The 72,089-nt window shown below is 41.5% G+C and overlaps 1 protein-coding gene across 1 annotated transcript; it reads left to right on the top strand.

Annotated features, from left to right (window-relative positions):
- Positions 1-32,547: 32,547 nt before the first annotated feature.
- On the top strand, positions 32,548-65,659 carry KDR (kinase insert domain receptor). The gene is made up of 30 exons (XM_027636046.1): positions 32,548-32,638; positions 33,872-33,962; positions 34,467-34,663; positions 35,812-35,936; positions 36,244-36,412; positions 37,650-37,789; positions 37,984-38,152; positions 39,627-39,738; positions 39,831-39,994; positions 40,809-40,965; positions 42,040-42,160; positions 42,758-42,866; positions 43,607-43,951; positions 44,759-44,905; positions 45,061-45,192; positions 46,845-46,951; positions 47,370-47,505; positions 47,767-47,871; positions 49,078-49,191; positions 50,246-50,334; positions 52,031-52,187; positions 53,668-53,768; positions 55,331-55,453; positions 55,591-55,702; positions 56,090-56,189; positions 56,306-56,411; positions 57,469-57,620; positions 61,062-61,158; positions 61,255-61,343; positions 62,209-65,659. The coding sequence occupies exons 1-30, from the start codon at positions 32,587-32,589 to the stop codon at positions 62,426-62,428; spliced, it is 4,038 nt and encodes a 1,345-aa protein (XP_027491847.1). The 5' UTR covers positions 32,548-32,586; the 3' UTR covers positions 62,429-65,659.
- The last annotated feature ends 6,430 nt before the right edge of the window (positions 65,660-72,089 follow it).

Genomic DNA, 72,089 nt, shown 5'->3' with positions numbered 1-72,089 from the left:
AATGCCAAGGTCAACTACTTCTCCATCCAGCGGTGTAAACCATGCTGAGAACAAAGCATGGGGCTGGGTGTTCACTGCTGACAGCTGCAGGCAGCATACGATCTCCTCTGGTTGCCAGTGTCCCCTACACTGCGTGTGTCTGTGTGCCAGTCAGGTGTTTGCTTCTGAAATCTTGAACTTTAGAAACAAAGTAAAACTGGCCTTGTGTGAACAGTGCTACTGGTCCGTCAGCAGTCTTCAACCTGTCTCTGCTACGTAAGGATTTTTCTTTCCTCAGCGATTAATAATTAATAATCAATTGGTTTTCATGGTATTTTTCCTAAAGCATTATTTTTATATTTGTGAATTGGTAGACTAAGGATCCGCTCTGCTCACTGAAGGGCTTATTTTCTTTGCAGCTAATAATGGCTATTTATTTTGTCATAACAATGTAATAAGATTTTGTGATCCTGTTCGGCTGTACCATGCTGTGCATCTTGGAAAGGAAAGACCTAAATCTTTTCTAGAAATCTCCAAAAATTGTAAGCGGCTTAAAGGTCAAGCTTGTGTTTTGGTATATGAAAAGCAGGGTGCTAGACTCATGCAAGTAAAAATAACTTCTAAATGGTGATATAGCACTAGTTAAATTACAAGATTGTGTGAAAGATGATATTTAACCTCTCAGTGAGGTCACTTTGAAGTGGATATGACCTCATTTTTTACATCATCTCCACAACGAGGTTGCTTGAGTTTCTAAATGGGACTACGTATGACCTATCTAAATATCAATGTGTGATTATGTTTTTACCTCCAAGTTTCACATGTTCATACCTTTGATGCTGTTTGAGAATCTTACTCTATGTTTGATTGATTTTGAAGGGTCTTGGAAGTCTGAAATAAGTATATCTAAAGATTACATTTATTCTGCTGTGTCTTACTGTTTCTTGCACAAGCAAATGAAGTTTTTATTATTCAACACAGCACTGAGAAATATTGTACAACAAATACAAATGAAGTCCATCTAAAAAACTATAACCACAAAGATTAGAATGAAAATCAGAAGTTAAAACCAAACTAATTTCAGTTTAGCAAAAATTTAACTGTTTTTGTTTTTTTTTTTTTTTTTTGAGTATCACATCCTAAAGCTCACTTCTGTTAAAAAGGAGAGGAAGATATTAATGTGCTATTGACCATTATAATATTATTACTAAACTATTAAAGTTACTAAAATATTACTACTGGAAACTGTAAATTTCATTCTCTAGAAGAATTTGACTGGATCAAAAGAAAGAGCATTAAATAAGAACAGAAACATGAGTATGTGCTGAACTAAGTTTTTTTAAAATAGTAAAAGTTATGGCATTGTGGCGCTGACAATGCTAAATTTCCCATTTGAGCTCTTTGGAATTGATACATTCTTTAGGAATGTAATAAAGCCTGTTAGTTTTCACACAGCACCAAATAGTTTATTTACATTTAAATCAGTCCTTCTCTGCTATACTTATTTCAAGCAATTTTTGAGTTTTTTTGCTGTGTGACTAACCAGGCACTGGAATAAGTTGGCCAGAAAGACCATGTAATTTCTGTCCTCAAAAATATTAAAAACTGGACTAGACAAGGCCCTGAGCAACATGATCTAATTTTTATGTTAGATATAACTTAGCTGACCCTGTTTTGAGCAGAGGACTAGATGATCTCCAGAGATCCCTTCTAACTTAAATTACTCAGTGGTTTTGTGCTTCTGTGGGCAAACTTTAACACTTATGAGAAAATATTGAAACTGCTGTCAAACAAGGTATATTTGTGTTCAGAGGACAGAAGGGATTTCTTGCTAAGTTTTGTGATCATTGGAGCTAATTATTCTTTTCTTGTCTTCCTTCTGCTTTTGGAATTACTTTCAAGGTGGGATATGTTTTGTAGTTGTCCGCAGCATGATGGACACTCAAGGGATCTGGAAATACACTCAGCTGTACACAAAAGGAAAATAATCTAAATATAGACTCTTCCATAGTTAAGCTCTTCCTGCTGGACTTAAATTATTCTTGCTTTAAAAAGAGAAGGATCCTGTTCACTTCCCATCATCAGATCCAAACATAAGTGCAGTTTACATAAAATGCAAAAGAGCAAACATCCCAATGGAGATTGGAGCTTTTTCTTGAGAAAACATTGCCAGTTTCTAAGCCAAGTCAAGGATCACACAGGATGAAACTGTATTGTTAAGCAGGCAACACCACTAAAGAGAAACCTCGCTGGTTGCCAATGTAAGCACCTGGGTAGAAAAAAATAGGCATTTCTGAATGTGGATTTAACATCAAACTGTATGTTGGGGTGTATGTTTTCCACCACTGATCACAGAATCACAGAATGTGCCAAGTTGGAAGAGACTCACAGGATCATCAAGTCCATCTCTTAGCCCTGCACAAGAGTCACGCCATGTGCCTGAGAGTGTCATCCAAATGCTTCTTGAACTCTGTCAGGCTTGGTGCTGTGACCACTTCCCTGGGGAGCCTGTTTCAGTGCCCAACCACTCTCTGGGTGAAGAACCTTTTTCTAATATCCAACCTAAACCTCCCTTGACACAACTTCAGGCTATTCCCTGTCACTGGTCACCCAGAGAAGAGATCAGTGCCTGCCCCTCCTCTTCCCCTCATGAGGAAGTTGTAACTGCACTGAGGTCTCCCCTCAGTCTCTTCTTCTCCAGACTGAACAGACCAAGTGCCCTCAGCCACTCCTCATACAGCTTCCCCTCAAAACCCTTCAGCACCTTCATTGCCCTCCTTTGGACGCTCTCTAAGAGCTTAACGTCTTTCTTATATTGTGTGGTGATCAAAACTGCACACCAGGAGAAACAAGAAAGATCTCTCCTTGATTTTGCCTTTCTTTTTTTTTTTTTAATTTATCATATAACACTATCTGAAACTCAATGTTTCTAATCTCTGTGCTAAGCTGCAGAGTCTGGTACAGCCTCAGCTGCGGCAGTGGGCTGAGTGGCCCTCATGGGATACCCCCATATCACAGGGCTCTGACACCTAGTGGCCACAAAAGAAAAAATACGGTATTCTTTTGAGTTCTACAGCAGATATTGAACTTGTCAGTTATGTAAGTAAATTGTTCCCTTAAGAAAAATGGCAAAAAATCTTCATTTTGGAGTGTAGCTGGCCAAACTTCAGGCACATGAATATTTCCCAGAGTGAAGTTCATTCCCTGTTGTGCTGTGGCACTTGAGTTTTGGGTCCAGCTGCTGTCTGGGGTTGAAGAAAGTACAAAGCCATGTGAGAAAAGCCTGTTTCCTTTGCACTTTCCAAGATAAAAGTCTGTATCTCTGCTGGGTAAACCCAACATTTAGATCATAGCTTTCTGCAGAATTACCTGGTAAAAAATGAGACATTATACTCAGATGCAAGTTAAGAACTTAAACTCCCAACCCTGGAAACTGATGCTCACCATCCACTACAGCTTATCACAGTGAGCACTGACCTATTTAATGTGCCAAAAATAAACTGACATATTCTATGGACTCTTTGCTTTGCTGGATCCATGGCAAATTAATCTAACTGAGGAAAACTTCCTGCTACTTCTGTCTTCTCACATCCAATGACATCCTGTGGCTTAAATGCTTACCTTGTGTAACTGAGGTACAGTTAACACATATAGAGACTTTGTGAATTGAAAGAACCCTTTCTAGCTATGCTGCCACCCCATCTCATCTTAGGAGGAGCTAGGTAAGAAAAGTCTCATCATGAGTTGTCTTTTTGCAGTCCCAGATACTTTGCAAGTGAAGTCACTTTTTCAATTATAATTTCATATGAGTCAGTCTCTTCTACTCACTACATTGGAAAGGGATCTGATTCTGTATTATAAGGCTGAAAAAACTATGCATTTAGCATACATGTATGTTTTCTATGAAGAAGGCAGGTAATAAAGAATGAATCTCAAAACCCATAAATCTCCAATCCTTTACTGGCCATGTGCAGAATGAGGAGGTAGTAAGGAACTTTATTACTGATCAGGAACCAGTTAAACAGGGGCTTGCTAAAAACAGTTTCTGAGGAACATATTCTGGTAGCTTCAGACCAGTTTTCATCCGGATGCTTTCTTCTACTCCTTTACCTTAGCAAGTGCTGTGTTGATGAGTGATATAGGTTTTTCTCATTTTCTGAAAGTCACTATTGCTGTTGGCAGTCAAACCATCAATAATTTCTTCAATCTAGGGGGAAAAAAGGAACAACAGATGCAGTTTAACCTGAGTTCATGTATTCAGTTGGTAAATGAAATTATGTTTTAAAACTGATGTCTATTTTTTTCTTTTTTGTCTTCTGTTTTGTATGTGAGAGAGGATAAAAAAGTAATGTTTACCCTTTTCCATTCTTTGGGATTTGTAAGTCTTTTGTTGAGCTGGATTTCATCTTCACCTCATGATCCCCATACATGTTCCATTCCCTATAGTTTGTCCTTTCCCTTCTGCCCTGATAAAATTTGGCTTTTATCCTCTTCTGAGCTGACACCTTTTAAGTATTCATTGGAGTGCTTCTTGTACTGCCACCAACTTTTCCCCTGCCAAGTGTAGCATCCAGCTCTCATGTCAGCTGCATTGAAGGGGTCTTTGTGATTTCTCTCATCAGCATCTGTACTTGTTTAGCAGTTATTTTCTTGAAAAATCTCATATCAAAGTGAGAAATGTTAAAATGATTGAATAGCTCATAGTTCTTCTGCTGCCATTCAGATGCATAGATCTGAAGGTCCTTTTTCACAGAGCTGCGTGTGCACTACAGCTCCTGTTTTTCATCCAGGAAATGTGAGGCCGTGACTTGTGTGTCCAAGTATGTGTGGGAGTAAGATCCCTGACCTGCAGTCCTATGCCCTGACTACTCCTGGTGCCCCAGACTGCCCCAAGCTAGCTTGCCCTGCTTCTGGGGAAATGAAAAGAAAAAAAGAAGTTGAATAAAGTGTTCTCCTTGTACCTGTTCTCTCTAGTTCAAGATGAGTGAGGGTCAACCACAGACAGGTTATTTCAATGCCAGCAGCATACTATCTCCTCTGCAGAAACTGCTGATGCACATGCTGTCCCTTTGCAGTAGACAGGAATAACTTGCTCTGTTTAGGAGTCAACACAGGGAGAGAACACGATCCTGTGGTGAGGTAGGTCAAGACCCTGTCTTGGTAGCCTTTTAGATTTAAATTTGCTTTATCTGTGTCACACCTTGCTTGAGAGTGTACACATAGCCTCAGTATGGTTCTGGCAATAGTCTGGATGTCTAGAAAGTGTTCTGGATGAGGAAAATCTACTGGTGAAAATGATACGCTTAAAAAATACTGGACTTGTTCTTTATGAAAAATACTCACAGCAATTAGTAAAGACGGGTGCCAAAAGACTGAACATGAAGGGAATACCCAGTCCAGCTACCTGCCAGAGCTGCAATAGCTGCAACAGTTCTGTGAAAACAGCTGGAATAGTTTATGTAGGACAACTTCTCTTCCTCACAGTGACTGATTGTATGGTCTATAATTCCTTTCTGGATGTGTGAAAGGTTTGCATGCCTAACTAGCCTAAGGTCAGTGTATGTTAAAGCTCATTGAGAGAGTGAGGGAGCAGGTTCGTGCAATTCTATCTTTCCCATTATCTTGCTGCTCCTTTTTCATTTATCTCTGCTTTGTGAGGTAGCACCTCTCAGCACCTCCCAGGGAGCTGAGAGCTCAGGGAGCTGATCCAGGGTCTGCACCCAAGCTGTCTCCTCTATAATCCTGGTAGCCCACTGGATTTAGTTGGATGAGAGCAACGTTAACTCACCTTCAGCTGGGAAACCAATGCAGTTGATTTTTGTGACAATCTCAGCAAAGATGATGTAGAAACATTTGAAGTAAATCAGATTTGCACAATGCACAGAGTTAATACATACAGTATCATCACCATGATTTTCCAAGGTTGTCCCATTTACTTGGAATAAACATTTACATCTGAGCAAAAAAAAGTCTATAATGATGATAATAATAAATAAATAAAAGGAGACAGGGTTCTGGGGTCTTTAGCTTCTATTACAAGGGCTCATTTGAAGTATATTTCCAAATCAAGACCAATGAATCTAGTAAAATCACATCCAGAATCTAAAAGCTGATTATCTTTCTGGTTTAAGTAAAGAAAAACTCCTTCTGCTAAAACTCCAGCTGCTAAACAGCAGCTGCATCCACAAAACTGGAACTGATTTGTGCTGTGGTTCAGCTCATACAAAAAGACATTTGCTGCAAACTGCTCCCAGTTAGTCTTCAAGTCACTTCTTTCCATTGTTGAGACATCTTCAGGAACCTTTTTTGGGTAATAATGCCACTTTTTTGCTCCTCTTTAATTGTGTCAGTCCTTTGGTTACAGTGCTCATGGACTGCTTACAGTCCATAGTATAAGTATGGCCAGTCTTCGTGAACGAAGATTTGGGAAAGGTCTTTACCCTTCGAGCCTGCGCAGTGGATTTTTTAGGTGAGACACAGTGTGCGCTGAACTGAGCCCACCCTTTAATCATACTCTGACAGCAAATATTATTCTCAAGTATTTCAAAGATTTGCAGTCATTAAAGCCAAAAGATCCTGATAAATTTTAAACTTTGTCCTGCTTCACACTGTTCAACCATGCACCTGGCTAGAGTGACAGGATTAGAAAACCCTAAAAAATGTAATTCTAACACCTTGTGTCTTTACTGAGCACTCCCTCACCCACTTAGGCCTGGCATTTATTCAGACAGAGGTATTATCTTACTCAGCAGGTAGGCATATATTTTACCACCCAAACCCACAGGTGATGTTTTCATTTGGAAGGAATTAAAGTTGTATATTACCTTCCCAAGTCTCCATTAGCATGTCTAATGATAAAGCATTAGCAATTTGGAGGTGTAAGAAATTTCCTGTCATATCACTGCTCTGTCATACAAATTAGATGCTTATAGTGAGCAGTTGGTTGTTCCAGTTGCCACAAATATATTTATCTGGTTGTATCTATACAATTAGCCATTTTCAGCTGGCATCTCTAATTGAATAATAACAAGATTATTAAAGGAAATCCTTTACAAATTCAAGGCAATTCATGGCATAATTACTCTCCAAGAGCATAAAATACTAAAAGCTATTTGTTTTTTTAGTGTAGCAGAAGCTCTTTTCAAGTGCGTTGACTCTGGGTCTTTTCAAGTCTGAAATCCATGGCTCTACACAATTCCAGCCAAACAAACTTGTCTGGCATTTCCACCAAACTGCTTTTTCTAGAACGAGCTAGTTCAGTCCCTTCTGATTTAACATTATTCTGTATGCAAAGTCATCAGTGACTCCTGGGGCCCATGTAGGCTATTTTGCGCTCACGTGCTTGTTTGTGCGTGCATGTCATATACTATCCATGGATTATCACTTGAATATGTATTGACATACAGTGTAGGCAATAAAAACTAAGACTGGAGCTTAGATCTTGTCCCTGAATTTCTCTTTCCTCTTCTGTGCTCTGGTCCCTGTAGGCATTTTACTGCAGGAAGCTATACACTAATCAGCCTGTAAAAGGCTGCTCTGGGGGAGACGGCAATCCAGCCACAGGCTAGGGCAGATAATAGACTTGCCTCATTTGACAAAAAGATAAAAGAGTGCATTTTGTTCCTCATTATTTCACTGATTTTGGGAGGTGAGTTCTTTCCCTCTCTTGTTTAAACCACATAAACAATGCCAAGTGTCATGACAGGAGTGGGAGCCTGTCGACGTAGCCCTATAATTAGAAAATTTCCATGCATGAGGCAAAAGGGTGTTTTCAGGTCACTTCCTGATCCACTCATCCATAGATCAAAAACCTGAGTAAGATACAGATAAGAAAGTGCCCAGGAAGTGAAACATGCTCCATGCTGCTAATTCAGACAGCCTTATTTTTTGCTGCAGTCAGAGCCTGCTTCGTGGCACTTCTGCCTAGGCACCTCATTGTATCATCAGTATTATAAATGGTAGCAAGACAAAAGGCTGCTGTCCTGTTGAGGCCAAGCATTTTTTCTTCCTTCCTTTGGTCTTCTTTCTTGACCAGAGTGTAACTCTATGGACGCAGCAAAACACTATGGGGACAACAGACATAACAGACTTGTACTCATACTGCAAAGTTTAGAATGTGTCTCTCCTCTCCCCTCCTTTCCTTTTCTTGTCTCTAAAGATTATTCTACCCAAATTAATAGCAGAAAGAAAAATCTGCCAATCAATCCAATGAAATATTACTCCACTTTAACTTTTCTACTGAACTGCTTTCTTGCTGGCATAATCGGACCAGAGAAACACCTTGCTTTTTGTGAATGCCTCAGCTGTACTTTCCAGTTTATCTCCATATACTACAAACACAGAACATCAAACTCAAATAGCAGTCAGGAATATCAATCTTTGAGTATTTTCTTTCTTCATTAATACTTTTCAGTATTAATGTCAAGTTAATGCCAGACTTTTTTAAAAGTCTTTCTGCTTAGGGCTTCTTAGGGCAGACTGGTTCACAGCAGCTGTTTATAGGTATCCAGGCAGGATAGGGCAGGAGAGTTTTACTGGCATCAGTGTCTGATCTGATCTGACTGATGATCCTGACATCTTAATTCTCATGAAAAGCACCATGGGCTTTTCAGCAAAAATGTGAGGCCAAGACCTTGGCCCTGCAACTCCGCCGAGCGTGTGTACAAACTTCTCACTAGCGAGAGAGTTAAGATCGTCTGTCAACAGCTCTGTCCCATAATGTGCTGAGAAGTCTGGCGCTGCTCCAGGGCTAATTTTAAGCATATGAGTAGCTTCTTTCAAGTTGGTGAGAGCAGCAGAGTGATCTGCTGGCTCCCTGAGAAGGATGCTTAGGGACTGATGCAGCTGGACCCTGAGGAGGCAGGGACAGTACGACCACGAAGTATGAACTCACAGGTTTGTAACCCAGGCTCAGCCACCCCCTTCCCTATACACACACTCCCAAGGCCTGTTACCTAGTGCCAGGGTTGCTGCACTGCTCACATTGCATAGGATTTCCTGTACTGTGTGGTCAGATCCCATGCACTGTGTGACAAGCACACAGGATATGCCTTTTCCTGTATTTTTGCAATAACTAACCACTGTTTCAGATGCTTGGGAGTGCAGGATGGCAGTTGTCAGGAAAAATGGCTATTGCACACCTACAGATAAATCACACTCCATGTACAGACTTACTGTGCCCATGCTGTGCTATTTATCTGGACAGCACTGTACACATGCAAGTGTGTCTGAGAGGAAAATACAGTCAGAACCAAGACCTGAGTCTTTAAAAGCATTAAAATAATGAACATCACTTTTGTGGGGAACTCCTAACCTTTACCAATGAAAACATGCAAGGTAACATCAAAACATTTTACAATATTATTGCTTTCATTTTTTTTTCTTGGTATGGCCGACATGAATCTGTAATTTTATTTAGATGTCAGGTAGATCACATTTTTAGCAACCAAAGAGTTTAACAGTTTTCAGCTGCTATTGTTGCACTTATCTATTGAAATGTTCCTGGAGATGTACAATTATTAGGGGACTAATTTAGTTTCAGTTTCCAGAATTTCCTAATGAAGATTATATCTTCAAAGTCAACACAGTATGCCCGTCTTTTATCCAAATCACTCATCTAACCAGAGGGCATGTCTATTACAGAGCAGCACTTACACGAAAAACTCTTGTTATCTGAGCACATTTTACTCGTTAAATTCCATATCTCCAATGTCAGCCAGATAAAGAAGGCTACTGCATATTTAGGACACAGCCTGCAGAAAAATTCTTAGCAAAATACCCATATGGGTCTCAGCTTTATTAAAAATGTCTTGTTCTTACCCAGCTTTTTCAGATTCCCATCTAACCTAGTGATTTTTTTTTGAGTTATGGAGTGATATCTATGCTTTGTTTCTCTTCTTCCTGACTAATTTCCGGAAGATGTAACTTCTTTTCCTTCCTAGCTGAACAGCAACATTAACATTATAAACCAGTCAAATGTATCAGATGGCTATTGGCAAATGACTGAATGATTTGCACCCCTTATTGTGTTGAACCAGACAACTAGTGTGCATATCAACTTGATTAATTAAAATGATCCATTTTTGCTCACGTTCCTTTCCTGTGAACTAACCTGATAGATATGTTGGCAGCTTTGAAAATACACCTTGAGAAGGACCTTGGTTTCCTCTTCCAAATACCAATGCAGGGTTGAACATCTTTCAATCCTGAAGGGTCCTCCAGCCAGTTGCATGAGTTTGCTGGTTTCTATCATTTTAGCATTTTAATTCTTGCAAGCTGCACCATAATCTTGTCTAAAGAAGTTTTCTTAGATTCTTCTTGCTGCTTCAGAGGCTATGAATTAAAAAATCAAACCAATCCATTCAGATGGTAGTCAGAAAACGTGGACAGTTATGAATCAGAACCAAATGCTTTCTTCAGAGGTGTTTTCTTTAACTTACACAAGTCGAAATTCAGGAACTTCTGCTATCGACGAGGAAGCCCAGGAACAATGGCTCTTTCCTGTAAGTATCAGTAAAGTGATGACTAAACAGGCACTCAATAGCCAGCAAGTAAGCAAAGCTACCTCCAGTGGACATGCACTGGAGTTAAGGATGGCTGCTGAGAAAGATGGTGAAATTAGACCCTATTTACTAGCATTTCTTGCCATATTCCAAGAAGTGAAAAGTGACTAGTAAGCCAAAACCAGACAGTAATTGCTGGTAAAGTACTTCAAGATTATTTGGTAATAAAATATACCTCCGTATGGTCCTAGCCTCTCATGCAGCTGTATCACACCTATATTTCAATATTACGGTCAGGAAAAACAATTGTTGCCTTCTGCAGGGTATAGTGGACTGCTGGAGACGCTGCTTTTCTGGTTCACCCAGACCCTTCCTTGGCCATCAGTTCACTTCCTCATGTCATTCTGTCAGCCATACTATCATCCCAGGCTTCAGGGACCCAATGATGGTCACCCTAGCAGAGGTGACCTGCACCATGAATGTAAAAGCATCAGTTGCTTTCACTAGTAAGATGAATATAAGTTTCTCAGGGACTACAGCTAGAGAGCATTATCCTGCTAAATTCTTAATGGGCCCATGCTGACTCTTGAAGGCCATTCCAGGCAGGAGCAGATATGGGCTGTTACCATGGGATAGAGACAGCACCATCCTGTCTGTAGTGCATAAAGCAAGTCTGAAGGCCACAGGAGCTTCTCAGCAGGGATCCAGCTAGCACAAGAAAGAAAGGACCTGTGGGCTGTGTGTGGATGTTGTTTCTCAGGGACAACAGGAGGTGAATTTGGGCAAACCTCTGTACGTTGCTGTGGAGGATATTAGTAGAATATGTGTTAGAATTAGAACCTAATTAGAATAAATATAGTTAGATCAGTCAAGATTGATTGAACAAAATACTCTTTTGATACCACAAAGAATGGAGTAGTAAAATAAGAAAACCCAAATTTATTTCACCCCTCTGAGTCTTGCCTTCTCATCGTGACTTTTCTCAGTTTTTGATGATTTTAGTGATGATTAAATCTTTCCTCACATTTGGAAGATCTTCTTCTGGCCCAGCCCATGCTTTTGTTTATAATCCTGTGTGCACACGTGCATGCCTAGTTTGGGCATTGCTCTGATGTTCCCAGCATGACAGCAAGCAGCTTTTGTTTAGAAATAAAGTTATATGAAATCATTTGAAAGACTTGTTGAACTTGTCCCATTATTTCCCACAGAAATGACTGGTAAACAGATTTATTTGTCCTAAATTTTTAGCTGTGCTATTTCTGCAGCTAACTTTTGGCTGCAGACCATTTGCAAATAGTTTGTAATTAATATTGGTCATTTCAGATTATTTGCTTTAGGCTACATAAGAAATTTCTTCTCTCTTAGCTTAATGAATATAACTCCTAGAATCAGGTTTATTGTAGAAATTCTTGTGTATAAAAGGCATATTTTCTGTCTGCAGAATCTTGTTTGTATGAAAGACATATTTTCTTTCTGCAGATTCTTCGTAGTGAATGGGTGATCCTGCCAAGGGCTAGCACACTGTCTCTGCTCCAGAATAAAACACTTATACTTGTGCTTAACTTTAAGGACAAGATTAGTCAAGTCAAAATTAATCTGAGCATGTGTAAGAGATAAAGCAGTAAAGTTGGTTTAAGATTACATGATCAAGAAAAAATGAGTGTCCCTTCTTTGTCCTGAAAATGATGACCCCATGCTCATGGCACTTCTACCCCTGCTTGGCCACCCCCTGCCCCACTTTTCTGCTCTGCATCAAAACCCTAGTGGCTCTGGAGGGTCTGTATTCCCTGATCCCTAAGGTCTCTTTACCTTCTCCATCACTTGTAAAACACTGCACTCCAACTCCACCACCAGTCAGTGTGGGACAAGCATCCTCCTGGTTGGGTTCAAGCAGGGTAGTTCTGGGATGTTTGAGACACAACTTCATTCTTATAAGAAGTTAAAGGAAAGGGTACACCATCGTGATAAAAGCCTCCTATTTGTAAAACTTTTTTCAAAGATTTTTCTTCTCTTGGTTTGGGATCACACCACACAGCAATTATTTTTTCATAGATCGAAATATAAATTCATTTTCTGGAGCTGGTAGAAAAAATTACCAGAGCAACAACCTGTTCTGGAGGGGGCTGTCATTTGTCTTAAGGACAGTGGCATTATGAAAGCCTAAAGTCCAAGGCACTCTAAGAGCCAGGGTTATCAATGCCAAATATTTACAAAACCTCAATGAGAGCTTCTGCAACTTTCTGGAATGAACAAGCCATACCTTTAAAATATACTTCTTACTTTACAAAAGTCCTGTAACAGAAAGAAGCCTGTGTAGACCAGACAGAGCTTTCCAGGGGTTTGCTTGGCATCACAAACACTGCCTTTGCTTCTCCTCTCTGAATTATAGCACAGCTAGGGCCAAAGGTAACTCTTTTCAACACTGTCACCTCATGACAGGTTTCTCATTAATGTTTGAGAATTGTTGGGAGAATTTCATAAAGAAAGGCCATCCTATAAACAGCTTCTGCTTCCACTTCTCAGCTCTTCTAATTGAGCTGCCCACTGGGTAAATTCTTCTCTCATACCTTGAAGGCCAAATCAGTTGGTATAAATGGAGATGGCTTCAGTGACTTTAAATAACATCAGTTTATATTAGCCCCAGCTTTGTCCCATGACACTTCTCTTCCTCCATTATAAGTGCAAACTTGCCCCTTTCTAAAACTGCTTAGCACAGGAAGGCATCTATCTGGCGGATTGACATCATAAAATTAGATAGGAGCGCACTGTGCTCTGGAGCCCAGAACAGAAATACCCAGAGTAGGTGTGACCAACCTGGGAATGAGGATGCTTGTGGAATCCAGCTAGAAGCCCTCTCCTGTGGCAGTGCACACAGACCTACTCATCAGAATGTAATCTGGAAAATCTGGAGCATTTTGCGTTCTACTTCATCCATCGCACAGCCTCAAGATGCCGCATCCTCCCTAACTGTCACCTGTGGCTCCTAATTCCAGAGCTGCAGGCTAAACACTTGCACAGTTTTCCAGCAACTTAAATTTCTACTCCTGGGCAAAATTCATTGCTTCAGTGAATCATCCTACAGCTGTTTTGTGTGGCAATGACAGTCACTCATGGTGATTCCATGTGTTCATTGATCTGCTTCTCATTATAGCAGGACAGACGGCCAGAAATCCTGCTACGATGGCTGCTGTAGTAAGAGACCGTGTTGGCCCATTTTGTCTGAGTCTGGGAGACCAGTCCTGTGTTGGTGTACATAGTCCTGATGTGCAGGAACTTTCCCAGCCCTCCAAAAAAAAGCTTTGCACTCCTATCTTGTCTTCATGATTCATAGGGATGCAGGATTTTCCTGGTCTCTGCCTTTTGAGCTGCAGCCTTGGGAATGCATCATTCAACACACTGCCACAGGGAGGTGGGGAGTGGGGACTGCCCAGCTCCTGCCTGGTGCAGTGGGGTGGAAGGACTCAGCAGGGGCACATCTTCGTGCAGGAGAGATCCTGTTTCCTGTTTGTCCCCTTTTTAAAAGAAATCTAAGCCAACAGCAAATAAAAAACCTCTTGCTAAGACCTGTAGACTTAGGACTGACTTAACACTGAAGCAGAACCCTTTCCAAACATGGTCCCTGGATGATGACAGAAAATTCTGGTATTGAAACAGAGAAAGGCTGCCTGTGTCTTTTCTCTATAAGCAATCAGAGTGCTTCAGAGCTCAAACTTTAAGTGTATAAGCCTTTCCACTGCTACAAAAGCTATTTCTATTAATAAATACATAAAATTAAGGGAGAGCTTGGGGTCCCATCATTTCACCTCAGCATGTAATAACGGTTGTGGGTAAGCCCCATGTGAGAAATAAGTCCTCACAGCTGCTATCCTGTTAACTTTAGCTATTTTGTTATTTTGGCTAAGTTGTCAAAACGTTCATTTCCTGATGTCTGGGAAACTGGCTGAGCAGCATATACAGTGCTGGGCTCTGCTGCTTGCTCCTGAGATAGAGGGAGGCTGGGTATGAGAGTGCTGGCCTTCAGCAAGTGGTAATGCAAAGAAAGGACTGCTCTTACTTCCTCAGCAGCAATTTTATCTTATCTACACACATTGCTCTTTCCAAATCAAGACCAGCCTTTTCATTATTATAAACACTGGAGAGTGGGAAAATATTCCCTGAGGCAAGAAGCAGCACTTGAAGTAAAGCACTGTAATGGAAACTGCCACATGCAGCAAAATTCCTCACTCCTTAAGGCATATTCCTGCTCTCAGTGCAAAAGTTGCTTTTGCTCCAAATAACACACAGCCTAAGGTCAGCTCCCTGAGTCCAATGAGACCATATTAAAGGACAACATGTTGACTCACAGCTTTATATCATGCAAGGCTTGCTGTCATGAGGTACTGCAGCTGAGTGTCCAAGCTGCAGTCCCATGGTACATGTCAACATAGTACATGTCAGCCTCAAAACACTCTCCCTTTTTTGTGAAAGGCATGGGAGACACATATATGCTTAAAACTGAGGACACATGCTCAAACATCTCTAGGAATATCAAGGGCAGGACCTTGTAAGACTGAGCTAAACCAAACCATTGTAATTGGACCTATGTGGGGTCAAAAGCATGATGCATTAGAGGTGATGTCCAAATTCAGTTCCCTTCTTTAGAGAAGAAAGTTGCTGATTGAAAAACAAAGGGTTTTGTCACCAAACCCTATTAAATTTTCTGACCTCTCCCACTTCTTCTTCCTGCACTGTGATGCTGCTGTTCTTATTAATTATTACTCTTACCATGGATCTGCCTGTTGCTCACTGCTCTATGTTTTGCAGTGCTGGTGTATCATTTTACCCCACATTTGCTCCAGCAAAGTGACTGAGCTTGCCTGTAATTGGAAGACGGTGTTTGTGAGACCGTGGTCAAAGTGCACTGCACAGCACAGGATGACAGCCTCAAAGTCAGCCCTGCAGCTGTTGTGCTTCTTTGAAAAAGGCCTCAGTCAGCTCTTAAAAATTTGCTGATGTTATTTCATTTCCATCAAGCAGGCCAGGAGCCCCAGAGCTGTCTCTTTCCCCATCTGCTCTTGCCCTGCCTGCACACCTCACTGAGAACTAGCTGGAAAGGTTTCCTCTCTGTTTCAAAGCCTGCTGGCACTCTGAACCAGGTTACTGTAGTGAGATGTTCACAAGCGGTCAAAACTTGACACAGTCTTGAAATGTGATTGTATCAGATAAGATTTTGCTTTTTAGTAGGTATAAGCTTTTTTAATCATCAGCTTGCAAAAGGGAGAAAGAAAAGCAAAACTTGTATGAAGTCAAGGTTGGTGAAAGCTGTTTGCAGAGCTGTCCTTCAGACTCTCTGCCCTCAGGAAGGAACAGGAGAGTACAAAGAGGGAATCGTGAATATGATTCAGTCTGCAAAGGCAAGTGACACTGTTGCTTATGCCAGTTCTGGAGATGATTTTTTTTGGAAAACAGGAAGCTTTACAGGGAGCATGATCCACTAGACTCAGTTGAGACAGCACCATTACAGTGCAATTACATGATTTACCAAATCAGACCTAACTGCTTTCTGTCAACAAGGGATCAGTCGCTGCTTCCCAGCTTTTATCATACATTCTCTGCTCTCTAGTAATTGCATGATTGTGTTGGTCTGTTGATCCGATGGAAAACTGTTTCTTGGAGGTGGGTCTGCATTCTGCCAGATGAGCTCGATGGACTAACTCACTGTAACTGTATAATTATGACTGTAAAGGGAAGTAACAACTTATGCCTATGGGTGTAGCATGGGATTGTTCCCTTCCAGTGTGGCCTGGATTATGCTGGAAAAGGTGAAATATTCAGCTTCATTTTCAGAGGCCACATGTGCAGCATTGGCAGGACAGCAGTATTCAGATTAGCCCTAAACCCAGGACTAGGGATACCGGTGTTGAGAGTGGGAGGGATCTGTGTTTCCTCTAGGACTGTAGCACTAATGCTGGCCCTAAGAAGGTCACAAGGATATATGGCTGAGGCTGGGGGAGAGGCTGGGACCATCTTTCTCAGAAGCAATCTCAGCTATCCCACATATGAAGCATAACATGAGGGGCTGAACCTCCTACTGTTTGTGGGCAATGTAGGTGAGTTACTGTGGTTAGAATGAATACTACTAGTAAAACACAAGTCCTAAATCAAAGGTTTCCATTAATGTCAGTACATGTATGTCATGGTGAATGATTCAAGCACAAGATTTTGAAAGCTGACCATCGAGCAGATTTAGCTATTGCTACAACTATGTGGTCAAAAATTTGTTTAGCTGCCAGAAAACATAACTTCATAGTCATGTGTAGGTACGTTTACCATGGCAGGGAGCACAGTGGCACTCAATACATAAAAGGAAGATGAGAAATCAAGCCATGGCATCAACAGCACACCTCTGAGCGAGCACAGAGATTTTGTGCCCATACTGGCAGTGACTGATTGTTGAGTATTTTTTATTAGCAAATGGTGAGCATGGCTTGGTATCAGCAACATATAAGAAAGTAGAAGAGGGAGCTTCAAAACCACTTCTGTGTTCAGTGATGCTCCACCATCGTCTTCCTTTAGAGGTGTTTGTCTGGATGTACGTATCACATGACTGGAAGGTCTTTAGCTACGTCTGTGTTGTGGAAAACCTCAGAAGCAGGATACATACCTGGGGACATGTGATGGATTTAGGTGTCCAGTTCCCTATCTCTTCAGTCTTCTTCTGTCCCAAAGGATATTGCCCTTAATGAACCCTTGCAGTTTATAATCTTTTCACAAACTAGGCACTTATTCTGAGATATTTTATTTTGCTGGATTGTAAACTGCATGGATTCAAAAGCTGTCACAGAGGTTGATAAGATGTCCTACAGCAAAAGCAGCAGCTTCTGAGAAATGGGTGACAGAAATCACCATGAGTTTCTCCAGCCCATAAATCAGACTTTTTTTCCAAAGAAAAACCAGCATTACTCTGTTTTCTTAACCATTTACATTTCTTTTAAAACAAGAGACTACGCACAAAATTTTGGGTATCTGTGGACTTATTTATGCCCAAGCAAGTACTTGGACAGTCGACAAAATTAAGGAAACAATAACTTGAAAATGTGTGAAAAAATACCAAAGCCTGCATGATTCCTGCCTAGAATGAGCATTAGGAATTTATCTGAACCATTGAAATGAAAGGCAAGATTTCAGCTTGTTTCACCATCAAAAGAATTGAGCCCCAAATGGGTGTAACTGTTATATGAAACAGTGTGCTGGACTGGATTGTCTGTGAAGAGCCTGAGCCTTCTGTAAGTCTAGTTTCACTTTTGAGCCTTGAGATTCTTTAATTTGCATTATTATGTCTTAATGTACATTAATTATGCCTTACTAATTAATTGTTCTCTGATGACTAGAAATTTCGAATAGACTGGCAACTTTTACTGAAAAACCATCTGAGGGAAAACTATATGAGCCTTCCTGTATTTTAGTCTTTTTACTTTTACTCAGAGTTAATAAGTATGGAAATGTTGCCATTTATTATGTTATCACTTTCTCCTTACTTAATCTTGAGTCTTGAAAGCCCAATGTGCTTCAGATGTTTATGGGCAAATGTATAGTAAGTTTCACTGAGCTTACTATATAGAGCAGTGCCTGCTTTAAAATGCACTATAGGAAGTGGGGTGGGCATACAAAATAAGAACTCTGCTTCTGACAGTTTGTTTTCCATCATTTTATTTTATCTAGGTCTGGATGTGCTTGCCACTTTCTCTGGAAATCCGTGTTTATCTCTGAGTTTTAAGAAAGGATTCAAGAAGTAAAAATCAAGTGGAAATATCCCCCATAATAAAGGGGGCTATCAGAGCCTTTTCCTACAAGATTCCTTTTATGTGTGAAATATTTATTAGTCCTTGCCTGTTCATTATTTGAAGGGATATCTGAACTGGTGTATCCTTAGGGAATCATGAGGGGAGCAGAGGGAATGTTTACAATGAAAATGGTGCTTAATCTCCATGAATGACAGGAAAAGATTAAGCAAACTACAGATAAACCATCTTATCATTCAGAAGTATACATGTTGAATGTGTTGTAAAATAAATACACCACTGCTGTTTAAATCCTTTGTGCATCAAAGGACCAGAAGCACAAAAAGAAAATATTCACCTCAAACAGGATTTATGTGGACTCTCCATCCAAAGATTTAAAAGAACTTCCATTGATCCACCACTTCAGTCTAGCATCTGAGCTTGTCTGGAGGTCCCTGTTGGATGTGGAAACTCTATCTGCATGTTGTGCTTCCTCCATAGCCAGAGTGATGCTGCTTCAGAGTGATGCTGTATCTCTCTCCTCCACTGTGATTCAGAAATTAGACAAAGTGGCCTCTGGTCCACCATGGTAGTCTATTATACGACACAGTAATCGACTCACATATTCGAGAAATGAGTGGCTTGGGGTTTATGCTCTTTTTGGTTAGTGGTAGCTCAAAACTGTAGTTGCTAACACTGGACTATCAGGCTCTAATACAACCTATGAAAAACCTACATACTTAGAGACTGTGACTTCTGGATTGACAATTGTCATTTTGAGAAGTGTTTCATAGCAGGAAAAATTTCTGTGCCTGTAAGACCTATATCAATTAGGTGAGAGCTAACCTGAAGGTTGTCTAACTCTTCAGATACTGTGTTATTTCCCACCATAACCTCCTCTCTCACAACTAGAGCATTTTTCTACCACTAAATTCACCAAACCTAGACGTTTACAGCCTTCATAAAAGTTCGTTTTACAGAGCCTTTCCTGGAGTCTGACATCAAATGAAAGCTCTTCCTCATGCAGTCCATTACAAGTCCTCCAAGGCATAATGACTGCATTTCCAAAGTACCATGTGGATATTACTAACGTTGGTCACTGAGCTAAACATAGGGGCAGTTTCATTTACCCCTGGAAGAGGACAATGTACAAACCCTTCAGTGTGATGGGTAGAGTGTGGAGCAGCCTAATTTGCTGTTGTATCGTGTAATCTCTCAAAGTAAATCTCTTCCAGGTTAAGGCTGTCCCCAAATATCACCTCCCAGATTTGACACAAGTTTTTCCATGTATCAGAACTTCACTGTCTAGCACTGAGTGTTAATGTTCACTTGGAAGAAAATGATGTCTCTGTTCCTACTGCATAAAAAGCCCCACCACACTTACAGTGGAGGATTATATCTTTCTCTACTACAGTTTATAAAAGTAATGACTTCAGGTAGATACTAGATGAAATCCAACCATTAAGAGTGAAATATAATCTGTTCATACTGAAGAAATCTTGATTAAATTTACCAGTGGAAATAACCTTACTATACATTCAAACCAATGGCAGCTGAGTTCCGAAGATGTGCTCCTGCACCGTGTACACAACTTTTGCAGCTGTGTCTCTTTTTATAAAACCAGCAGATTCCTATAGGCTGTGCAAACACTTCCTGATAGATAGAAGTCGGTGCCCTTCTTTGCGTAGGTTCTTTCATGTAACAGACTGCTGCTTTTAAGAAAATAGATCTGACATCAGCTCAAGGGTGAAATTCTTTTTACTAGGTGGTGGAAGTGTCTGTGTGAGGATCTATACACTGCAACCAGAAGATCATATTTCAGATGAAGAACTACTTTGCATTTCTTCTTTCATCACACTGAGACAAAGTCATTATTGACTTCAGAGAAATTAGGATTACTGAATTTGGTTTACTGAATTTGGGTTACTGTCAAAAGGATTTTAAAGCAGAATAAGCCTGTCAGAAATGTTGGGGATTTTTTTCTGTGTCTTTTGGAACTCTCAGGGGGAGTTAGTTTCAAGTGGCATTTTAGATACACTCGCATTAACCAGTGACTGATGTTCATGCAGAGTTTTCCAATCTGCATCAATGCACAAGAGTTCAGAAGTAGACTTCCTTTGGAAGCACTGTGGTTTCTTTTTAGAAGGCTCTGACCTTTCATTTGTCTATGATGTGCAATAAATAAATCCAAGTTGCTTTGGCATTTGGCACCTGAAGTACATTTGAACATAGTAATACATTAACACATCTAATTTCTGAGCAGCTGAACTAGCAAAGCTTATTTTCCCATGGACTTGTGTCCTCTTAGCAGTTCCTGCAGTGTGACCCCAGCTCTCATGCATATTTCCATGCCCATTGGGCTGGAGCTCTACCTGTGCTGTGAGCAGTGAGGAGCTAGGAAGAGGTTGACTGGGAGGCTGATATGTGTATGCCCATTAGCTGTCTTGTTGCTGTCAGAAGCACTACCTGTTGCCTAGAGGAATAGTGAGCTGAGCCTCTCTTCTCTGTCTAGGTGCCCATTCCCACAGACATAATTAACCCTCTTTTAACTTTAAGAAAAAATTGGCCAAGGAATTCAAAAGCCCAGGAGAGTGGGACTTAGAGATGGACAAACAATGTGATGGCATAGTTAATTTCCTTATGACAACAGGCTAAAGCTCATAGTGTAAAAATCTCTCCCAAGAATTTGAGCTATTTAGTTTGTTTCCCAGTTTGAACTGGGCATGGGGAAAAATGCAAATCAGCACATATTAGACCACTTGCAGTCCTGCCTAGGGAAGAGTTCCAACTGGGAGCAGTAGGATTTCTCAGAGCAGTGAGATTTGGTTAGAAGTTCTCCATTCCCAACTTGCCCCAAAGACACACAAATGATCTTAGATTTGAAAATGTTCTTGATGCTCAATTGGGATTCCTTCTGAGTTTGGTTGCTTCATTTATGAAACTCATTTTTTCCACGTGTAACCACAAGTACACAGAAGACAATGTCAGTATCAAGAGAGATGCAGCCCTAGGCCAAGTGCTGTGGTGATAGAGTTAGAGGGATGGAAGTTAGCAGCTATTTCTAGGCAAAGAAGGATTTTGTGGTGGAGCCCTCATTAACATGTTCTGGGCTTCCGTGGCTTTCTGAAGTCACCGTGCAAACAGAGAGTGTTGTGCTGCTCCTTGGCCTGCCTTGTTCTCTTGAGGAACACAGCATTCATGGGGCACTCATCTCAGTCACTGTCCTTCAATGATATAGCCTGAACAACAGCAAGTGGGCAGTAATTTCACTTGCTGTAGCACCAGGAGAGCAGCCATCTCAAGAGCTGGATCAATTAAGGTAAGAAAAAGATGATGTTGAACTGTAATTGGACTGAAGAGACTTTTTTTCTTCCATGCCTGAACATTTGGGAACAGATACATTTCTCCTCCTGACTCTGCCTTTTTAGGCTTGTTTATTTCTCCATTAAATTATTTTCTTGATGATGTCTCATGCTCACCCTCCAGATGTGGCTATTCTCTTCTGTTTTCTAAGAAACAGCATCTCAGAAGGAGAGATGCTTATCCTGGAAAAATTACCAGAGAAAAAAATAGGGGTGAAAAGTGGGATTGGGAATACTGTGCAAATGGCTTTTTTCTTTTTTTTCTGGCACTCACAGCAGCATCTCCCTTGAAAGAACAGGACAGATGCATTTGGAGAAACAGAGCTCTGCTTTTCAACACACACTGTAACTGTTGTGTGCCATTTTGCAAAGGCCAAGGTCCCCATCCCCACAAGGCATTCATCATCCTACCCAAAGAGGCAACGTGCCCCATGCTACATGGTCTTTGGCTCTTTTTTTTGCTGCTCAGCTATCCCTGCTGCACACTGCAGTGGAAACACTGATTTGTTTTCCATTCACAAGGGTAGTTTGAACCCAAATACATTCCCATCACACAGCTATCATATGGGCTGATGAAAATAATGAACCCTGGACATGGGGAAGGTACAGGATGTGGTTGTGCTAGCAGAGCCGGTGTGCAGGTGGCAAGCCCTCTCAGCAGAAGAGCCAAGGGTCAGGAAACATGTGGAGCTAAAGGGGCGGAAGAGAAAGTAGGGAGTCTGGGCTTAGTTTTCCTGATGACATGCATATCCAAGGGGAAGGCTGGAAGCTACAGAAAGTGACTTTTGCTGACTGCACCAGGCGGGTGTGGTAAAGCTGCCTACTTATCTGTGCTCTCCTGGCCAGCTGGGGCCATGCTTCATAGGTCAAATGGATTAAGGAAGGGAAGCAGAATTCAAAGTCCTTTAACAGCTTTTAATTAGGAGCTGTCCTTCTTTTTTTCCCCTCTACTTGGTAGAAACTATATACCCATATTTTCCCGCTCATTTCCTTTAATAACTAGATAATGTTATTATATACCAGTAGGTGTGTTATTCTCCTAGCATGTTTTGACATCCATACCTTGGATTTGCCTGAAATATTTGTGCACTATTTCAATCAAAATATTTTTACAGGTTCACATGAAAAAAAAAAATCTAGTGACTGAAATGATGACAAGAGGATAGCAAATAAATAACTTTATAAATGAGTTGAATAGAAAGGATTGAGGAGACAGAGGTTTATTCTGCATAGTGACTGTTCACACATCTGTGGATGTTAGACAGATTTGTTCTTCGCTGACTCTAGTTGCTACATTTTCTAGGTTAAAAAAAAATTGTGATTTTTAAGAATTCAGAAATTGCAATTTTATGCTTCGATTCCCACCCTTTACAAATCAAATATTCCTGTATTTCCAAGACCGAAATAAAATAAGTCTTGTTGGCAGATATCAGTGACCCTGATCTCAATGTCTTCCTTCCTTGAACTGCTCAGTTACCTTTTTCTTGGCACACTACAGTCTGCAGATGTCAAAGAATAAGGAGGTGTGTGTTGTGTGGTGCTAACACTCCAGTGCTGGCACAGTACTTCCTGCAATAAAGGGTCTAATTTCAGGCTTATGGAGAATTCCTGCTGACTCACATCCTGTGGCATTTTATAGACAAAAGTCCAAAACCAGATAATCTAGGGTCCATGACAATCCTACAAAGTTTTCACCTTTTTCACCTAGACAGTTGCTTGCTCCACTCATTTCCAATGGCAGTAGTTGTCGCTTCATGAGAAAGTTCTTCCTACCAATTTAAGCCTGGAGCCTTGGCATCCCTATCTACTTCTGCACCCACGTAGTTTGCACCGTGTCATTCTTGGACTCACAATTCCCATCTTACCCCTTCTCCATTGCCCAGCATTTCACTGGTAGTATCAGCTGCAAAAGCTACCACCAAATTATAGCCTCTGCAGAGAAAGCAATGCCTGGCAGTGCTCCACCACGTGGTCTCCTGTGTATCAGTTTTCCCGGTCTGTGGTGTTCTGTACCCAGGGCTTGCCTGGAAAATGTGATGCCAGCGATGGAAAGGAATAGAGCTGAACTTTTTCCTGGACTGCTTCCTCACATGCTGGATGATTCTCTAGGAAACCCTCCAGCCCCTCCCAAGGGTCTGTGCTTTCCTTATAGTTTCTTTGGCATTGTTAGACTTAATCAGCTCCCTTTGAATCTGGACAGGAGTGTAATAAGTAAGGCTCACCTTGGTTACTCCCACAACTGAAAGGATGGGAATGGTAATGTATTACTTATAAGCACTGAATCAGCATTCAGTGAAACAAAATAATTTCAAAATGCTTATCAGCTATATTTACTGTGTAGTTAATAAATGCTATACTAGTAGAATTCCAGGAATGTTCCTGACCTCTCACGAAGTACAGATATATATGTGGGTTTATAAATGTATATATTATAGCCCCATATATATGAGTGTACAGTTACTGCTAGTGTTTTTAGAATAATCTCAACACAGTGCTAAGGTTGCTACTACGTATGATCCTAAAATCTTCCTGGATAATGTGCAGGCTCTGAGCCCTTCATCTGCTATTAACTGTCTGGCTCTAACTTCAGTGAGGCTCAAGCTGCTCGTAAATATTCCTCTTCTCTTGTAGTAGAATTTGCACTTCTGTAATGAAGCATCATGTCCCAGTGGGCTCCTTTTGCTGCCTGCGGTTTTCAAAGGTCAGACTATATGTCCTAATATTTCCTTTTGGCCTTAGTGATTATTCTGTGAATTTTGCGCATGGCTTGTTCAGGCGTCCCTCTCCAGAAAACAATGTGGAATGTATTTTTTAACCTTTGATGACAACCTTTGGTGAGACAAACTCAGTGAAGAATACAGTCAGTGCCTGGTCACTTCCTTGCCTTTCCTGTTGATACTTTTCTTCTGGTTCCCACATTGCCACACATCAGCTGTTAAATTTTCAGAGGATTCATTTAGCAACAACCGCAGCAGAAAACAATGAGAAGGTGGATTGACACTTGCTATGATGTTTCTTCTTGAATGAGATATGTGAGAAAATAGTCAGGCGATTAAAAAAAAGGTGTAATCAATCAGTTACCTTGTTCACAAAGGCAAAATATATAGAAACCAGAGTTTTGGGTTAGGGTTTCTAGATTTGGGGTGAAGAATCTGATGTGAAGATTGAGGTAGTCTCCTTCTCCAGACTGTTGAAAGTTGATTTGTACCCCTGTAAACAGAGGAATTTGATCAGCAAAGAAGCTGTGATATTATCCCTGATCCTTTTCAAACATGATTAATTTGTGTCCAGAAAGGGAAGTCTGAACAGAAGCTGAACTTGCCCTGAGTGGACCAGTTCTTTTTTTTTTGGAACAAATGATGGCAAATATCTTATAAAAATGGGTACAAAATAAAACAAAGAAAATATTAACAGGCAAAACCACTATTAGTTGTGATGAACTTTTACATTTTGTAAAAAAAAAGACTTTTGGGACATAGGTGTTAAAAATCAACTCCTGTATTACAACTTTAAAAGGTTTAATCACACTTAAGATATCTACTGTGCAAATAAATTTTGACCATATCATACTTAAAACAAAGTTTGCTCACTACTGAGATAAAAATAGTTCTTCAGAGGGACTCTGAGAGCCAGCTGTACTAGAAGTCTTTAGAAGAATGGAAGAAAGATCTGGGTCTGTGGGAGCCCTTGCTGTGCCTTTTGTGGATGTCAAAGTTCTTTATGTTCTTATGCCCTCACACTGTGTCCCGTAAGACAATTCAGGTACCATTCAGTTATCCTGGCTGTGAAAATATTTGTGAAGAAAATTAATTACCTGGGAGGAACCAGTTTGGAAGTTTCCCCAAATGCTGTTTAAATGGACTGGTAAGAGTTAATTGAGGAAGAAAGAAGTCACACACTGTGTACCATTGGCACTGATTTGGGAAAGTTGCTTGATATAATTTTGAACCATCATTATAAAATGTTATTTGTACTTTGGCAACTACTGATATATTTTAGAAGTCCTCATCAAGTTGTGCCAAGAGGTCTCTCCCAGGAATTTCTGGATGGAACTAGGGAGATGTGGCTAGTGGTTTGAAGGTTGGATGCTTTTTTGTTGGTTTGTTTTTTTTTTCTCAGTTTTGTTGCTGAACACACAAAAAATGACAACAAATCCAGTCACTTCAAACCTTCCAAAAAAAGATATAGAAGAGGTATCAGCTCCCTCTGATCATATTAGTTCTTCTAGCTGAAAAGAAATATTGAAATGTTATTGTAGGCTGGATGAAATGTTACATTTGACTCGATAAAGAAGTGCTTCATTTTTGGGCTGTCGTATTAAAGAACAGGGAACCACAAACTGTATTTCTATCAATTATGAATACATGGGACTTGAATAAACCTGAGAAGACTCTCTAATACTACTTCTAGTGTAAACCAGAATTAAATTTCATCCCTGACAAAGATCTGATAGACCTGATCTTAAACACTGCAATTGATGTCAGTCCCAGACTCCACAGACAACATTATTCAGTGCTTAACTGCCCTGGAAGTCAGAAAATCTTCCCCATTATCTGAGATAAATCTCCTGTCCAGAAAATTATTTCCTCTCTTACCCTTGGTGTCTGTAACGATAATAGGTCAGGGACCTCCAGCCTTTCCCCACTGGAAGGCTGTTATCACACCTGTCTCTCTGGTCTCTTCTTCTAGATTGAACAGTCTCAAATCTTTCAGCTTTTCCTTGTAGGCTGGGTTTTCACAATTTCTGAAAGCAATTTGCTCTCCTTTGAGTTGCCTCCAGTTTCAACTTCTAATCCTGTCCCATGAAGTGCTGGCAGTTTTTTTCCAGTTGGTGTGACCTGTAAATTTTAAGCCTGGTTCCCTAGGGAAATAGGACTTACCTAATCATGTGTGTCTGTTTATTTTTTCTATCTACTTGACTCATAATTTTTTAGCTCTTCTGCCAGTTTCAAGCAAACACTACAGTGTTTAAATATCTCTAAGATATTAGGTTCATCAATATTTCATTTAAAAAGTGGTAAGATGTAGGAGAGACGTCTCATTAGACTGCATACCAGTGAAAGGCTTCAACGTGATAAAATCCTTAGCAGACACTGAGGCACCTCCATTGCAGAAACGTGTGACAAACAACAAACCCTTCTTCATCTGGAGATTTTTCCTTATGCGATATTGGACACACAAACCCCCTGGGAGCTGTGTTGCATTGCTTCTACTCCTGACACGATGACTTGTAAGAATATGTTGGATATGCTGGCTCCCTGTAAGATACATTCATAATTATTTTTTTTTTTTTATTTCATAACAAACTAGTAAGATATATCTTTGGTAGTCTGTTTCCCAAGCATTTAGACTTCCACCACCAGGTAAATTCAGCTGTGGGAGGCCTGGCTTCAGGTCTGGAGAAAGCCTTAGACACCACACTAGCAGATGGCAATTTCAGATTTCCTGATGGTACTCTTCCACATTGAACAAAATCCTTCAGAATTTGCAGGTGCAAGGTCCAGAATCCAGGTCGTTCCCCAGGACTCTCTTTGTGAATAGTGTGATGCTTGTGCCTTTTTTTCAGCTTCAATAAATATTAAGGGAATTTGCATAAAAACACATCCATCTGGACAAAGTGTCTAAGGATGCTGCTTTCCACTCCTGCAGCATGGAGGTGAGGGTACTCTTGTGAAGTGCAAGTAGCTTCATGGGAGGGATGCAGTGAAAGCATGCTGCACCAGTGAACTGTAGAAAAAAGGATTTTGTCCTTCTCTAGAAGTTTTGTCAACCTGAACTTGGAGACTTTTTTCACAGACTTTCAACTTTCAGCCCCATAAAAGAAAAAGAAAAAACAAGGGGGAAAAAAAACCAAACAAACCTCAAAGCAAAGCAAAGTAAAACAAAAAAAACAGGAAAAAAAAATAGGGCATGTGACTTACTTCTGTGCAAAACTATGTGGCCTCTCCCTGTCACCAGTTGCCCATCCGTTAGCCTGACTGATCCAACGCCCAGACACTGAATTACCCTCTGCTTCCTGCTCAGAAAGTGATGCTTCAGAGCTGCTTCCGGCTGCAAGTGGCAGAGAAATTTCCAGAGACTTCAGCCGCATAAACAACTAAAGCATTTGTCTCTTCTCCACAAAACCCTTGCCCCGCAAAGGTTTGGTGGGGAAAACCAGCTTGGAAGGGAAAAAAAGGAACAACTCCTTGAATGGAGGGTGAGTAGGACCCTGTTGTCCTGGCATAAGCAGTTACGCAGTTTTAGGTCATAATGGGGACAAGCAAACAAACAGTGAAAGACGTTGAATTTTTCAAAGGCATGCCCCTAAAATTCCACATGCCTCCAACTATAATGACATGCCTAGGAGTGGAGAGACATATCCAAGGCACATTAGACTAGTCTGGAGCTTGACAGCAATGAACCTACTCCTCCAGTTTTGTTACCATCAGCATCCAGCCAAGCTACAATAAAGCTGCTTTTGGGATGTCCATGCACGCCAAATTCACGCCTCCTGTTTATAGATGGACATAGCCAAATACAAAGCACATGTCCCTAGATTCCAGCAAAGGTCAAAACATTTTTGGCATATTCTTAGAGTCATTCAGATCTTGACCTTTAGGCAACTCTGTCTGAAAATGGGTGAGTTTGTGCCGCCTTCTTCCTACTTCCATTCCTCTTCTCACTTGAGATAGTTGTTATTCGATTTCTAGCTGGAAGGTTAGATTTTGTCCTTTGTAGTATCACTTGCAAACCAACATGTTTTCTGGGGTCTATACATAAAGTATGTGTTATGGTAAATTTATTTCTGATTTTGCATGTCATTTACATGAAAAGTGATGGCATGCAATGTTAAATGCATGTCGTCTCATTTTCTTGAAGCAGCATCTTGAATGTGCTTCCTTGTCTGCCTCAGCAAGGTTTATCAGTGTGCTGGTGATGTGTGCCTGAGGAAATCCACACTAAGGCCAAGGGTACAGGCTGCTTCAATGGGGTGGTCTGCAATGTAGACAGAACTGAAGGTAGCATCCACCCTTGCCTTAGATGCTGTGGTGCTTGTAGTCCCAGCTATAGCACAGAGGTATGACCAGGAGCAGGTACAGCTCCAGGGTGCCACATTCCATATGTATTCTGCATGGCATGTTGACCACTTGCAAACTTATCAAGCTACATGAGCAAGAAAGCACATAATCAGTGTTCCCAGGGCCAGCCCTTATCTCCCCCCAGGTTTGAATAATTTGAATAATTAATTTGAGCAATTTATCAAACAAAAGGCATCTTGGCCGCTGCTGTGGCTGCAGTTGCTCTGACCTCTCAGCTGGGCTGCCTGGGAGGCCCTGATAGGGCCAGAGAGCCTTAGAGAGTCATGAGAGGTCAGGGAGGAGAGGGGAGGGGGCTTGTCCGGTTTCTCTGCTGCTTTTTGGTGTCTTATTTTTAATGAGCTTTTGGTGACCAGAGGAGCAGATACACAAACAAAATCTCATTGGCCTTGTTTGGCCAAGGCTTTGTGCTCCCTCCCACTGTACAGACCATTCCCAAGCACCCTTCATGGACACAGAGCTTCCCCTGCATGCAGGCTACAGCAGAAAGAGGCTGCAGGGAAGAAGGAGGATAAGCCCAGGGACTGGGAACGCACTTGTTTCAGAATGGAAGCTGCTCTCTGAGGGGATCTGGGAGATGCTGTATGAACAGGGAGTCAATCTGACAAAACATGGAGTGATGCATAGGGTCTGATTTCATTCTGTCTATTGGTTACTAGCTCTCCTGCAAGTCTCCATGTCCAGTCTCATGCTGGGCTGAGATCTCCTCAGTGTGGCAGGAGGACTGAACTTTTGTGGAGCTCCTTTCATTTTTTCACTGGCACTGTCTGGCTGAGGCAGGAACACTTTTCTAAAGTAAACCAGATTTTAAAATTCTTGACAGGTTTTCCTGTTATTCAAGACAGGTGAGGATGCTGAGACAGAGGCTAGAGTAGCTTTAGAAGCCATTACATACTGTTTTCAGATTTAAACTGGGGAGGGAGGAAATCCCATCCTGTACTAACTGAATTACATTAATATGACTGGCTTCTCTCATTAGCTCCTCATGGTTCAGCACTGATAGTCTCTGGTGCAAAATGGGCTATACTAGATATTCTACAAGCCTAAAAGGCTGGATAAGAAAGCTGTCATCCCTAGAATCACTGGAGTTTTGGTAACCAGACATCTGTATCCTGTAGCTATCACAGTAGCCGTAATTTAACATGAATCTTTCACTTTGATTTTAGGTATCTGTCTTTCTTCTATGCTCAGGTTGATTCTTCTTTCAGAGGTTTCCCACCGCATCTTCCAGTGACAATCCACTTGAGAAAGACGCATCGAAGTTCAAAATAGGAAAATCAGTGTAGCAAAGTACATATGACATCGTACATCCTGTGTTGGTGTAGTCACCTCACATCTTTTCTAGCTCTCACTTACCCAGACACCTACCATTTTCCATGATTCTTGGTTCTAGCTTTTATTTGATCTTATGAGAGGATTAGTCTCACCAACACCACGTATATAAGTAATTTGAATCAGATGAAAAGCCCTACATCTGTTGCATGACACTCCAGAGTAAAGTTATTCTTGTGCTTAAATGTTTACAGGGTCAGGGCCCCATTCAAGTATCTGGAGTGTAAAGAAGTTTTTTTTGTTATTGGCCATGTCCCTGGTACTACAGTGAAGCAGCAGTTCCTGCAGCATTATTCTAGTTAACAAGATTTACTGACAGCCAGGCAAAGCACTGGAGCATTTTGTCCCACTTAGGAAACATGGTGTAAATTCTGAAATCTCACCAGGATCACTCAGTGAGTTAAAAACACTTTGTGCTTCTGAAATATGCAGTTCCCTGTGGATGCCTAACAGTCACAACATCAAAACTCCTTGCTGCCTGCTGCTCAGTTTGCTGTGTGCACTGACCAGCCAAGAGGTTTGTGTGTTTGAGGGGTCAGCCTCCCTCCTTTACTTCCCTTCCTCAGGACACTGCAGGGCAGAAGGAGGCAGGGTACATGGCAAGTGCAAAGGGCCTGGGGAAGGCTAGCATTCATCTGTCTTGGCTTAGATATGCTTAGGGTAAACAGTGGGTATTTGTTCCCATAACGCTGAGGCACCAAAATAATTTTCAACAATGAAACCAGTCACCTCCCTTCAAAACACTCAGTTAATAGCAATGACTGTGCATGAAAACAGAGCCCAAGTGGAATTGCAGCAAGTTCTAGCAGCACATCATCTGACTAAATTTCAGAAGACACTTGTTAAAACCAATATAGCGGCATATTTTCTACAGTTGCATTTTGGAAACTCACATAGGAATGCAGAAAACACTAAAGTGATCTACCAGTGATTTTACTGTGTTCTATAGATCCTTAATAATTTCATGTTAATAGTTTCCAACTTACCCCTATAATTTCATTTTCGTTATTGACTAGCTCAACTGCATTTGAGGCAAACAGTTCTTGCAGGTCATCCATCCCCTATCAAATTTTTTTCTCTTTGTAGTCAAACCCAACGAAACCAGCATCATCACAAATAGTTAACAAAACTGGCTTTTTTAGCAGTAGGTACCCTTGGTTCTCACTAGGTATTTGTCATTAGCACAGAAACCCTATGTGCAGCCTAGTCTCAGCAAAGGTCAGTTGTTGAACTCACTGACAGAGTTCCCAAAATCACTTAGAAATACCAATGACCTGACCTGTAGTACAATGGATATGGGGATATTAATGAAGGCTGCCAATATTCTGGTTTAGGAGCTCATAAGAATAACAAGTACACATTTTATTTGCATAGTGTCGACTTGCCTCTTGAATCACGAGTCTTCTTTGACTTTCCATGGATTTTATTGGATCCCTGGGAAAAACTTGGCTTCTCCCACTCCCTATATCTTTCTGTGAGCAACAAGGGTGTAATTTCAAAGGAAATTACACTCAACCCCCAGTACAGTAAAACAGCTGGAATTGCATTGCATGCAAAATAAAAACACTGCTTCATTAACTTAGTCATCTGGGGACAAGCTCCCATGCAGATTTGCAGGGAAAGAGGAAAAGGTAGCATATAAAAATACATATATGTATACGTGTGCATAGTTATGTATGCAGCTGTGTGTTTCTATTTACCTGATTGTCTACCTGTTTAGCTATGCATCTCTCTTTGCAGATGTATTTATTTCTCCCAGAGGTTTTACAGTTATGTGTATGGACAATGAATTAATAACCATGTGTTTATTTTTCCTGGAGGACAATCCCACAAACTTCTCTGTAACAGTCACTGGTTAGTAATTTTGATTAAAAGGTATAGTTCCAGTTGGGGGGGCTCATTTTAGTAAAACAAAGCCAACATTTGGTGTGAGATGGGAATGGATACTGACATGGGGAGCATCCCACAGAAAGCAGGATGTGCTGGTGGGTGGGAAGGGTGACTTTTGCAAGCAGTTGTTGGATCCCATCAACTGAGATGTGGCCAGTTAGGGTGATGGGTACATGCTACATGATTAGGAGACTCCCATTTTGCGGACTCGGCACTGACACCGTCTGACAAACCCGGTGGGATGAAGTCGCTGCCAGCAGGAATATGACTGTGTCCCACCGACAGTGCCCCATGGGGCTGGCACTGGGGATCTTTTCTATTGAGGGGATTTTAAGAAACTCCAAAAACGCACGACGAAGCACTAGGCGACCCTGAATTTCAGTGTTGACGCTCTCCTGCCGCCGAGCAGGGAGGACGGAAAGCTCCCGAGGTCCCTCCAAACCAGGGCATCCCCGGCGGGATGCTCCGTGAGGACCGAGGGGGCGGGGCCACGGTGAGGTGGGCGGGGCCTCGCCCCGGGCCCCACCCCGGGCACAAGAGGGGCGGTGCCGCTCCCCGGGGTCCCGCATCCCCCGAGCCGTGCGGGGCGAGCGGAGCGGAGTAGTTTGGCTCAGCTCGGCTCGGCTCGGCTGCCGTCGGGCAGAGGGTTCGCTTTGCGCCTCGCAGCCCCGGCGGCCGCGGGATGGAGCTCGGTGTGGCGCGGCTGCTGGCGGTCCTGCTGTGCCTGGCTCCCGGTAAGCCCTCGGGGAGCCCCGCGGTCCCGTGTGTCGGGCAGCCACCGGGGTCCGGCAGCCCCACGGGACCCCGACGAGTGGGATCGCGGAGACGAGAGGGTGCCGAGAGCGGCGCGGGTGCGGGTTTCGCATGGGGTTGTCAGGGCTGGTTGCGCGGATGAGGCAGTGCGAGCCCCGGGTGGGACGGGACGTCCCTGGCTGCGGGCTTGCGGACCTCTCCTGTCCTGTCCTCTTGGTCTCTCCTGTCCGGCCGGCTGGTACTGGCTCGCCGGAGAGGACTGCCTGTCACGGCATAGTGTCCTACTCGCTTGGCTTCAGCATCAGCTGTCGTTTCCGAGAGCGAAATGTCCCTGAAGCCAAACGCGGGAAACCCGTCATCAGCGAAGAACCTGCTCGGAATGCAAGTGATTAAAGCACGGGGAAATTCCAGCGAAGTAGGCAAGGTCGCGGTCTGGCCGCGCGTTCTCTGTCCGTTGTAGCGGGTCGAGCTGTCCCAGTTGGGGCTGCCGGCTTGCCCTGGTGAGTAGGGTTGGGATTCCTGAAGGTGATGGGAGCAGCCAGGGCGGACTGAAAGGCTCTCCTTGTGGTACTCCCAGATGTTCCAGAGGCTGGGCTGGTGCCTCAGTGCAAGCACTGCCACCCAGATCACAGCTCTCACAAGCACCAGTGCCTCTGGGTGTGTGCGATGCAAGCCCTTGTGCTAACAGTCTGGTAGTAATAGATTTTTGCCTAACTGCTTAGGAGGAAAGAAATAACCTTAGAAGATCATGGGATCTCGAATTTGTGACAAACTTTAAAATAGTTTCTTCACATAATTCATTGATCAACAGTCTCAAAGGACTAAAGTATATTCAACTTATTATAAGAAAAGTTGGTAATCCCCAGGGGAGTGAGATCATCAGATGAAGGTTCACTTCGTTTCAATGTCCCACATCCTCCTGTTAGACCTTGAAGTTGGCAATGCAAGAAAACAGGAACTCCACCCTGGCTGGCTGAATTGTAGTGCTCTCCAGCTAACTCCTGACCATCTGCCTTTGCTTCCTGTTATGACAGAGTTTTTGAACTTTTTGGGATATGTGAAAAGTCATTATTTACCCTTCACTGCTAAGTAGCTGATGTGAAAGTGTCCACTTAAAACATGCAGCATATTCCTAGATATAATACTTTTCTGATTGAGTACCATTTACTTTGTTTATTGGGTTTATTTAATGGGTTTCATAAATGTTTTTGCAGGTTTATTTATTTCTCTGGATCAGCCAACCCTTAGCATCCAAAAAGATGTCCTCACAATAACGGCAAATGACACACTAAATATTACTTGCAGGTAAGGACAATCTATTTAACATGATTTTGATGACTGGTAATTTATGTAGAGAGTTTTTGTGCAGAATCACAGATGATGTGATCTCTTCCCTGTCATTACTCCTGTTTCACCCCATTCCTTTGTGCCCCTGCCTCACTTTTCCCTGACAGGCTTTAGAAATTGTCTGAGAGGGTTGCAGCAAGAGAGAGCTGGGGAGTGCAGGGTATCTGGGAGGAGGAAGCATCAGCTGGGTCCTTGTGGAGCCCGCTGGTGAGCCATACTCTCCATGCTCTCTTTTGGATGCTTTGTCACTTAGATTCATCAGAATACAAATTTTCAGAAGCTTCCTTATAACTATTAACAATAGGTCGAATATGTGAATGTATTCTATGTGGCTTGATGCTCTGCATGACGGGGTGAAGTCCGTTCCTCTCCATAGTGACTAGTGGGGCTGGAGTTCACCACCCAGACATCAGTACTGGCACTTATCACATACGTATGCTCCTCTAACATTTGCTTTCCCAGCGGTCAGAGACCACTGGAGTGGTCCTGGCCAAACAACCAGAGCAGTGCTGAGAAGCGTATCTCTGTGACAGACTGCAGTGATGGCCCCTACTGCAAGACACTTACTCTTCTCAAAGTCATTGGCAATGACACAGGAGACTACAGATGCCTTTACAGGGACAATAAGGCAGCTACAACCATTTATGTTTATGTTCAAGGTAAGTGCTTACACAGCTCTCAGGTGTCTCTTTCCCTAGCTTCAAGAGAAAAAATGGATATCAAGTGTCTCAAAACAGTTTTGATGCTAGAATTTATTAATCCTAGGATTTTTGATTCTGTGAAACTTTTTCCTTGTTTTCATGTTGAGTAATTAAATGTCAGTATGCTAGTTGCCCTCAACACAAAAGCCTTTGTACCTATAATTTTGAACTGACCTGCCATATGCAGTACGTGGTCTGCTATTCTCCCTCACCCGGAATTTAGCATACATATCTCCACTGAGCTCTGAGCCTGTCCTCGTGAATGCAGAGCTATTACTGACCTGAGCAGGAGTTTCATATGAGAGAGGATTACAGAGATTCTACATTTGTTAAAAATGGCAGATCTGGTCCCATTTACAATTTGTACTGATACCATTAAAAAGCCTCAAAAAACCGCCCAAACCCCAAAACATAAACTTCCATACATTTGCTGACTGTGGTGGTAAAATCTATTTAGGCTGTAAGAGCTCAGTTTTCAAACTCAGTTTTGTTGGCGGCAACGCTTTTCAGTGTCACAGACACTGAAAAGCCTCCAGTTATACAGTCAGCTTCAGTACATGCGTTCACTGAGGCATATGCCTTTTTTGCACTGATGGCTTCACCCTCATTTCCATATGTGTCCTGTTTTCTTTTTATTGTTAACTTAAAATTTCCATTTTGAGAAATGAGATGTTATTATGTACATGAGTTGCCTTGTTTTATATCATGAAGGTAATTTTTTTTTGTCTGACTTTGAAAAGGATGCTGCCATCAGGGAAGCCAATGTAACATGTCACTACTTTTAACTGATATTTCCTGTAATACTTATGCAAGGAAAGTCATGTTAGGGTAAATCAGTTTTTTGTTGGCAAAAGGACTGCAGTGGCAGGAAGCCATTTTCCAAAGTGTGCACTGCTGCTGATAACCATTTTGAGCATAACGATGTTCTAAGTCTGGGGGGTGGGGTATCTATCAAAATATGTACTCCTCATTTAGTCTCATTACTTCAGTGTTTCATCACACAAACTGATTTGAGAAAAAATGCACAGGGAAAGAACAAAAGTGGAAAAGTTTCCTCCATAATCATGTGACAAATAAATCCATTTATCAATTGAATATTCTTCTAGATTACAGATCACCATTTGTGACTTCAGTTAGTGATCAACTTGGCATTGTGTACATCACTAAGAATAAAACCGTGGTAGTGCCCTGCCTTGGAACTGTATCAAATCTCAATGTATCTCTACATGCGGTAAGGAAAAAGCTTGTTATTTTTTCAAAAGTTAGTTGAAATCACTGTAGCATAAATATATTGCTTGAAGTATAAATACATTTCATAAAAACTTCTTTCCATCCTTGGGAATTTTACAGCCTATGGTTACACGATGAGCACTGTAACTGTACTTGTCTATGGTCCTGTGCTCTCAAAGTGCGTACCGATTGCCTGAGCTAGGATGTTAAAAGGGGGACCCTGCCGTTATGGAAAATATTGGAGGTGAAAATTCAGGGTTGTTTGATTTGTGAAATCTGACTATGTATTTTATCAACATTTCAAACAGAAATATCCAGAAAAGATATTTGTTCCTGATGGTAAATCCATTTCGTGGAATAATAAAAAAGGCTTCACTATACCCAGTCATTTAATCAACTATGCGGGCATGGTCTTCTGTGAAGCTAAAATAGATGATGAAAGCTACCAGTCTGTGATATACATAGTCGCAGTTGTAGGTAAGCCAAAGTTTTTATTTCTCTGTAGCCAATGTTCTTTTTCTTGCTACAGCATGCTGAACCAATTACATCCACTTGGACGCTAGATTATTCAATACTGACAATGCAACTAATGCGAAATGGATGTTGAGATATATATTACTTTTCTTTTAAATGCAATGTATTGTGTTCTTTCTGGTTGATTGTTGGGAAAAGTGCTTCTATTTTTAGTGTTTTACATAGATGTCAGGGATTTTAATGGTTTGGGTTTTTTTTTCTGACAATGCAAGCCTGTTTCCTAAAATCAGTTATCCAGGATGTAAGTCATAGTTGAAGGGAACTGGAGACAAGCATCTATCAGCAACAGATGGAAAGGAATTGCTCTGAGGGGGTACCAAGGGAAGGGGGGATCTGAAGGTCGCACTAAGGGCTAGGTTGTCTTGTCTCCTTAAAGACCTGTGTCCCTACTCTCACAGGGGTTTGTGCTCTCCTGGTATATTTTGTCAGTTGCTCATCAAAACCTAGAAATAACATGATGATTCTCTGGAGGCTTAAGCCTGAGCTGAAACTCAACAGCTATTTCTCTTTTAGCTGAGGACACAGTGACCATTTCAAGTGTCCAAATGGCACCAAGGCAGTCTTGCCTGCCTTCTCAGGAAGGCATAGCAGCCCACCCCTCTTTACTCTGTGCGGCAGGTGCTTACTTCTCTAACAAATTCACAAGTCCCCACTCTAACTTGGAGCAAATTCAGAATATCTGTAGAATTTCTGCATTCAGAATATTCTGTTTTGAAATATTTAAAATATTTTGTTTCACAAAGTAAATTTTAGATAATTTTGTGAATGCCCAACTGTTACTTTATATAAAGTTCCTGCTTACTGCGGGGGATGGGTATATATCTCCTTTAGTTTTAGGTCTCACAAGGATAAGAAGAATGTGTCTAAAGCAGAGGAACTGTGTGTGTCACAGTTCCCCGCCTGCTTCCACCACTGGTGGGGCTCTGGCCAAGTGTATGCATCCTGTTGTGTCACTGTCTGACAGGCTCTCAGCTGAGAAATGTTCAGTGTGGGTGCATCTCTTCTCTTCAGGCTCTTTTTTACACCCATCATCATGGTGCACTGTGGCATTGAGGGGCTTTTTTGTAGCTGGGGTTTCAGTGGGAGTTTTGATGAATTCATCTGGGAAATTTGGTGCTGAGTGCCAAAAAGAAACCTCTTCTTACCCCCATGTTTTTTGTGTGCCTTTTTCTGCCTCTAGGATACCGAATTTATGACCTGACGATGAACCCCCACTCCCAAGTAGAGCTGGCAGTGGGAGAAAAACTTGTTCTCAATTGCACTGTAAGGACAGAGCTGAATGTAGGAATTGATTTTAAATGGGACTACCCTTCCATCAAGGTAAAGTCATAATAACTTAGAGGTGCCCACATCACAACGAAATTTGATTTAGATATAATGTCACTTCCCCTTTAAAATGTTGACAAAGCAGATGATAATACACAAAGAAATTGCTGGTGTATACAAGTGTGCAAAACGTGGCAGAAGGAATAACAATGACATTTCCAAACACCTCTGTCTTTTATCTATTACAGGAAAAACGTGCCACTATTAGGGATGTAAAAACCACTGCAGGAGAAATAAAGAAGTTTGTAAGCACCCTTACCATTGACAGCGTGTCCTTAAGCGACAAAGGTCGATACACTTGCGCAGCATCCAGTGGTCGTATGAACATGAAAAACAGCAGTGACTTCATTATCCACGGTATGACATCTTCAGTTTTGTTTGTTGTTTCAGATTCAGGATTAATTACTGGGATGCAGAAAGCATTTTGATGATGAATCTAATGACTGAAATGAACCAAACTACAGCTACAGTATTTTCTCTTGCAACTGCTGTGGGATTATTTTTATACCACAAGTTTAGCTAATAAGATTTTAAAGGATGCTGTATGTTACTGAAAGCTGTAGAATCCCTTTGGAAAGTGGGCAATAAAATAAACTGATGTAAAACTGATGTAAACTGATCCTCTCCAGTGTTGACCTTCTTAAGGTCCTGTAAAGCTGAATTTGTGTAGGTGGCTTTGTATAAGGGCTGCCTGTTCTCACTGTTGGTGACCTTAAGCTAGATTTTGGTGGCTCTGCAAGACAAGAGTCTGGGTCAGCATGAATGAAGCTGGGAAAATAAAACGTACAACTTTTACATTATGAATAGATGAATCAAATGGAGTTTTGGTCATACGGAAATGATGCAAAGGAAACAACTTTGGCTAAGTGCATAGATAAGTACGAGGCCACATCCTACAGCCTTTTCTCAGGCTCCTGTTGGGCATGGCACCAGCAGCTCCATTGGCTTTCTTCTAGAAAAAAAAAATTGCTAGCAAGAGAATGGCTCATATTTAATCACTGAGTCGGACAAAGAGGTTTATATTTTGGAGGAGACTGGTTTTCCGGAGGTTCTGATTTCAGGGGCCAGAATATTATTGGTCCTTTCAGAAAAAAAAAAAACAAACTTTCAAAATTATTATGGGCACAGTGGTTCAAGATATACTGAATTTTCTCCTGAGTTCTTTGTTTCTCTTCAGGAGCCAAAATGAGATTGCGTGCTATACTGAGTGTAGCAGATACTAAGTCTGTACCATCCTAAATCAAACCCTAGTCAAAATGGTAATTGAGTCGAAAGGCTAATCACTGTCTTAGTCTGAATGGAAGTTCACAGATATTCACAGAATATTCTGAGTTGGAAGGGACCCACAAACTTTATAACTTATGCCAAGTAATGTAAATAATTTCAAAATTGTCTGTGACTGCAGTTGTTCAAATACATACTTGAAAAGAGGCTGAAAGTATTTAACTTTATCACACTGTAGTTTTGAATACTCTGATTTCCTGGGATGAGTATATTGAGAGAGTTTTATGATATATCTGTATATGTGTATACAGGTCTGACACTAGGTCTGAGAGCTGACATACCTGAGAACTGAGTCTTGTCTCTGCTTTCCAGAGCTTCTTGGTGGGGGAACTGGTCTGTTCCTCTGTGTGAAGGAAAGGACTAAGTTTTCACAGTGGCATCTTTTCAGAGCCCAGTTTGGAGCCAACTGTGCTTTACCAGTGACATCTTGTCACTAGCTTCTATTTGTCATCTCCTGTTAAGTGCTAACCCAAATGGAGAGCATTTACACTTTTGTCCATGTGGAAAGACCATTTAGTTTAATTCTTTTTTTTTTTTTTCTCTCCAGAAAGTCCTTTTATTCATCTGGAGAGAATGGAGAATGTGATTGAGACAAGGCTAGGTGACACAGTCAAAATTCCTGTAAAGTTTAAAGGATATCCTTCACCAGAGGCTAAATGGTAAGAACTGGCATATAATGTGTTTGAGAAACTGAGCTATTCTTAGTTAAAGTAAGTCTTTAAATACTCAAAACACTCTGTATTTTCTTCAGGTATAAAAATGGAAAAGCCATCAATGTAAATCATACAGTTAAACTTGGATACACATTAGTGATCACTGCAGCAACTGAAAGGGATGCTGGGAATTACACAGTCATCCTTACAAACCCTGTTAACAAGATGCAGAAAAGACACATGTTTGCCCTGCTAGTGAATGGTAAGTGGAATACCAAAGAGGCGACTCTCTTTCATGTGTGGATGTGGTATACTACCATCCCTAGGCTTAAATTCATCCTATAGCTGTGAAGATTTAAGTGCCAAAGAACAGCACTTGAACCTCGGCCCCGGGAGGGCAGAGGTGGCCCATCTCTCCCAGCTCAAGGATGTGCCAGGCAAGGGGCTGCAGATTCCTGGTATTGATGTTGGGATGATACTCTGTATGTTTTGGTTTGGTTTGAGTTTTTTTTCTGTATATTATTCTTTGCCTCTGTGTCCTGCTCTTTTCCTGCCCTTCTTGCTGGTTGTGCTGGTGGAGTCCTCCTCCACCCCGCTCCATCCTGGCTCAGTCCTGCCTCACCCATCCTTCCTGCCTCACACAGGCTATCGCTCCTTTTCTATCCTGCCCTGTACAACCTTCCTCCTCCTCCTCTACCTCCTCCTTTCTTCTCCCCAGGAAGTAGCCTATGCTTTGAAGACAGCAGGTCTTGAAAGAGGCAGTGAGGCTACATGCGGTGGTATCGGGCCTGGGGAATAATAAGTATTTAATGGTTGAGCATGGTGGAGAGAGTCCAGGGACTGCATTTTTAACCGTGGGGTAATGAAGGGAGATTTTATAGGAGATCCTAAGTACTGCATGTTGAGGTCCTGATCCTCAAAGTGTTGGGCAGGTTTACTGCTTCCCAACATGTCCTTGGAGATGCTCTGCGTTGCACTTGGATGTGGGTCATAGTGTGAATTATTCACCATGGGTCTAATGCATGCACACTGGGGAGTAATTAGCAGGAGCTGTAACCTGCTGCTCTCTCCTCCAGTCCCCCCCCAGATTGGTGAGAACGCGCTGATGGCTTCTGTTGACTCCTACAAGTACGGCTCGACGCAGGCACTCACCTGCACTGTCTACGCTGTCCCACCGCCCACCGCCATCCTCTGGCACTGGCAGCTGGAGGAGGAGTGCACATTCAGCCCCCAGTGAGTGCCAAGTCCTTGCTATCTTCTGCGGCGTATGCAGGTCTTGAGGGATGGTTGGATTGGGTTGGGGTTTTTTTGGGTACCTCCTTTATCCAGGCTTGTCACTCAGAGCAAACCCAATGGCCAATGAAGAAAAGATTGTTGTACTTAATCTGCAGATTGTTGCAGGCAGACTCTGCCAAGGTCATCATTGTTGGCAGAGGCAAGGGCCACCCGCAGCGAGGATAGGGCAGTGCCTGCAATGTTGCTGTCATGCTCTCTTGAAGGGCATCTTGACTTTCATGGGGTTTCAAATCCAGCTGTTTGTGTACCCTCCCCTCAGATATTCCTGTGAGCTGCAGGCCCAAAACTCCATCCCAAACAGAGGAAATTCGCTGTTTATGCTAATTACAGGTCTTTGTGGTGGTTTTTTTCTTACACTCGAGTGCTGAGTGTGATGGTGCTCTTTATCTGTGTGAAAGTGTATCTCAGAGGAAGTGCACTGATTGATGTTGTGAAATGATAGAGAGAGTGCCTGACTGAGATTCTCGCAGCTTCTCTTATCTGGGCCTGCCATAAGCCCAGATTTCCTTTAAAAAAAAAAAAAAAAGCCCAGGGAAAAAAAAAAGCAATCTTCTTTCCTGTTGTTGTTTTCAAAATGATTCCACTAGTTTCTTCCTTTGGTGCCTGGTCGCTTCCTACACAATGGCTACCGTCCTCAAGAAATTCTTGTAGGGAGTTCAGCGATTTCTATGTCTCTCTGTCTTCCTTTGAACTAAATCAATTTGAGTCATCCATTTATGAATGGAGGTTTGTTCCCAGAATAGCTGCTTTCCTCCAAGCATCATGATTAAGCTAACAGGCAGATTAATTAGGAAATTCACCTTTAGGCTTGGGGACTCCCTATTTTACAAAGCATGAAGGTCTCAGAATATAGGGTGCAATTTAATAGAAGTGTTTCCAGAAACATTTCCAGATGCAGGGTATGGCCACTGATGCATCTGGCTGACAAAAATCTGCATATTATATACAAAATCACTCTCTTGAAGGGCAAACATTTGTCTTATCTAATGCATATGTCTACTTGTATTTCAGGAAAGGTCGCTCAGGAGCCAATCCATATGCATGCAAGAAATGGAAAGTGATCTCAGAGAGAAAGGGTGGGAATCAGATTGAAATTAAGCACCGAGTTGTTACTATTGCTGGGAAAACAAAGGTTAGCATATTTTATTTTCTGTTGGTTGGGGATGATTAACCCTGTTCAGCAGTCCACGTGTCTGGAAATGTATCACTAGAGACTCTTTTCGCCTATTGTTAAACTTGGGGATCTACTCTCAGCTAGTCCTGCAAGCTCCTACTAAAGTCAAGAGGCAGAGATACACTCTTTCAAATCCTTTGGACAATGATCTTAAGTGAGTCTCCATTGAGGAACATAACTTACCTAGATTTCAGTGCTTACCTTTTAGTGATCTGAAGTTAGATGAGTTAATCTTGCCAATTAACTTTAATAGAGAGAAACTAGAGAGACTGAAGAGCAGAAAAAGTTGTGAGTGCAGCATCTGTTAACACATGTACAAAAGTCTGTCTTCTGGCAGGCTGCTTTTTCCTGTTTTCTTTTACCTGATTGTTACACGCTTAAGGACAAAAATGTGAACTTCAGGAGGGGATTGTGCTCCTACCATGTCTTGGATTTGTGCTTTGGAAGGATTTTTGGTTGTGCAGATACCTGCAGAGCCCTTTGCTGAGCTGTAGAGGTGATCAGGCATACTTGAACATGGATATAGTATGAAATTGCTTGATTGTTCTTTTTCAGACTGTGAGCACCCTCATGATTCAAGCAGCGAATGTATCTGCTTTGTACAGATGTATGGCTACAAATAAGGCTGGGTCAAGTGAGAGAGTGATCTCCTTCCATGTGACCAGTAAGTGTACCCTGTTGAGGACAGCCATGTTAAATTAATGTTCATCTATTTTACTGATGAAAGGTGCTTCAATGCTGCTTTTTCTTGTCCTTTATAAAATCCTTTCATTCTATAGGATTTTAGGTTTTCCTAAGTTTTTCTTTAGGCAGCCTTTAAAGTCACTGCTTAATTTGAGCCAAGTGATTAGTTCTACTGGCATCAGTAGAGTAGTGGTCCTGTGAAAATGATGCAAGATGGGCAGTGTTTTCCCAAGAGTGATTACTGCTGGGCTTTTGCAGTCACTTAAAAGAGCTACTGAGAAATCACGGTAGTGTCACAAAATGAGGAAAGACTCTAAGAGCTAAGACTAAAATTTGCAAAACCAGTGGCAAAGAGCTTCTGTCCTTAAAAATCAGTCCCCATATTTACATGCCAAAATTTATTTTAATCCCAATCTAAAAGTGAACCATAAGATAGTGCTAATTGTCTTTGGTTGCTATAAGTTTCTATGAGAAGAGTAACTTTATTCATTACACAGGCCTTTCTTTGATCTATTTGAAATGTATTGCTTTTAATGAGATTGTACTCCTTAGATAATTGATTAGTTGACTGATTGACTGATTTTTTCAGTGTTTCTTTTCCTCATTTACAACTAGATAGCATGACAAAAAGGATATATTTCCAAAATTACTTTTTCAAGTTAATGTTAGCCACAAAATGTGCAACCAAATAGGAATTTCTTTTACTTTTTTAACTTTCAGGGGGTCTTGAAATTAGTCTCCAGCCCCAGAGTCAACTCACAGAGAAGGATAACATGTCCTTGCAATGCACAGCAGATAAATTCACCTTTGAGAAGTTGTCATGGTACAAACTCAGCACTCACGTTTCACAGACTCCTTTTGGAGGGCTGCCCATGCCTGTTTGCAAAAACCTCAATGCTCTCCAGAGGCTGAATGAGACAGTTTCAAATACCAATGGTGAAAATATCACCTTAGAGCTCATCCTTCGTAACATCTCCCTCCAAGATGGAGGGGACTACGTTTGCATTGCTCAGGACAAAAAGGCTAAAACACAGCACTGCCTGGTGAAGCACCTCACTGTTCAAGGTAGGGATCTCTTACTGTGAACCAAAATGAGAGGCTGTGTATGAAAATAACTGCAGTGGTGTTAGTTTTTGGTATCTTCAGGCTTTGCATGTGTTTGCTTTATGGTGCACTCAGTTTGTTAAATAGATTTAGACTGTTATTGTAACATGCACTTCTGGGGCTTGTCCAGGCAACAGGGACTATTTCATGAGTACCAGTGAGGAAACACTGACCGAGCCACTGTGCTGTGCACAGTGAGTTTGGTTTCTGCGCAAACAATGGCATGTGTTTAGCTCAATAACTCCTCAACTTTACTTTTCAAAATACATTTTAGTCTGTAGCTCTACATGCATGTGTGCATTCATATCATTAATGCTACTGCTTTGTGTCACTGACTCTTGAGTCTGAAGCAGTGTCTATGGTTTAAAACTGCCATGAAGTGATACTGGTATTCAGGCACAAGCAATGCGAGCTGATAATCAATCAGCTTTCACACAAATAGTGATGACTTTGCTTTGGGACCTAAATGTCTAGGTTGATTATGCGTGTTCATGGCCTGTCCTGAATGGACATTTAATGGATCAACAGTATCAGACCTCTTGTAATGGTCCTGGAAATACAATTGTGAAGGAAGCAATTTCTCAACTATTCCTTCTTCCTTCAGCAATCTAAGCAGTTACAAACCCATTAGAGCAAATTTCAACAAATTTCAAACACTGTTGAAATTTTCTTGGCTATTATGTTTTTTTCATGTCATGTGGAAGTTTAACTATGATCTGGATGTTTTCTTTAATGGTCTGTAATTTTACTGTATTTGTAAACCAACAGAACCCACGGCACCCACACTCGTAGGAAATCTGGAAAATCAAACAACAAACATTGGTGAAACTATAGAAGTGTCATGCACAGTGAATGGCATTCCTCCTCCAATTATCATGTGGTTTAAAAATAATGAGACCCTTGTGGAAGATTCAGGTGAGGATTGCTCCTTTGCTATTATTATTTAAAGGCTTTCTTTCATGGGACTCACTGCTGATTTTCATCACGGAAAGTTTAATTTTGAATTTTTAGCAAAAAGTGCCATAAAAATGGCATAAAAAGAACTAAGAATCATGATTTTTTTTCCCCAGGTATTGTTTTGAAAGATGGAAACAAAACACTAACCATACGTCGAGTAAGGAAAGAAGATGAAGGGCTATATACCTGCCTTGCATGCAACGTCCTTGGATGCAGTAAAGCAGTGGCTTTTTTCTCAGTGGAAGGTTAGTGTTAGCTTCTTTCTAGACTGTGTATGAAATCTGTAGAATCAGTAAAAGGAAAATCTACTGGCTATCCTGATGGGAGATCTGAAAATACACAATTAAATTTGTGAAGAGTCCTGACCATTCCTATCGAGCTCAAATTGGGTGCTGTTGTAGCTGTCATAAACCCAGCTGTTGAGGCTGGTGCTTTTTTCTACACCATATTGTTTAGTGCTTTTCAACAAAAGCTGAATCCATTCGACTTGTGGTTGCAAAGAAAACTCTGTCAATCTGTATTACATGCAAAACTGTACAATAGAGTCTACTTAAACCTGCAGATGTACTGGGACATCTCTGTTGTCTTGGTAACATAATTGTCATACTAAGTTTTTTAACACAGTAGGTTGTACCTTTCCAAACTATATAATTGCTCTCACAGCATCTAAGAAAAACTGTGAAGACTTTGTGCAGTCTATTGTGGTTGTTATCCCATTTCAGTGATAGAAACAGGTAGTGCTTTTGATTTAGGGGGTTCCAGCTTTAGTCCACCAGGCTCTGAAAGCAGCATTTGCGAGACCCATGTCTTACCTGGTCCAGTCCTATTCTGGCACAACACAGTGCAATTTACAATGATATGCAATAATTCTTAGCAAGAGGTTAGTCTGCAATCTGAGTAACTGGAACCACAGCAGGCTTTCCACTAAGAGGTGCAATGAGAAACCTCAAACGAAAAGCTCCTTGCCCTTGATATTAGTACATTTGCATAACTTAGTCACTGAACCCTTCACAAACCTCTGTCTTATAAGTCAGGGTGATTGATCTATTCTGTTAAGGTAATTAAAGCAGTATCCTGTTATTCTTGTAGGTCCCTTTAGGATACTAAGATGTTAGAAAAATGTTTAGGTGGGGTGGAAAATATCTACAGCTGACATGGTAAATATGGCTGAGGTGCACCTGTGAAAGTCAGAAATCTGTGTAGGACATACTGTTTGACTCCAAGAAATTTGCAGTGCAGCTCATTGAGGTTGTGCAATGGAGTGTGCTACTGTGTAGAAAAATCTGTATGGTGCAAAGGATGAAGTACAGGAGGATGGTGTGGCAAACAAGAGCTGATGAAGAGAGCTGCCTCTTTACACTAATAGATGTTCAAGTGGTGTCTGCTGGCAACTATTTTACTGGAAAAGAGACATTGTAAATAAGACCTTATTATCATGTGTTCTTGTAGAACCACATTTTTTCATGCCCCAGCTGAATCATGTCAAGAGACAAGGGAGAGATTGTTCTCTGGGTCATTCTCACAGCACTTTATTTACTATATGATGGGGGTGCTTTTTGGTTTCTGGAGAAAGAGTAATTAATTTTGGGTATTTTAAAACAATTATTTCTTTTCAAAATGTGAGATTTTACTTTTTTATAATTGCTAAGGGTCCAGACACTGTCCTTGAAATAAAGTTGATGCTGAGAAATTGGGTGATGTGCAAAACAGCATGAAACCGTAATATTCCAACATAACCCACCAAGCTTTTTTATTTTGTTTTGCTTTCGTTTCCTTGCTCCGTGTTGCACTTTTAAAACGAACCTTCTGAACAAGGACCTCCATTCTTTACTTTAATGAATGAACAAAGCAAATATGCTTCCAACTATCACTCAAATATTCATTTATTTCTTCCCAGGCGCTGAAGAGAAAACAAATCTGGAGCTCATTATCCTCGTTGGCACTGCAGTGATTGCCATGTTCTTCTGGTTGCTTCTTGTAATCATCCTCCGAACCGTTAAGCGGGTAATGAAAAAATTCTCATACTGTCCTATCAGCACTGGTCTTGCATGACAAATGAGAGCTGACTTGAGGCCTTTTGTGTTGCTTCTTTCCATTGTTCTAAAATCAACAGACACATTTTTTCACTCCATGCCATAACATTCTTGCCTGGAACCCAGGGCACAGAAATTTGTTTTTAATTGAACAGGCCCTTGGAAGAGAAAAAATGTTTCATTTGATTTTGCTTATTAAAAAAAAAAAAAAAAAAGAAAAGAAAAGTGCAAGTAATTAACAGTGATCACACTCATGATGACATGGTGTAGGGAAATGGTAGCCTGGCATTTCTGGGAAATAATGAAACACTACAAAGTGATTAAATGGCACTTTGCCTGTACATTGCCAGCAAAAAATCTGTGCAACTGCAACTAATACCATTTTCCAGGCCAACGGAGGGGACATGAAGACTGGCTACTTGTCAATCATCATGGATCCTGATGAGGTCCCTATAGACGAGCACTGCGAACGGCTCCCGTATGATGCCAGCAAGTGGGAGTTTCCCAGAGACCGGCTGAAGCTAGGTGTGTCTGCATTGCATGAACCATTTAGTGATACTGCAGCCAGCCCTACGCTGGGGGCTGTTTCAAGTGCTGACTTGCCATGGGGCTACCCTGCTGCAGGATCCCCGGGTGAACTCTGTGTACCCATAGAATATGATGCATCCTTTCTAAATTATAAGATCTCTGTTAATTTCTGATACATGAACTCAGTTTGGAGTTGCTTTTTATTCTACATCTTTTGCCCACTGTGCCAAGCAAATGTGTTTGTGTTCTCACTTCAAGGTAAACCTCTTGGGCGTGGAGCTTTTGGCCAGGTCATAGAAGCAGATGCATTTGGGATTGACAAAACTGCTACCTGCAAAACAGTGGCCGTCAAAATGCTTAAAGGTAAAAATAATGACTAAAACTTTACCTTGAATACACAATATAGGGATAATTGTCAGCACTATAACCAGTAGATAAAAAACATAAAAATGTTCGTACTAGTGGTTATACAAGTTTAGCTTAACAGTTGTTACCATGAAGCAATAATTAGGGGAAGTACATGCCTTTTCCTCATAAATAACTGGAGCACTGTGGCTGTGGTTTCATAGCCATTGCTTTATAGTTCTACTCAGGTTCAGAAGATAAAGTTGCTCCTGCAATCAATTTTGTGTCCATTTTTGCCTTATGCATCTTGGTAGGGAGCTTTCTGCAAGTCTCAAGACAATGGCTTAGGCATGCTCCAAAATGAGCTGTAGTTTGGAATAGCTTTCTCTTCACTTTAAATCATATTATACTGCCTCACATTTGCCACAGAAATGTTGAAATGTGCGGTTTCCACACACATTATTCCTAAAAAAGACGTAAGTGGGACATCAAAATGGGTCTGCCAGCACCTGGGGGCTGTATTCCACCCTGTGCTGTACTGGAAGAAGGATGAAAAAGACAAGGGATTTCTGATGGTGTGGTGTGAGCAGTCAGAAGCGCAGGCAAGAGCCGTTGCAGACTCATTGCAATGGGATGAACATGCCGTACTGTCAGTAAAAATTGGAAAGCCCTGTTCCTCCAGCTTCCCAATGCTCAGGCAACCAGCAGAGTGCTGCCTCCTCTGCCCCTCTCTCCCCACTTCAGCTCTTTCCTCTTCCCCTTCTATATCTGGGTGATGAGAACACCAGCCATATCTCCAGGCTTTTGGTGAGGCTGCAGGCATGTTTGGCCCTGGCTCTATCTCCCCCAGCCTGTGGACCCATTGGACCCTTAGCATGGATCCCAGCAACTATGGGACAATGTTTCTGTGAGGGTCAAACAGCAGAGTACAAACTGCTCAAAAGATCTGTAGGAAAAAAGGTGTTTGCTACCCTGAATTGTTTGCATCCCTGTTCTCATGTACTGCCCTTGGCAAGCTTTGGGAAACGTTTAAAAGCAGAGTAAACTCAACCCTATCAGGCACGTGCCTAGTTTTCATCAGTGTCCTGCAGCATAGCCGGCCCTGGCTACCAGCCAACAAGGCTTCTCACTAGATGGGCCAGATAAAGAAGAGAAGAGAATGGGGTGGAGGGCAGAACCTTCCTGTTTGTGCTGCTCCTGATCTGTGTTGTTTTACCTCTGCAGAAGGGGCAACCCATAGCGAGCACAGAGCGCTTATGTCAGAGCTGAAGATACTCATTCATATTGGCCATCATCTCAACGTTGTCAATTTACTTGGAGCCTGCACAAAGCCAGGAGGTGAGTAACTTCTCAGTGGGTAAGAAGGTGTTAAAGAAAACCTGCCATTTCTGCTACATAGAAAATTGAGTTTCAAAATCAAGGGTGGAAGATATAGTCCTTTTAAAAAAAATCTGATAAGAGTGAGCAGGTCTAGAGGTGGAATAAGGGCTCAGAAGCCCTGAGTTCAACATGCAGTTCCATTCCTTAGTTTTTCTATCACTTTGCTTGTCTATACTTCAGATCCACCTTTACATTGGACACCCCACATGTAACAGACTTTGGAGCTGAGTCTAATAACACCTGACAATGCTCTTACTCTTGTCAGCAGCTACACTGTTACTGCAAGTTGTGACTTCCCCTCTCTGGATGGACTGTTGGTGCCTCTGTGTGTGTGTAGGAGGGGAGATTGCGTTTTGGAGTCCAGCTCTGTGTGGATGAACCTATTTAACTTTATAATCCAGGACAGATGTTTTGTTTAGCAAATCCAGTACTACAGACTAATTTGGAATAGATTCAGTGTACAGTAACTAAGTAATAATTTTTCAGGGAAGCTGACTCATTGGCTTATTGTGGGATCAGAATTTAATTTGTGAAGTTCCATGACAGAAATCAGTTGTTGAGGGAAACATAATCCATAAAGATTTTTTTCCTTCTTTATTCCATAATAAAATAGAGGTGGCCAGCATGTGGAACCTAGGATGGAATTTTATCATTGTAGCATATGTCTATATGAGGTAAATCTGAGCATGAAATACCACATTTATACTGTACAGTAAGGCATATATGTCTGAAACCAAGACTCCTGTTTTAAATTTTTAGTTCTTTCACGTATGAAATTAAGCCTATGATTTTCAAAAGTATCTGCTTTGTTTTCCTTCTGTATAGAGCAGAAAAATGAATAAATTCCCTGCTTTGATTGGATTTTATTTTTTTATTATTACTGGTATTTTTAAAAATCTCTAGGTAGCAGAATGCTTTTTGAAATGTATGTATTTCTAAGTCACAAATTATGCTGTGAAATAAGGTGAGATATACATGGTGTTTCTAAGGAATTGCTTTGTATGTTGTACAGGCCCACTCATGGTGATTGTGGAATATTGCAAGTTTGGAAATCTGTCAGCTTATCTACGGAGCAAGAGGAGTGAATTTGTCCCATACAAGGTAAGGAGTCAAGGTTAAAAAAAACAGTAAAGTGTTTGATTTGGTGGGATTTTTCCATGCACAATGTTTCTTTTTCTAGTGCAGACTAAAGTGGCAGTCCTTGGGGATGCTGAATGTCTCAGTATTTCTCATGGGAATGAGAGATGGCAAAGACATCACAGGTCATCCAGTCTTTCCCCTGGCCCCTGCAATGTAGTGGTTTTGTTATTGTTAGCTTAAAAATGTGCAAAGGAACTGGGCTTCCACTATTTCCCTTGGCAGATTATTTTACACTTGGCCATATCTTTCAGGAAGTTTTTTCTGATTATCAGCCTGAATTTTTTCCTTTCTTAGTTAAGATCCAGACCACCTTAAATAATTACACTCTCTGTTTAGTGTATATATCCATCAGATATCCATAAGTATCTGCTATCATGTGATTATCCTTTCCACTGTCTCCTTATCTCATTGCTGAACCAGGCTATATGTTTCTTTGGTATTATTAATGGTTTGGTATAATTGATGTATCTCATGAGTTTACATTCAGTTTTTCACCTCCCAAGTCCTTTGCAAAAGGGAGCTCCATCACTGCACCCCCTCTTTGCACCTTGATTTGAAAGAAGTGGAAGGATGGAGACTGGCATTTTCAAACTCATTTCTGGGCACCTCTAAGAGGGGTCTGATTTCTAGAGAGGGTTGAGAGGATCCATCCTCCCCAAGGGTGAGATTGCTGGATGAAGAACATGACTGCATGAACCCAACGCTGAGCATCACACTCAGGACCCTCCCCTTTTCCACGCACAACCAAGAGGGTGGTCCCTGGGCTGTGCTCTGACACACTGGTAGACCTGAGTCTCTCTGCAGCTGCTATGTTTAAATCAGAGCTTCTTCCTGCTGCTTGTTGGTTCTCCAGGGGGTTATTTTTCTTGATCCTTGAAGATATTGTTTACTATTTTATGTTGGCAAAGGCAACTTTCTGTATCTTCTTGTGAGGTAAAAAGATAAACAAATATCTGAGAGGCCTTGAAGGAAGAGACAGGGTTTCACGAGGGTGCTGACCCTTGCTTACACAAGCAGTGGGAATGGGAATTGGCAATGTTAAAAACCAGCCCTGCCAGGGAAAAAAAAATCACCAAATCAAAGCAGGAGAAAATGGATATGTGGTGGAGGAAGCCTGTGGGGTTGGATTTCTCCCTGGAGACATTCAGTGGCTTAGGGGAAGAAGGAAATAACTCAGATTGTGATGGCTGCTGGGTTTTGGCCAAGGTACAGGTTTAGTAGAAGGGCCTTTGCAGCAGTGGGAAGTAGAGCTGTAGCAGTACGGAGAGGCTGGATCATATGAGAGGGGCTCAGGAGCATTCATCCATGAGTGCTTCACAAGGCTGAGGAGGCCAGGTCCTCAGTGTGCATTTATTCCCTGGCATGTGGAGATGTTGCTGGAGTTTGTCTGGGAGGATGGAAAAGGAGGAGGTGAAAGTTGAGCTGTGGAGTGGCAGAAGGTGCTCCAGCTGGTGAACCCGTGTGGCCACGGGTTGGGTTTTGCTGGTACTGTCACTGCACCAGCTAGGTGCCCCAACCAGAGCTGGCTTAGAGCAGAGCAGCTGATCACACCAGCACTGGGTTGCCCTCCCTGTCTTCAGTGGCAACCTTGGCACAGACCAAGCTTCTGGCACACTTTCAGCTTTTGATTTTTCTCACCCACCCCTCATTTTTCTAGACCAAATGTGCCAGGTTTCGACAGGGGAAAGAGAACTACGTTGGTGATGTCTCTGCAGACCTGAAGCGACGGTTGGACAGCATCACGAGCAGCCAGAGCTCAGCAAGCTCTGGCTTTGTGGAGGAGCGGTCCCTGAGTGACGTGGAAGAGGAGGATGGTAGGATATGTCTTCTCCTGGTGTTGGAAAAGGTGGCATTGGTGGGACTGATGAGGGATATTTGGGACTGTGTGATTTCTGAAGCTCCCTCAAAGCTGTGTGTATGGTATTATTTGGATGACCAAAGTTCCTGAACTTTCAGTTCAGCATCCCAAACCTCTCAGCCCAATCCCGGATATTGTCCCGTCTGAAAAGGGTGCATTGTTAATGCACTGCCTTTTGGAGATATGTCTATTTAATGTCCCAGTGTCTTCAGGGAAAATTGCAGAGCACAAACTCTGAAGGCAGTGCAGAAAGGGATGCACCGGGATGCACCAGGATACTAGCTGAATTTCCTCAGTGTTTATGCAGAAGTTAAATGCTGTGAAATGCTATCTGCTTCACTGCTTATTAGCAGAGAGGTTGCTTTGCTTTCCCTGGGCACAGGTTGTCTGTCTGGAACAGGAAACCAGAATTATTCACTCATTCAAAGTCTCTCTGGGATATACATACCCTCTGCAGTGGTTTCACTGATGCATTTGCTATGTCCTTCTTTAGCAGAGGCAGCACAAAGTGCTCAGTGCTGCCATCTCAGAGACAGCACTAATTTCATCTAGGGGACGGATCAGACTACTCAGGAGAAAGAAAGGCTGTAGCTCTGCTGACTGTACCTCAACTACTACTAAATATCATTTAATGCAAATTAAAACATCAGTATGTGAATGGGGAGGATGATCTTGCAGTTTCAATGTGATCTAATAGGTAATGTCAGGCATGCACTTTATGCATTTCCACACCATTTTGGTCCTTTTTAGTACTCTCTGGTGTAAACATTGACCCTCTAAGATGGGATATTGTAAGAAGTATGTAGACCTGAAGCAGCCCTTAGGATGAGGAGTGTAGCCACCCGTGTTCTGGTTCTTGGTAGATTTCTTCTTAAAATCAAGAGCTGAGCAAAGTCACAGAGTTGTTTATTTCAGCAGGACCTAAATGCCTAGATGTATTTAGATATTTGAGTACATTATTCCTCCAGGTCACTAGAGGATGAAGTTAGGGTTCCTCTACCCTAAATTAGCTGGGGCTTTTGCCAAATTCAAGTCTTTCTCCCTGTTGCATTTTCTTTCCCTTTAATGACTAAGAAAACCCTCATTCATTTCCAAATTCATCTGTTGAAACCACAGCAAGCTTTACTGTCCTAGGAACTTGTGAGCCGAGTTTTGGTTGTTTCTCTTTTGGGATTATTTTGCAAATCTTTCCACTGGTGGGAACTCTGAAAATAAGCAAGGAGCCCTAGGGTATAACCCATCATCTCAAAGTTCATTTTACACAAGACCAGTTTGGTGAAAAATGGGTTTCATGTTAACTATATAGCAAAAAAAGGGCTCGGTTTGCTCTTCCGGTTCAATGTGGTGTAAGGTTAAGATGAACTTTTACCTAACAAGCAGTTATAGGTGAAATCAGTGGCAAAGGGCATGTTTGACTGTCATCTGATTCTTTGCAGCTGGTCCTGAAGACCTTTGCAAGAACCCCTTGACCATGGAGGACCTCATCTGTTATAGCTTCCAAGTGGCGAGGGGAATGGAGTTCTTGGCTTCACGCAAAGTAAGGAACTTCTCAGGAAGGGTGGCATGTTATTTATTTGACTGTAGGAAGTAGTGCTGTAGGTCTGTAGAAGGAAACAGCATGTTCATCTTTGGACTAGCAGTCATCTGCAGCATTTTCTTTTTGCTGTAAGACATACTCAAATCATTAATACTACAGAGTGAAACAGCCCATGTGTTTATTGACACAAATTTTAGTGAACTATATAAGGCCACCAGTTCACAGAAGAATGGTTAAGTAGTTGGAGGAGGGGAACTGACTTATATGGATTTTATTAAAAGAATTAGGGACAAATCCCTGGTAACTGAAGCTAAACAAGAGTAAAGAAGTTTGCTCTGAGGAGGTTGCCTGTACTTTGTGCAGTGGGATTGGAAGGGCAATGTGAGGAGAGACGATGCTCACCTATGAAACTTCATGGATGACTCCTTGGAGAGTCTCTTGCCAAAGACAACCTGGCAGTCAACAACACTTCACCTGAATTTTGGCCTTCTAGAAGTGCTTTTCTGTGGTTTGAGCTTTTCTGTGTACGTAGAGCCCACATTTCAAAGGATTTCAGTTCCAGCAAGAGTGAGGAGTTGCCTGCAGTTGTATAGAACAAAAAGTACTTAAAAATCACAGAATATGGCGAGTTGGAAGGGACCCACAAGGATCATTAAGTTCAGCTCCTGGCCCAGCACAGGATTACCCCAAGAGTCACATCATGTGCCTGAGAGTCTCATCCAAACACTTCTTGAACTCTGTCAGGCTTGGTGCTGTGACCACTTCCCTGGGGAGCCTGTTCCAGCACCCAACCACCCTCTGGGTGAAGAACCTTTTTCTAATATCTAACCTAAATGGGAAAAGAAAATCAAAATGGGGAATACAACACTGCTCTAGAGTTCAGGCTAGGTATTCAAGAGTAGACTTCAGAGTATTTTTCTAAAAACATGCTTTTGTCTATCTTTCATACATCCTGATCGGTGTGCATATGTATGCCTCTTTCCAGATTCTGCAGTTTTAGTCCATATTAGAAGCAAATCTACAACCACTTTCAGAGCCTTATTCTTTTACTTCAAGCTACTGAGGTTTGACTTTTGAAGTCTTTGGGTTGTTGACTAAGCTGTTGTTATGCATAGGTAGGGATGTGGACTTCTTTCTCTGTAGTCAAGATTAGTTTGTGTTGGAATCAAGTCTGCATTTTAGCGTGGTGTTTTTCAGAAAAATAGTGGAGTACACAGATTTGAGTGAACCTAAGTAAATCTAAAGGTAATCAGATCTGAACCTGTTTTGTGTCAGCTGCTTAGGATAATTAATTAGACAACTTCAAAGGCCTTCTCTGCACAGTGGATAAACAGATGTATGTTTGGACTTGGGAATACAAGTCTCCCTGAGCCAAATCAGTTGTGACCATCAAAAAAACACTTAAAATCAGCAAGTGTTGATGCTGAGGTTTCTTTTTCTTAAAAGGTTTTAAGAATTAGCTGGCCTTTGAGGGTAGAAGAGCACATATGTGAAAGACATCAGCCTTGTCAACAGAGCTGTGACAACAGGCAGCATATGAAGTTGTTTACTTCTCTTTGCAGTGCATCCACAGGGACCTGGCTGCTCGTAATATCCTCTTGTCAGACAATAATGTGGTCAAAATCTGTGATTTTGGCTTGGCTCGAGACATCTACAAAGACCCAGATTACGTCAGGAAAGGAGATGTAAGTTTCAGATTCTCTGTTCAATAGAGAATTAATATGAAGTCAGGACTTTTTTTCTGTGTTTCCCTCAAACGGGTTTGTGGAAACTCAGTGTTTTGCTAAACTGTGATACATTTTTGTTTATAAAATTCTTTCAGGCCAGACTACCACTAAAATGGATGGCACCAGAAACCATTTTTGATAGAGTATATACCATTCAGAGTGATGTATGGTCCTTTGGAGTTCTGCTGTGGGAAATATTTTCATTAGGTGAGTCACTTTAATTTTATTGAGCCATCTTTAAACAATAGAGTCTGAAGAAAATAGTCAAAGTGTTCTTGGATCCTCTGTAGCATTTTCTTTTACCTCTTGAAAAAATCCTATATGTTTTTCTCTATCGAAGTAAAATACTCAGATTTTTTTAAATTGCAAATGTAGGAACATGGACTTGCAATATTTCTTCATACAATTTCAATATGTGATGATGTGCCTTATTTACTCAATCAGTTGCTGTTTCCATCATAAATATAAATTGTTTTCACATCCAAATATACTGAATTGTCTTATTAACACAGGCCATGGCAAGTTATTTGTTTGAAAATTAATCCCAAAATTTTAGAGTCTAATGCATTAAAATTACCATTGTTTTCATTTTAGGTGCATCGCCATACCCAGGAGTGAAAATTGATGAGGAATTTTGCAGAAGACTGAAAGAAGGAACAAGAATGAGAGCACCAGATTATACAACACCAGAAATGTACGGAACTGTTCTTCCAGCTACCCACATTTACCCTACAATAATAGCAGGTGCTGGAGCAAGGAGTAGGTGATGTTTTCTTTATGCTGATATTTTAATTGGTTTTGTCCTTCTAGGTACCAAACAATGCTGGATTGCTGGCATGGAGATCCTAAACAGAGACCCACATTTTCAGAGCTGGTAGAGCACCTGGGAAATTTACTGCAAGCCAATGTCCGTCAGGTAAATGAATTGTATTCTCTGGTTACGAAAACCACCAGCTGAACACCTCCTGTCCTACCAGCCACCACATCATCCCATAGTTGGGTACTGTCTGCTGGAACTGATAGGGAACCTGGGCTTCTTCTACCACTCCCATTGCTGACCAGCAGTTGGGTCGCTGACTTGCAGAGAATACTTGTGGGGTAAAGGTCCCAGAAGCTGTGTTGTGGTAACCAAAAGCCATCTGTCCTGCCAGCAATGGCTTCCCATGACACCACTGCTGTCTTGCCAGAGAGTTACTGGCACAGGCTCAATTCTCTGCTCCACCGATGATTTCTCTGCATGCTGCAGACGCATTTCAGGAGATAGCTCCCGTTGATCTTACTGTGCCAAAGACGGATATCTTAGTGTATGTGAGGGTGTGGGCTGCAACACTTTTAATGACTATCCTGGAAAACAAGGATGCAGGAATTTCACTGCCTGTGAGCAACTTCATGCAAATTAATATATTAAGACTTGTCCTGGGTGCAGGCATTGCAGTAAGAGAGCTCACTGTGACCAGGTGGGGTACATGGGTCTCTCTACCAGATTCTCTACCTTGTAGCTTCCTTTTTATTCACTATGGAAGTGGACAAGGCCAGGGGAATAGACGATGAAGGACACTGGATTTGGCCATATGATTCCCTATTAGACAAGTTCTCCCTTTCTATTGATGATGATGGTAATTACCTGCCCTTCCGAACTATCAGGTTCATGTACTTTGTGGCATTGGGAGTCAAACATTACTATAATCTGTATTTTTTTTCAATGACATCAATAAAAAGTTCAGGTTATACATTATGCTACAGTATATTATATAAAAATCTACTTTTTTAAATTTAAAACTGCTTGGAAGTGGTTCTTATTAAGTTTCCTTCTTTTAATGTAGCTGCTCCTGCAAAGGTGTTATAATGTTCATAGTTTAATAAAACAACCACTGTTGGTCTGATGCATTCTCCACATACGTGCATGTAGCTATTTTTGTTTGTGTGTCTCTGTAGCCTATTTAATTTTTGTATTTTTTCACTGCATTCTACAGGATGGTAAAGACTACGTTGTCCTTCCTTTGTCAGTATCGCTGAATATGGAAGAGGATTCAGGTTTCTCTCTCCCAACTTCACCTGCTTCCTGTAGGGAGGAAGAGGAAGTCTGTGATCCCAAATTCCATTATGACAACACAGCAGGAATTAGGTATTTTATACGGTGGACATCCTACTGGGTTTTGTTCATATGGGGGGCAGGGAAAATGAAAGGAAGAGACTTCAGCTGCCTGGTTCATATTTAACCTTCTCCATACAGATAAGTAGAGATTTTCTAGGCAAAAACTAGTTTCTTACCTCCCCAAATGCTAGTGGCTTTTTTATTTATTTTTAATGTCACTACCCTTTTAAGATATTGTATTCTCATTTAAAAAAGAAAAAGCAAAATCACAAGAATATTTGTTGTTTGTTTTTTAAGAATCAGAACACATAAAAGGTTTTACTGGTCCAATTCAGTTGTGTTCACACTCTTGTGTTGCAGCTTCCTAGGATATTAATGGTGATAGATCTATCATTAATAACCTCTCTGGCATTTCTCCTCCTAAAGTGAAATGTTGGAAAATAGGTCATGAAATGATAGCCAAGGAGAACATAACATAAATAGTATTATCACTGGGTTTTGTCCGCTGCTTGCTTCTGGTGGGCTGCTGAGGCATCCACAATGGAGCAATAGTGGTGGATGCTGTTGGGTATCATGGCGGAAGTGATTCCCCAGTAAGGAGTTTGTACTAATGAACTGAAGGGGCTTATGTTGGACCCTTTAAGGGCCTCAGGCATGGGATGTAAAGGAGAAAAGTATTTTCTCATCCAGTGCTGCCTAAGATCAAATTCAGCCATTTAGATACTGGGAGCCCTGGGTCGCTTAATACAATCTCAGAAGAAGGAGAACAGAAAGAGATGGATACAATCATCAGGGCAGAGATGGACTCTGTTGGCAGGTTTCATGTGGTTTCCGTGAAGTGGAGCCCTCTCTCTCAGTGCTTGTATTATACCCACCAAGGTTCCCAAAGATTTTTTCCCAACGAAATGTCACTGCAGGGTGACATTTTTTTGTGGTCCCAGAAAAGACTAGGTAGGGCACACTTACATTTCACACTTCAGTTGAACTTGTGGTCCTACAGCTGAACTCTCAACCCCGTGTTTTAGTAATGGGACAGTTCAAACTATAAATATTTAGAAGACAAGAAACCATGATTTAACACTGAAAACATCACACTTATTTTCCACTTCTAATACTTCCTATATGGCTTTTCCTGGTCTCCATTTCCTGTTATGAACAGAAATAAAATCCCTCTGCCAACCTTTTAAGGAGATTGAATCTCTTTTGTCTTGTCTTGCAGTGTGACAGGGTTGTGAAAGCACTAGGGGAAACCATGCTAGGAGAGGCAAAGTGGAAAGGTTAAAACATGTCTAGGGGCTTTATTCTTCCATTCTGATAGCTGAAAATGATTTTATAGGCATGGATCTTAGTATACAGATGGTGAAACAGATTGATCTGTTCAGAAATGTCTTTTTCAATCTTCACTGAAGTACAAACTATGGGGAAAGGCTGATTTAATACAGTCTCTAAATCAAAGCTAAGGAGGAAAGCAAGCACAGGGGAAACATGGAGAATACAAAAGAATATTTAGGTTGCTGATGTAAATTAAAATCAGCAGGACCTCCTAACATCTGCCGTATTTGGCTTAGAAAATAGATATGCAATTTCTAAACCTTGAAATATTGTGATTAAAAAGTAGGTGAGGTATAGATTTAGTGTAAAGTGTAAAGATAATGACTGCTTTTAGCAAGAACAGAAAATGTGTAGTTCTTAAATTGTTTGATTTGAATTCTAGCAACAATCCTGGAATAAGCAATCATATAAATAATGGTAAATGCCTACAGGAAAATGGCCAGCATGGATTTGTGAAGAACAAATCAAGTCAAACCAATCTGTTTCATTTTTAATAAGAATAATTGGTCTGGAGGATAGCAGAGAAGGTGGATTTTGATTTCATGTAGGACATTTTTGACCTTTTTTTAATGGGACAATCTATTACAAAATGGAAACGCATGTCGGGAAATACTGTCGGGACATCAGCTGAGCTCTTACTGCCACCAGACAGAAGTCAGACCCCATGCATGGCCTCTTTCTCTCTGCACACTGTTTCTGGTCCTGTTTGCACAGTGTTTGGCTTAAGCAAGAAGATTTCATTCACTGTAGTCTTGTAGGCTGACTTTTGTCTGGGCTGAGCAGAGGCAGGGCTCCCATACCTGGGAGGTTATTCAGATCAAGAGGCTGGGATTCTCAGCCCTCACCACCCTGGTAACTGTATTTCTGGCTATGCCGTTCTGTGCCTGTGTGGACATTCAAATGCAAGCACACAGGTAGCTTACAAACTTAGAAGGCAAGTTGTGGAATCATTCAAGGTTAGGCTGTCCAAGAAGGTAGATTGTCCATTAGATGTGTTTGGGCTTGGTAGCATTGGATGGAAAGTAGATTAGATACTACTGTTGAGTAACAGGAGCAGAAGACATGGCCAGTGCAGAGAGTTTGAAATAACTGGTTTTGTTAAGTTTAGGAAGAGAAAATGGAGAGGGAACATAGTAACAGTTTTCAGAATATGAAAATTTGCACCAAAGAGGGTGCTAATTAATCTTTCTGTGTCACCAGCATTAGGATAAATTTTATTTGCAGCAAGTACTTGGATTTAATATTTGAAAAACATTCTGAAGTGTGACTGAGCACCTGAGCAGGCTCCAAATGGAACTTGTAAAATCCCCACTAGTTTAAATGAATGTCTGTTGGAGATAGGCAGGACTCAGCATAGCTAGACTAAAAGCTGGGAAATACGGCGAATGATGCTCTTAAGTTCCTTCAGCTTTGCCCTTCAAGTGGATGCGGGGTTCTCTTCTGACTCTATGGCTTTTCCTTCATTAGCTGTTAAGAACATAAATTTGTCCTGTTTAACTGTCCTGTTTAACTGAGACAACATCCATTTTATTTCATATTCACATAGGCAGAAAGCTGAGGGTAGCCATTTTGTTTGCTGTATTAGTACCTCCAGTAAAGTCAATTTTATTTTTTTTGTCCAGTAATTTTTATGGATGTCATCCTGACCAGAGGGCTTCTTTAGGAGAAGAGCTTTCAAGAGAGATGTAGCACTCCCTGTCCTGATCCCCACGGTTTAAGGGCAGCAGTCTGCTGAGTCTGCTGTTGTTGTCCTAGGTCCAGCCAGGGGTCTTAGAAGTGCAGTCCAAAGGAAGAGACACATGTCTGTGCTCCAGGCTCCTCTGTTTATTGTACTTCTAAGCAAACCTTGCAGGAAGTGAAGCCCTCCAGTGTAACTGAGGAAAGAAGCTGTTTTCTCAAAGCCATTTCTTAGAATTTGCTCAGAGATCAAGATTGTCAGGAGCAAAAGGTCAGAAACATGCCATTTTCTAGACTGTTCATCCTTTTCAATAAATGGATATTTGAAGGTTTGCATAATATGTTTTGACAAAAGGATTAACTTTTTTGAAGAGAGATAAAAGGATTCTGATATCATTGTGCTGTTTGCAGCCAAGTCGTGGATAGTGGACACAAAACTTTTTTGTTTTGTTTTCTTTGTAGTCAGTACCGACAAGGTAGCAAGAGAAAAAGCCGCCCTGTGAGTGTGAAAACATTTGAAGATGTCCCATTGGTAACTACTGTAAAAGTTGTTCAGGAGGTGAGTTTATCTGTTTGTACATATTTTCCTTCTATTGATATCTTTTTTCATGTTTTTAATCCTTTTCCATTTAATGCATTTCTAATATCTTTGCAGGAAAACCAGACAGATAGCGGGATGGTTCTTGCATCTGAAGAGCTGAAGACTTTGGAAGAGAATGATAAACAAGTGAAAATACCCTTTAGGTAAGGCTCAGGCTACACATAGGATTGAATATGATCTTTTACCTGCAGTATGTTAGAAGACTGATTGGTTTGTTTAGAAGACCAAATCTTTTCTTAATGCACTTTTCAAAACAAAGAAAGCAAAATTGTGCACTGTATGCCTGATCATCCGCATTTGGTACCAGAAGAGGAGAGATAATGTAGCTGTTGGGAGCATCAGTCAGCACCCAGAAAGGACTTGCTGCAATAGCATCAACCACCCCTTGGAGATACTGAAGTGGTGCACACAACTGAGCGATATTTATGAGAGCCTGTCTGAACTGATAAAGAGCTCTTTTTTTTGCTTGCTTTTTCTTTCTTACTTTTTTTTTTTTTCAATAGCTGACTCTTTGAGTTTGCAGGATGTACCTGGGTGTGTTTTCAGAGGATTGTACAGGGGTTTCATTGTGCAGTTTACAGGAAGCACAATGGTGTTCATGAAGCTGAAACCTCACGTATGCTCTCGGAGAGCTTCTCAGGAATTTTTTTTTCCCAGGATAACTTCACTGTGGACAAAGATATACTGCAGTTACAATTGCATCACTGTCTAAAATAAAGCCTCTAAAAGTTTTCTCTCCATTTCATCTGTGGTCACAATCTAACTCCTTGTATCATCATAAAATTAAACATCTTTTTCATGTGTTAGTAAAATTAGGACATATGAAAAGGTCTCTCCTTACAATCAAATCCATGTTTAAAAAGGCTTGAAGCCAGGCTTGCTAAGTACAGCATTTTGCTTTGGTTGTTGCCGTGATGGAAAGCAGCTGCCATCTGGAATCTCCCACCTACCCTTCAGAAGACAGTCTCCACAGCTCTCTCAGTCCTGTTTCTGCTTGTCTTTTTGCAGCACGCTGGTGCCCAGCAAGAGTAATGAATCCGTTATGTCCGAAGCTTCCAACCAGACAAGTGGATACCAGTCAGGATACCACTCGGATGACATGGACACCACTGTGTACTCCAGCGAGGAGACTGAACTCTTGTGTGTGCGGGAGGCCTCGCCCCCGCTCTGCCGCGCTCATGGCCTCGCCTACGATGGCCCCGCACCTCTCACCCCCCCGCCGCTCTAGGGTCAACCTGGCAGCTCCAGATCCCCCTGGGACGTGCCTTCACTGCCTGGCTGGTAGCATTCAGGTTTGATGTATGGAAAGACAGCATCCATGGGACTAAGAAAAGACATTCATTTTTCCTGAAGAGGATGCAGAAGCGGCTGGCAGCAAAACTGTGCCGTGCCGGGCTGGGGGTTCTTTTCTAAAGAGATGCTGGTGGCTGAGGGTGCAAAGCCCCAGCCACAATGTGTGTGCTGTGCCAACCCTGTGGCAGAGGCAGACCCTGGTGATATATCAAGCATCTGCCTAATGCAGGCAGCATCACAGCATTCAACTTGTTTCTACTTGTACGAAATAATGGCACAGCACTGCTTTTAGTTTTAGTTGGGTTTTTTTTGTTTGTTTTTCCCTTTTGTGGCTGGACTCCAGGAAGGAAACAGTACGGCACTGGCTTCTTGTTTCTCAGAGTTATTCCTTGCTTGTACCTTCACAAACAAAAAAAGGAACATCCAGCTCAAGGTTCTGGCACTCACTGACGGCCTGAGACTAAACATAGGCTCGGCTAAATATAGGTCAGGATGATGGTCTCTGTCCTTGGCAGAGGAAAAAGGGTTGCTGTACAAGACCTCATGAGCTGCATTTGCTTGCAAGACTTGCATGGTGAAGTTGGTTAGTAGGGACAAGGCAGAGCATTGAGCCAAGTGATGGAATACAGGTGGCAGGGCCATGCCTCATCTCTGAGGATGGGCCTGCCCCCCATCATCCCCGGCACCCTTGTCACATGCCAGATGAGCTACCTGCTTCTGAGCTAGCCTGGAATTGCTGCAGAAAATACTCTCCTCCCCCCAAATCACCAGTTGGGCAGCCTCTACAACAGGTAGAAAAGCAAATGTAATCTACCTTAGGACCACAGGAAGCTCTGTCGTTCTGGTGGGGGATCCTAAGGGCACACTACCTTCTTGTCTCATCCCCCCTCCCTCAAATTTAGGTCTGACTCATTCTCTTTGCAAACTCTGTTTGCAATGGCAGAGATATCGGTTTATGTAGCCTTGGGAATTCGTGACTGGTTTCATGGCAGCTCTGATCTTCTATGAGTGGTGAAATTGTGCCTAATTGTTGGACAACTTCTTACCTGTGCTCTTGTAGTCTCAGAACTTTATTGATAGACACAATGCAGACTACAGGATTTTAAAATGTAAAGCTATTTCTACTGAAGTTTTTTTGTATTTTTATAAGTATTTTTTTGTTTGTACTTACTAAAATGTCAAATGCTGGGAACTATAAATATAAGGCATATACAGTATTTATAGCCTCTTTATGTAGAAATAAATGTAATATATTAAAATATAAATATATATTATATAATGGATATTGTACTATTCACACTTTGTATCAGTGTTCTGTAGCATTGCAAAGGTCACAAAATTCTTTAATACCTAAAATTTTCACTTTATTAAAAGGGACTGGAAATTTAGAGTTGGGGGCTACAGTAGATCTGTTTGCTTTTCTTATATACTTTCTATTGACAGGGAATATTACAAAGGACTACTTATTTCAAGTGTCATTTAATGAATCTAGTTTTTTATACCATCGTCCAGGTCTATGAATATTTCAGTGGATATGTGTAGTAAAGAAACTTCTCTGACTTTTAGCGATTGAGAATACCTTTAGAGACTGCTTGTACAGGATGAATCTCCTCTGAAAGAGTTTATTGTGTTCAGTTAGGAAATGCTTGATCTAATTGTATTGTGGATTTTGCCTGGGTAGTGGCAGTTTCCCTTAAAGCCTTGTTCATCTTTTCCCATTCATGTTTCTTCTAGCTCACTTCTCACAGCTTAAATATTGTCCCTGCTCTTGTGCAGTGAATCCTCCTTTATTTAAAATCTATACTTAAAGCTCTCACCCTTTCCCTCTGTTGCCCACTTTTTGACTTTCTCTTCTGCACTGTGTAGGTCTTTCTTCTCAGTGCAAGGTTGTTCACTGTTGGGGTATCAGGACTAAAGGAATTATAACATCTTATGTTAAAGTGCAAGTGAAGTTAAGCCGCCAACTGCAGACTTTAATTCAGCTTCTCTTTATTACAGTTTGAAATGAGACCTTTGTAGGCTACTGCATAGTGAGAACAGTTATCTAGGAAGTGGGAGATCTCACTGCTAAACTCTTCTCAGGCTGAATATGCGATTAATACCTTCTACACACAACATGCATCCCCCAAATACAAGGCTGTAGGATATCAAGCTTCAGATGTTTCTCCATTCCTTCTCCTAAATCTAAAGCATTTTACAGCCAGGAAATCAGGAGCTGGGAGGTCAGGTAGAAAAAAACAGGAGAGGCTTCCTAGGACTTCTGTAAGGCCTTCTAGGAAGGACTTGTATTTTCATGTATATATTTGACATTTTTCTTGCTTCCCAGGCAAAGGTCTAGCCAGTAGAGTATGCTCAACAGACAATGCTACATTCTTTAACATCCCCCCTCTGCAGTAGTCTTCAATATATTAATGAAACTGTTCCTCTATGTATTATTATTATACAATGGACATAAAATACTGACACTGGCAGAACCTTGATGAGCCACCTATTAGAGAATCCTGACAGTGAGGTGGAGATGGAGATCTGTCATTGATATCTATCTGCCCTAAACCTGGACTCCCCAAGGTTTGGCATGTTCAATTTAAACATCTCATTTTCTAGTTTTGGTTCCTCTCCAGCTTGGTGTAATACAGGATACATGCCACATACATGAAGTCAGATGCTTCTCCGTGTGTTTGCAGTACTTCCAAAACAACTGTCCACTGTAATGCAAACTGATGAAGCTGCAAGATAGCCATTTCAGATAGTGAGTTCTCACTTGTAATCCTTGTCAGCCAGTGAAACTCTCTTGTGGGTCCAAATAATTTTAAATATGCCTGGAAAATGTGGGAACTAACATAAACCTGCTTTAGGAAAGGAAATTAGCTTCTTAAAAAAAAAAAAATAAAAACAACCCACACCATATATTCAGTGTCAGGAGCTAGCAAAGGTTCTATAAGTGTGTTCATATATTTGGCATCCAGTAACACAATTCTTTTCTTAGATCACGGTCATTACATCCTTTAAAACACCTGGACTTTTTGTTGTATTCTGAATACAGCACGTTCAGCTAAACCCTAGTCATGACACATCTGTCTTTTAGATGCTTTAAATTCCAAAAAGGATATTTTTAAGGAAACAACAGACGTATAGTGCACAGATTTGCAAATGCCTTGCAAACCAGTCCTAGCTTTATCTCCATTCTCCAGCCATGCAGTCAAGTGCCAACATTTGGATCAGCATCCTTACCTGTGAAATCCAGCCTGGCTCTGAGCCCAATGAGCTACAAATAGAAGGGACACTTGTGAGATTATGGATCCAAACATATCACTCCGAGCAGCTGGGTAGGACTGGGGAGAAGCAGTGATGGGATTGACGACTTGTTCAGAAGAACTGACAGAATGAACGGTGATTCCTGGTGCGTTTGGACATGGCAACAAGCAGAGCCATGCCAGAAGTAGGCAGTTTCAGGGCTTGAAGATGACCCATGCCAGCTCTTATCGATGTAAACACAGCCCACCTGAAGAATGCAGGGGTGTTCAAGTATGGTAGGTAGGTTCTTCTCCCTGCAAAAGATACTTAAAAGGTATCTCATTCTTTGCATGGAAATGTCTTGGTAAATCCAGTCCTTGCCTAAGTTTTTCTTATTAATGCATCTCGAATTGCAAGCAAGTACATTTCACACAAAAATAAAAGTATTATGATGATACTCCATGTCTTCTGATGTGGTTGTCCCCAGAGATCATGTCAGGATTTTTGGGACAGTGGGCTTGTTAATTCTAAAAGCAGTATGTGACTAAAACGACTACAATCATAGAACCGTTGACATTGGGGACAAAAATTTCCTCCTAATGGCATCTCTTTTTGATGGTTCTAGGGGTGCAAAACTTGCTCCACATATAAAGCTGAAATTCACTATTTTTATGCGAAACATTCCCAAACCATGAATCATCTGAGGTTTCCCCTCATCACTGACACTTGAGTACACACCCTGTGTTACCTCGCAGTATGGGACCTCACAAAACGAGCAAGGGCAAGAAAAACAAAGTTAATGTTTGTTCTTTCTAATCGACAAATTTATTAGGGACAGAAGTTAACCAACAAAGACCTTTTCTTTGGACTTCAGCCCTGGATTTTTATTCTGTCTGGCTGAGTGTTGCATTCTCTGTTGTAATATATGTCCTCATCTTCTCAACCCCTGACATTTGGGCTGATTAAGTCCTAGAAGGTCATTGGGAAACATAGCAGGAGCTTGTAACATATGGTGCTGATAAACATCTCAGCATCAGAGATAAGGAGCTGGTCAATGTAATCTTAGGAAGCTCAGGTTTTGTTGCCATAAAACTATACATTGTAAAGCCTAATCCCTACACAGCTTTAATTAGCTGGTAAACATATCAGATTCATGATGAAGGGTGTTCTGCTTGCCCCGATGTTATTCACTGACTGCCATCGGTTGGTTAAAATGTGAAGTATCTCTGCCTTGCAGCTTGTTAGGATGATGTGTTATGGTGAATGATTGCTCCTCTGGAAGTTTTGGGATGAGGGTGGCGGAAGTGAATGAATTTGATTTCCGGACCCACCCACACAGCCTCGGGTACCAGATAAAATGGCAGTGCCATGGGGTTTCCTAAGTCCTGGTCAAATAAAAGACTTTCTTAAAAGGTGGAAAATATGCAATTAAATTTAATTCTCTCTTTCAGGGAGAGCTGAAGCTGTTCAGCACCCTGCTCCTGTTTCCCTGGGCTCCATGCCCCTCTCTCTTTCAATATAGTCATGGTAAGTGTTGTTATTAGCCACGGTTTCACAAAAGCAAGTGGAAATGTAACTACTTTTATTTCTCTTGGTCTGTTTTTACACTACAGTCAGAGGCATGATTGCAACACATTGTAGATAGGCATGATGTAGTTTTCATCCTACCAAGCTAAGCAGCAGTACCAGTGAGGGTTTGGCAACCTGGACCTCTGCTTGGCACAGCATTGCCCATTGATAGTGGGGCACACAGCAAAGTCCATGCTGCTGGCACTGAGCTCACCAGTAAAAATGCAGCCTCAGGATAATCTCTATACGTGCTGCACTTTCGACTGCAGCATCTCCACATTTGGGAGTAACCACAGGCATGTATGTCATATCTGATTACTGGAATTTCTTGCACTTCGGAGTGGACCCAACTAACCCATGATTATACCTGTGTCATGCACTGCAGCAACAAAGATTATTTGTCATGTTTCATCTCTTTGGTCCCAGAATGTCATTCCTACAATCTCTTCCCGGACTCAGCTGAAGCTGAAGGTTGCAGACCCCAGGTCTATGGACCATGGTTAACTCTGCAGCTGATGGGAACCAGCAGACAGTGGTGGCTTTGGTTTTGGGACTGGCACTTTGCCTGGGCTTAGCAATGCTGTGTTGCGTGGAGCAGAGGAGAGGAACGAAAGGCTAAAAGAAAGTTTTAATGATTGTCTATGTCCTTTTCAAATATCCATAGGTCCTTATACTGAAGAGTTTTGCTTTAGCATCAGGAACCAAGGAAGAGCAAAGGGATTTTGCTCATTAGAGACCTTCGAGTTGCACCGTGGGATGAGAAGACCAGCGCTGCTTACTGCTAGTTACGTAGAGGCTGCTTTATATTGCATATTTAATGCAGAAATAGGGCTCCTTTATTCCTAGGAAGGATAATAACTAAAGTTTTCTGGGGTTTCACTTTCAGACTTGAAGAGTGCTCCATTTAGTACTCTGTTCACCATGTTCAGGTTATGGTTTAAGAGCTGATCAATTGGGCAAGGCATCTGAACCAGCAATGGACCCTTATGTTTAATATCTGTTGATGGCTTTTCCTCTTACTTTTTGAACTCATGTATAACCCTTAACATCTGCAACATCACGCAGCAAGGACTTTTTGCATGCAGATTTTGACTTGATGGCCCAAGTTATTTTCCAGTACACTGACCAAGTTTTCCCTACTCATTTTCTCCATCTCCATGTTACTTAGGACTTTACGGACAGCTATACCCCCAGTTGCTTCCTTTCAAGTCAGAGTATTCCTAGCCCTTAGTAAAATCTGTTTGCATCTCCCCAAACCTGTAAACAGGGCCCCTTGCTGAGGTGACATGTCTGGCACGGTTCCCAAGTAAGTCTCCACAAGATACCCGGCTTCCTTTGGGAGGAAGGAGTGTGTGGGACAGTCAGCAGAGGACCATGTTTTGTCAACCAATTTGCGTGACGGATGTACCGCAGCATTGGCGGACATCAGTCAATGTCAAGATCCGACTTTGCCGGCATCTTCTTAGTGTTGCTATTTTTGGCCGGTGAAAAGTTTCCAGGGGTTGGGCTGGGCTTGTCTCCTGTATGCAGCGTTGTCCTGTTCCCAGGTTACTTGCTCTGGCTCCTGGCTGGCTGCTGGGAAGGATAAGAAGCAGAAGGCAGAGGTTGTATGGCTGAAACACGGCACAAACAGGAGCACTATTTACCACCATGAACCAGTGGAACAGAGGGAACGCAGGGCCTATCTTATCAGTTACTTGCTGAGTTAAGACTCAGGGGTATAAAAACTCTCTTTAAACTCTGGGTAATACCCATAAACAGAGCTTTTAGGAGATAACTTCACCAGCAGAATTTTTTTGGTGCACTTATGTGTAGTTTTATATTACAATCAGAAAGACATCTTTATATTGCCTGATAAAGTTCTTAAACTGGCAACAACTATTTAGCATTACAGTTTCGTTAAGTACTAAAACAGCAGGGAACATGCAGCTAAAGCGATACAGTTGTTAATATATGTAATGATATCAGAACAATAGCTTCAGCCATTTCAAGTCTACTCCGGGGCTAATATTCCTAATTTTTCAGGAGAATTATTAATTTTTATTGGCAATTTGCATCTCAGTATAATTATAAGGCTATTAGAGAAATCAATATTGTGTTATGTAGAGTCCCTTAATACCTATACTGTTTGTTGAGCCTGTTACAGGGCCAGTTTTGAAATCAGTTAAGGAGAGTCTTTTTAATTCTGCTGAAATTGGGCTTTGCATGTTGAGATAAGTGTCTTAGACGCTGAAGAAAAGGTTGCAAAATCTGTCCTCAGTCTTAAATCTTTGCATTCAATTGAGAGTTTTACAAGTAAATCGAAGAAAATCATTGCTGTGTGTTTAAAAATCTTCCCCCCCATTGTGACTCTGAAATGTCATTAAAATTCCTGACCACTACCTGGCTTTCAAGCAAATTAAAATATTCCTATAAATATGTATATTCAAACCACTATGCCATAAACATAATTCTCTCTTACTGCAAAAATTCACTGATCTAAGGTGAAGAACAGTTTGCCACATAAGTTTCTGTGACAGATTCCTCATCTGAATCGATGAAGTGCTTTCCATTTTTCATTATATGATGCTTTTTCTTTTCTAAGAGCATTTCCTTAGATAGGTTTGGACATATGACAGTCAATCAGAGCTTAAATATGGTGAAAAATGCAAGGTACATCAAGGCAGCTTTCATTTCATGGGCTGTACTTGCAGTATACATACTTTCAGTGTAGCTCAGCCCAGCATTTCTCTGACACTTGCTCTGACATTAGGTGGAAATGTCACCAGAAGAAACTACCCTACCTTGGCTTAGGACTCTCAGGTTTAATCGTTACCCCAGGTTGTGTGGGGTTTTTGTGCTAGCAAAGGACAGAGCTAACTGAAAACAAATTGGGGTGGGGTTATTTGGTTGGTTAGTTTTCTCAGGTTACTTTGAACTCAAACAACTCCCAGGATGCAATTTGCTGAGCACCACAGCTACATGGCAACTGTAGGAGGGAAAGCTGTGGGTTCTGGCAGTGGTGGAGAGGCACAGCTTCATTCCTTCCTCCTGCTAACGCTGCTTGTGAAACTAAAACCATTGCATCCCTTTCCTGAGGTAGCACAGTGTGTCTGTGTGGCTGTGAGCTGCAAATGCAGGAGAGTCACCCGCTGCTCCCATCCTGGGACATTTCTTGAAATGGTAAGGGATCTTTCCCTGTTCACTATGTATTGGTTTCTTCTTCACTAGCTGAAAGGATTTCAAGCAAACTTGGAGGTATTCTTTCAGATGTGTAAAACTCCTCATCAAAAGAGCTCTTTCCATTTCTTTTGGTTGTGTTACAGATAATAAGATAACACGGAGAATAGATAATACTTTGCTAGCTACTCACATAATTTGTGTCTCTCAGAAAAAGAAGAGTTGTAGGGAAAAACTGTTTTCTACCTCTTCCAGCATAAGAACTAGTGAGAGTGAACTGCAAATACATTAATATAGTTTTCATCCATGCTCAGTAAACCTGTGAAATTCTTTTCTACAGATTATTAATATTTACATGGGTTCAGAAAACTGTTGAGCAAATTAATGGAAGAAGAAAGCATTCAGACATATTAAAAATATAAGACACCATCACAAGTTCAGGAAATCTCTGAGCTCCAAATTGTGGGAAACTAAGCCAAGCTGTTTGTGAGAAGATTTCTATGTGCTTATCCTGCTCTTGTAGTGTTCGTTTGGCTTCCACTATCGACTGCTAAAGCTCCTGGTAGGGTGCTTTGGTATACTGTGATATGACCCTCCTGATGTTTTTAAAAGTGACCTTGTAAGCTCTTATAGTTATTGTCTTGACTCGTTAATTCTCTGTCAGAGTTACAGTTTTCAGGCTGCACATAAATGTGTGTTTTTCAACGTACACCTAGAGTGTTCTGCACTGAGCACCATATGGATTGGTAAAATGAATTCTGATACATTGCTCTAAGTAGTCCTGAGCCCTCAGAAAATGATGTTTTACCAAAGAGAGGGTTAAGGGGCAGTGGATCAGACACCATACCTTGCATGAATGGCTGCAGCCTACAGTTTGATTTCAGTGATGCTTCAGTGCCACTGTGTACCAGCTGCACACCTTATAGCTCATCCAGCAGTTGTTGAAGAGTCATGTAGCCTCTGGGTGAGAGATTTTAGGCCCTGATTTTTGGCCTTTTCACTGCAAATAAACAACGCATTCCTGACATTTCAAGTACACAAGCAGAATATCCTCAGCTCCATCAGGCTGCTGACAAGTTCTGCAGAGGAAATCTACTACAGCCTCAGGAACTGATGGGTTTCCTACTCATTCTTGACAAATTGACTGGTGCTAAATATATATATCCTGTATTTCCACACAATCTTGGTGAAGAAGGCAACCAGTTTACTCTTTTTTTTTAAAGGCGGAAAAAAACATAGGGGGAATGTAAAGCAGTAATTCATAAAGGAAAAACTAAATCACATTTTTCTTATGACTCCATGCTTCTAGCTCAAAGTTCACTGAACACAACATCGGACTGCACTCAGCAATGCACAGAGAGGGAAAGCTCATCAACACCACTGGGGTGCCTGTGTAGTTAGCAATTTTACAAGGAAAAACTTCCTGGAGACTAAAGCGTGGAAATGTCACATAACTGCTAAAAATACTGTTTACTTTGGTGTCTTTGTATGTTGCCTTGTGGCATCAACCTTTAAGAGATAGTCAGATATTCTTACAAAAGATAGCTAGATACAGTGAGCTCATTCCTGCAGCTGGTGGGACTTCTACATTCACAGTTCTCTGCAGACAAATAAATAAGTGTCCTGAATATGAG

The sequence above is a fragment of the Corapipo altera genome, unplaced genomic scaffold (genome assembly GCF_003945725.1).
Source record: "Corapipo altera isolate COAL_440 unplaced genomic scaffold, ASM394572v1 22b, whole genome shotgun sequence".
Lineage (NCBI taxonomy): Eukaryota > Metazoa > Chordata > Aves > Passeriformes > Pipridae > Corapipo > Corapipo altera.
The sequence above is the reverse complement of the archived record's forward strand: the minus strand, read 5'-3'. Positions and strand labels throughout refer to the sequence as shown.

Excerpts from the sequence above, each read along its gene's own strand:
- KDR (XM_027636046.1), top strand. The coding sequence starts at position 32,587 with ATGGAGCTCGGTGTGGCGCGGCTGCTGGCGGTCCTGCTGTGCCTGGCT. Across the intron at positions 40,966-42,039 it reads GAGTGCACATTCAGCCCCCA|GAAAGGTCGCTCAGGAGCCA; the intron begins GTGAGTGCCAAG and ends CTTGTATTTCAG. Across the intron at positions 57,621-61,061 it reads GACAACACAGCAGGAATTAG|TCAGTACCGACAAGGTAGCA; the intron begins GTATTTTATACG and ends TTTTCTTTGTAG.